The 53,314-nt window shown below is 47.1% G+C and overlaps 3 protein-coding genes across 4 annotated transcripts; 1 reads left to right on the plus strand and 2 right to left on the minus strand.

The window, feature by feature from the left end:
- Positions 1 to 2,908: 2,908 nt before the first annotated feature.
- Positions 2,909 to 9,850, minus strand: LOC147648054 (RNA polymerase II elongation factor ELL2-like). Its single transcript, XM_086867860.1, has 7 exons — positions 9,786 to 9,850; positions 9,280 to 9,370; positions 7,632 to 7,953; positions 5,579 to 5,645; positions 3,778 to 3,949; positions 3,301 to 3,345; positions 2,909 to 3,161 (listed from the first exon to the last, which is right to left on the minus strand). The coding sequence occupies exons 3-7, from the start codon at positions 7,915 to 7,917 to the stop codon at positions 3,063 to 3,065; spliced, it is 669 nt and encodes a 222-aa protein (XP_086723986.1). The 5' UTR covers positions 7,918 to 7,953; positions 9,280 to 9,370; positions 9,786 to 9,850; the 3' UTR covers positions 2,909 to 3,062.
- On the minus strand, positions 9,786 to 16,652 carry LOC147648055 (RNA polymerase II elongation factor ELL2-like). The gene is made up of 5 exons (XM_086867854.1): positions 16,537 to 16,652; positions 15,688 to 15,872; positions 13,476 to 13,542; positions 11,976 to 12,217; positions 9,786 to 9,910 (listed from the first exon to the last, which is right to left on the minus strand). The coding sequence occupies exons 2-5, from the start codon at positions 15,814 to 15,816 to the stop codon at positions 9,857 to 9,859; spliced, it is 492 nt and encodes a 163-aa protein (XP_086723980.1). The 5' UTR covers positions 15,817 to 15,872; positions 16,537 to 16,652; the 3' UTR covers positions 9,786 to 9,856.
- A 4,874-nt stretch (positions 16,653 to 21,526) lies between these two features.
- On the plus strand, positions 21,527 to 41,628 carry LOC147648056 (maestro heat-like repeat-containing protein family member 7). 2 transcript variants are annotated; one of them, XM_086867758.1, is made up of 20 exons: positions 21,527 to 21,797; positions 22,695 to 22,732; positions 23,175 to 23,297; positions 29,206 to 29,300; positions 35,814 to 36,284; positions 36,384 to 36,554; positions 36,815 to 36,882; positions 37,027 to 37,143; positions 37,332 to 37,474; positions 37,802 to 37,949; positions 38,198 to 38,385; positions 38,475 to 38,612; positions 38,892 to 39,006; positions 39,183 to 39,323; positions 39,518 to 39,694; positions 39,818 to 39,973; positions 40,133 to 40,234; positions 40,603 to 40,705; positions 40,981 to 41,037; positions 41,314 to 41,628. In XM_086867758.1, the coding sequence occupies exons 5-20, from the start codon at positions 36,158 to 36,160 to the stop codon at positions 41,511 to 41,513; spliced, it is 2,151 nt and encodes a 716-aa protein (XP_086723884.1). In that variant the 5' UTR covers positions 21,527 to 21,797; positions 22,695 to 22,732; positions 23,175 to 23,297; positions 29,206 to 29,300; positions 35,814 to 36,157; the 3' UTR covers positions 41,514 to 41,628. The 2 variants fall into 2 exon arrangements, with proteins under 2 accessions (XP_086723884.1, XP_086723883.1); XM_086867757.1 differs by lacking the exon at positions 29,206 to 29,300.
- The last annotated feature ends 11,686 nt before the right edge of the window (positions 41,629 to 53,314 follow it).

Genomic DNA, 53,314 nt, shown 5'->3' on the forward strand with positions numbered 1-53,314 from the left:
AGCCACCCCGCTGGAATGGGAGCTGGAGGGTTTCCCAGGAGGGGCCAGAGCAGAGCCTGGCCTGGCCTGGGCGAGGGGGTCCCGCACTCTCCATCCCACGCCCGGGAGCTGCTGGAGTCTGGCCCAGCCTCCCCCAGGCCGCACAGGCCGCGGGGGAACCGGGCCAGCCGCACCAGAGCTCCGATACCTTTCAAGGCTGCAAACAAAGAGACAAGAAGTTGCCGGGCTTGGCTTTCAAAGGTGGTATTCACAAAGGTGAACATAGTTTTCAGTGCTGCAAAAAGCTGTCAATCTCAGAAGTGGCCAGCTGTTGGCCTGGTCTCAAGTAGAGAAGAAACTCCCAGCAGCCTCTCTCAGAGAAATCCTGTCCATGGATGTTTTCCACTTTTTTCCTAAATGCCAAACTACCACATTCTCTAAGGTGTTCTTCTGTAGAAATGTATGTATTTTAAAATTATTTTTAAACTAGCTACTTTTAGTATTTAGAAATATGACTGAAAGTAGATAATGATGCTTTGTGAGTTGCTATTCTTAGCTGGTTTTAGTGGAGGCTGTAATGTATTTATCACAGATATTAGATTAATAATAAGAAGAATTAGGTATTTATAACTGTGTAAGGCATAAAGGAAAAACTGCTATGATATAAACCCCCCACCTTATTTTGCGGTAGAAAGTAAAAATCAGAAACCAATTTGTAAAATAAAGTTATTTAAGGAAGTGGTTTTGAACAAATGAAATGTTTCTGGAATGCTTCCACTGGTTCCAACACCTCCCAAACTGCCCTGGCACTGGCAGCATTGGGATCAAAGAAAGAGGTCAGTGGTGAATTTGTATGTGCCTGGACAGTACCTAGAGCATTTGAAATGATATCTTCAGGCTTAAGTTGAAGTAGAGATGCAACTCCTGAGTCCTTCATTCGAGATAACTCTCAAAATTAACTTTTAGAAAATAATGCTTTGAAAAACAGGTTACACCCCTCATTCTTGCAGTCCTAGATAGGTGTGTCCTTTTCCCAGAGTAGCACTAAGCTTTATAGAGACTGAGAAAAAAAGTTTTCAGCACTAGTAAGGTTTTCCACATGAAAGTCGGAAAACCTTGGTTATTGTCCTTAGGCCATGGTGTATTGGTTTTGAAAAAAAACCACTAAAAAATAGGAAACAGAAAGTTAGAAAAATTGAGAAAAGTTCAAAAAATTAGGAAGTCAAAAAAGAAAATAGAAAGTTAGAATAAATAATAACTATTTAAATAGGCATGTTCTGAAACATTTGTATGTTTTTCTTCTAGTGTATCTTGACTAAATGATGTATTTTTTAAATTGAATATGTAAAATTTGCATAAAAAGAAATAAAAAAAACCCCTCTTCTCTAATCAGTCTCGCGTGATTACTTATGGATATATATTAGCATACTTGTTTGTTACACTGGAGATACTTTTTGTAGCTTCTTAGAATCATAGAACCATACTGCCTTGGGTAGTATGCTCCTACTTTGTTCCCCTTGCAGAGCTAGATCCAAGCTACACCAAATGCCCTGAGCTCATACAATCATTTTTAACAGGTATATAAAGCAGCTTTCCAGCAACTCTCATTTACTGAACTGGTGTCATTCTAATTGTAAAATTCAGAAGGTAATTTTCCATATAAGACTGTCGCATTTTTTATTTCTTCCTGTTTGGAATAGAGTGTTTTTTTATGTCTACTTTGGTTTTTAGGGATGTGGGCAGAAATGACAGCCAGAAACACTCAGGTCTAAGGAGTATGTGGACATTACACATGCTAAAGGCAGTTGACAGCAAGAGTGAAATGTGACCCAGAATAAGGATGTGCCTGTAAAACCTCTGTCTCAGCCCACACTCTCAACAGCAGCACTCTTGCATGCTCCGTCCACCAGCAGCAGTCCCCAAGTGCCCAAGGGAAGGCACCCCAGCAGAATTCACCCCATGCTCCCCACGTCACCGTTCCTTGTGCTGCTGCACTGACGAGCTGTAGGAGCAGCCCCTGGCCCTGACAAAGCAAGACCCAAGTCTCAGGGTTTATAGAGGTGACATTTTCATGAACTTCACTTGAACAGAAGGACAACAAAGGCGTTCAATCACCAAACACCCCAAGATGTCTCACATACAGGAGGCTTAACATCGTCAGCATGCAGACAATTGAGGAATTGGTGAAATAGTCTCCAAGAAAGAAAGGGGCATTCACAGCCCCTTTGAATGTTCCCAGATATTGTCCTCCCTCAGTCAATTTCATATCCTTCTCCAAAAGAAGGTTATGGCATTGCTGGCCACACCTCTACCCTTTCAGCTGAAGAAATTAATGGCAGGAGACTTAGGTAAAAGACAAGACTTCAAAGTCCTTTTAGGTCTGTGCAGGAATCAATATCTGTGTCTCTCTAGAAAGACTGGTTGTGACCTATTATGTTGGAAAAAACTACAAAACAGACAGAGTATTCATAGGGATACATTCAACTAATTTCTCTTTAAAACCCCTTGAAGAGCCTTGCATCCAACACTTCTCCTTGTGTTTTACAGAACACTTCCAAAAGATCTGGATATTCCTTGGTTCACTAACAAGATGAGGCCATGATCTCCAAGCAGTCCTGGCAGCTGCTTCAGCTGACAGTTTAGAGCAGCCCATAACACATTCCTCTGTAACCCTCCCAAACAAGCTGACTGGGGGAGGGGGTTGTCCAAACTCCTACTCTTTGGACCACTTAAGGCAAAGAGTGTGCATTAAGGAGAACGGTTGGAAAACACCCCTATATGTATCATAAAGAATTTCCATTTCCTCTAATATTTTCTTAAAATGTGGGCAACTTCATAGTAGAGGTACTGGGCCTCAACCCGTTCCTGATAAATTTATTTCAGTGGACAAACCTACATCTTGGAGAAATTTCTTTGAACTAATCCTATATTTTTTGGAATTAACCTACTCTTTATTGCTAACAGAACCTACTGTTCAACACTAATGTAAATAATCCTAAAAACCTAATCTTCTGGTTTAAATCAAAAATCCAGAGTTCATAGATATTTCTGGCTGAAGCAGTTGCCTGGTGCCAGGACTCCACTTAATGCTTGTCAAATTCAGATATGAGGCTCTGAATATGTGACAGCTTGTTGTGGAGGTACAGGCACCTGTTCTTCATTTCAAAGTAGCTGGGGCTACCCTATGAAGGAGAAATAAAAAATAAAAAAAATAGGGCAGGCAAGCACTTCTGTAGAGTTTACAAGATGTGCTTTGCTTTAAAAAAGCCTTGAGCCAGACTCAGCAGTAACCATGCTCTGCAGATCTGGTGTCAAACATACCTGTTGTATCTGCTGATAATCTGCTAGGATTCGATGAAGTAGCATCTTCAAGAAAAAACACACAAAGAATGTTTCACTACCACCATAAAATGCAAACTTTACTAAAGTACTACAAATGCACTCCGTTTGACTCCCGAGATTTTCTTCTCTGTGAGCCACCACTCTTCTGGGAGGTTTGCAAAAACAAATCCCCAACTCCCAGTGTCACCCAAGATCTGCAATTAAGCCTCTCAACAGGCACCAGAAGGAGCACATGCTCTAAGACTCTGCTTGGGACACCTCTCACCCTACGGATTGTTCTCAGACAGCTCAAACAGGGTTTTATGGGCAGGGTCTTGCCAAAATCTGACCCAGCCCAAGCAGTGTCTGAGCATATATGCCAATTCCTCAGTTTCCCTGCATCTCACTGAGCAGCTCCAGGGAATCCAAAGGACCGCCCTGATGAAGCACAGTCTTCATGGCTTTATCCTTCTCTACCTGATGGGCTTCAGAGCCTGCGGTCACAGACTTCCATTGTTCCTGAAGCTGTGTGAAGTGCTCTCTGATCTTGTCAATCCAAGTATATAAATTTTGGTATTCCTCATACTCTGCACTGAAGTCATCCTTGTAGCGCTGGCATTGGTCCAAGGAGACTATGGCTACGTATTTTCTAACGGAAAAATCAGACTATTTTTCTAGGAGTGTACTCTAAGAGAACATTCTGATATGTTTCTATTCCGGAAAGCACACTTGTACTGTTACACCAAGCACGTGGTGAATGTCAAACACAGACCCCCAAACTCTCAGTCAGTCACTCTGGGTCTCAATGATTCTACAAACAAGCTGATGTGCTTCAAGAGAATGAAGTCAGGTAGCTCTAAAAATATGCCACATTTCTATGAGACCTAGGAACTACTGTTTTATATTGTAGAGGTTCTCTTCATTAGCAAGTGGATCACATTTAGGAAATATCGGCACTGATTTCCAATGTCAAAGGACTAACAAACACAGCATCTTCAGGGAGAGAAGAAACATTGCCTAATTTTATCTTCTTTCTGGGTAGGAAAACTTTTTCATTTACATTTCTTTTTGAAAATTCATCTGCAATACTATTTTGGCAGGGACTGCATTTCTGTTGAACTGGGTGCAGAGTTGGACTTTTGAGCTCCATTTTTGTCTGTCTAACAGCAAAGCAGAGTTGAGGATAAAATTTCATTTTTCTAGTGAGCAGCAGTTACATCACTGACCATTGAAAAGAGGCACTTGTATCAGAGGCACAAGAACAAACTGCAGACTGGTCTGAAACCACAACTAAACCCCAAACCACATCAGCTCTTAAGGAGGGCAAAACTCATCAATGCTTGAAGCCACTGATGGGAGTAAAGCCTTCTTCATTCCCTTCCCCCTCAAATCAACACAAGTGCAGTTCTATCAAACTCATGACACAAATCCAAGATGAAGTGGCAATGAGAATAATAGATATCACTTCAACACTGCCACACCAGTACCTCTGCTGCTCTGGCCCTGAAGACCGGCTTCTTTTTGGATGACAAGAACTCTTTCCTCATGGGAATGAATCCTTCAAAGCATCTGAGATTAATATTTACAAGCAGGAAATCTTTAACAACTTGAAATTCAGTACCAAGACAGACAACGTATATGATTGAAGCACCCGAGGTCAGCTGCACCTGACTGGTGTGCTGCATGGTTTTGAAAAGAAAACTGCAGAGGCCTTTCAACATTTTGGGAGGTAGCAGAGAAGAAATAGCCTGGACTACTGGCTTTTGCCCAGGGACATCCCCTAGCAAGAGCCCTACCACAGACCTCCCTCAGCTGCTCCCCTGCAGGGCCCGCCTTGCCCTCAGCCTCCCCACGGAACATCCTTGGCTGTATCCAATATGAGCCAGGGCCCTGCCGCGCCTGCTCCAAAGGCCGCAGCTGCCCCAGAGCCCAAGGGCTGCAGGAGGCATGACTGCCCTTGCCAACATCACAGCTCTGACAGAAGCTGAGAGCAATTCCCACTGCTTTATACCACACACACACACACACACACCCCTCCCCCTCCCCTCCTGCACTGCAAATCCCATGACGGGATGCAGCACCACTGCTGCAGCTGGCCCTGGGCACCTGCACTGCAGCAAGGAAGGCCCTTTCCAGGCCTAACCCACCTCGGTTCTCATCTCAGCTTGGAGCCTTGGAGGCCCAGCCAAACCTTCCCCAACTTATCCTTTCCACACAGGAAACAGCTTGACACTGCACCGCACTGAGAGTGGCAAGAGTTAATGGCAATTTTACTCACCTCAAGTAGTCTGGTTGGTTGGCTGTTGCAGAGCATGTAGAGGCAATGGAAGTATCTTTTGTTTCGCCTGCAGAAAAGTAGGATCTTAATTATAAGGTCTTTAGATATCCAAAAACACCCACTTGATGGACTTGAACAAGTCCTTTTAGAGCTTCCTTCTCACAGCATTTTATCATAGGAGGGCACATGTGACCTTCTCCACAGTAGCCAAGTCCCAGGGTTTAGAAAGAGGATGGCCACTTTGTTCTACAGGTTCTGCATTGCTACATGGTGTAGCAGAAGTATAAACAGAAGTGTCAAAGTGGTAATTAAACTGGACAGAAATAGCAATAGTCACAGTATGTTCAATACAGCTGGTAAGCTTTGGGGTGGGCATTTCATTTCCAAAAGTGCATTTGCTCTCATGGCTCAGTCCACACAAAAGCTTCAGCCTAAGCCCCAACTTGAAACACAGTACAGATTTTTCCAACAGCAGCTGGGCAGAATTTTCTAACTCGCTTCTGAAGAACAATGCTCACATCTTTAGAGACTCAAGCAGGAATCTTTCCAAAACACATCCCAAGGTTTGCAGCTACCATGTGTATGTGCAGAAGAAATGTGCAAAGACCGTCTCAAGGCACCTGTCTCTACAAGCACAGCACCACTTGCATGAGCAGACATGCCTCCAGGCTAAAAAACCCTTGTCATTTGCAAGCTCAACCTCCAAAAGGGACAAGACATAGATTTAACAAAGCAACTGAACTCTGCCCTACTGCGTGTGTCCCTCTGATGACAAATCAAGTGCTCCTTGTGGATTTTCTGGTTAGCTTTTCAATGCTGTTTTCAGTCTGTACCATTTCTAGAGCTTTTGAAGAAAGAAATTCTGCAGCTAGGATGGAGAGGAGCTCTCAGGCCACTTCAAACTCCAGCAAACCACAGTCCAGGTTTTTTAGCTTCCATTGTGTTTCCATGGAAAGGCTGAGTTCAACAAACAACGATGAAATCATTGAGATGCTTACATGTTTCAGTAAACTAGTCTGCAGTAAATGTCTGACAGGTTTCTATTGCCAGCATGCAGACTTGAAAAACTGCATGGAAAAAGTGGTGGCTTAATCAACAACTGTCTGAGTCAACTGTGTGTTTACTAGAAATCAAATGAAAAGAAAAAATCCAATCCCTGTGACTTTCTAGCGTCTGGCTCTTCCTTTTAACCAGGTTCTCCCAACAGCAATCTATTGGACATTTCTTTCTTCTTGATTGGTTTTGCACTACAGAGGGAGAATTTCTAAAAATTAAGGTAGTTTTAGATAAGGTTGCAGCAGCACAGATTCTGGCCTTTGCTGCTGCTTCTTTTAAACCAAGAGTTACAATGGAATGCAATGGCAGAAAAAAGAGTCTTGGTTTTTCATGACCATCAAGCAAGGAATAATGGTAGAGCAGAAATGTAGAGCAGTGCCTTCATGTATGCAGCCTTCAAAGCTGCCTTTTCAGCAGGTGCAAGAACACAGTTATCTACTTGAGAACACTGTCCAAGAAGGATGCTCCCATAAGAGATAAGGCAGCACAAGGGGAATTTAAGAGAAGCACAGATGGAATGAAGGAAAGCACCAGCCTTGGCCTAACAGTGCTGAAGGTTTGCTATTAGGACACCAGACAAACATTCCACTGGAGAGACTGTGGGTAAGGGAATAAATGCTTCCATCACTTCTAGCCCAAGGTGTGGGAACATCTGTGAGCACCCTGTGGATCCAGTATAGAGGTGGTACTTCCAGAGCAACTTGGGAACCCCCACCACCAAGAAGACCAGAGTGAAGAAGGACCAATTGGACAACAGAGAATCCAGGTGGTACTGATATCTTCCTACTTAATGTCTCTCTCTTCCCCTCACCCTGCCTCTCTTCCCTAATTTCTTTTTATCTCCCTAGTTTGTATTAACTGTTAAATAACATTTTTCCTATTGACACTGGAAAAGGGCTGCACTTGCACCTTAATTTGAGCAGAAGCTTCTCTTAATAACCAAATCTTTACACCACGGTTATCCACCCAGGACTTAGGAAAGGCAGCACATTAATACCTTCATCGAATTCTGAGGGACACAACTGCTTCAGCCTCCCCAGTTGGTTTTTCTTTCCATTAGAACTGGGGATCTCCTCCTGCACCCCAGAAGGCTCTGGGATGCTAGAACTCTGAAATTTGTCTTGTTCTTGCACCTCACAGGTGCAGGGGGAAACGGAGCCAACACTTGGAGACATGTTCAAAGTGGAAGTGGATGTGGAAAGCAGCAGCAAGGAAGGGAAGTGGCCATCAGCTGCTGGCTGGTTGTAACTGAGCTGGCGAGCAATTCTCCGCTTCTTGCTCATCACAGGACCGCTAAAGTCAGAAGCTAGAGGCCGTTTCTGCAACAATAACCAAAGAACTCATTCATCTATGTCCATATATTTATCTTTCTAGATCAGGTTTCTCTCCCATTCTGAAAAAGTGGCATTTATTTTCAAGCATTGGCAGTGCTTGAAAATGCATCTTAACTGAAAACAACATTGAAACCAGGAAATACTGCAGGTAAATACATTCTCTATCTCACTCCTACTTTCTCATCTTAAGACTTAGCAAGTCTTTCTCCAAGTTGTGGGAGAAAGACACTCCCTTCAGCACCTCTATCAAAGGTTTCCCCAAAGAGGGGGAGGTCTGGTCTGTTTTGTCTAGTTCTCAATTTCCAGTAGTACACACCAGGAAGAGACTCAGCTTTTGCTGTCACACACCCAGATGATTTACTAAAGAGGCACCTGACTGGCTTCAGGTTTTATGTGGTAAAGACGGGATTAATCTTCACTGTCACAATCTGTCAGTGCAAGGTGTGATGGTTGTGAATTCTCATCAGGCTGAACAAAAACCTCAGTCACATGTAAGGAATTCCTGTGCTTTCAACAAGAGTGACCTTCACTCCAGCAGCCACCCCACACTTCACACTCAAAAGCTCATAGCTGGGAATCTTGAAATTTTTATAAGAGAGTTTCATAAGTGGTGACTAAGGGGCCCTCACTTTTCCTCAGTGCCCTTCAATCATCTCTCAGCACCTCCCAAGGACTTTCTCAAAGGTGCTGGCTCCAAAGCCACAGCACACGGCCACAAGCTCCCCACTCCCACTGCAAACTTCAGGGCCGAGGATGGTAGAACAGGACAGCCATGCTGTGCCCAGGCAGAGTGAGACAGGAAAAAAATAAAGGCAGAGAAAAGAGAGACACAAGAGAGAATATCAAGGGTCTGGAGATCCTGCATTGGTCCTGACATGTGCATAGTCTGGAGCTGGAGTCAACAAAGAGAGTGAAAGAGAAAAAGAGGGGAAAGAGAGTGAGAGGGCCCCATCTGCTCCACCATGCTGCAGCCTCTCATGTACAGTAGATTTTTCATGTGCTTCTGTCACATATGCACAGCTAATCCTTTGAGCCCTTCTGCAGGGAATGAGTTGAGGGTGGAGACTGAGCTCAAGGCTCCAGGCAGAGCAGCAAGTTGGCTCAGGACGCCGCTGCTCGAGCCCTGCAGGAGCCTCTCTTCTGATCACAGCCTTCCTGTGCCAGTAGTCTGAATTACTGACTAATGTGCTTTGGCCAGGTCCTGCACATTCCCAGCACAGCTTTTACACCAGCAGCAAGTGTGTGAAAGCTATTTAGCAAGTGTGCTACAACTTCATACACACTCCAGAATGTTAAAAATGCACAAACTACCTGAGCAGGCCTTGCTGAAGCATCTCTCTTAGAAGCTTCCAGAGATGGCTCTTGGCTGGTGCTGCTTGTGTTCTGAGATGGAGCTGTTTTTCTGGAAGGATGGTGCAAGAGTTCAGGCTACAAGCTCTAAATGGTCAACAGCCATAAGTCTTTCCTTGCTGGTAAATCTGACCTTCAGTGTCATTACTCAAGGAAACAGCATGAAGATGAGTTGAGGTAACTTTAGGCTGGATGTCAGCAAAACATTCTTGCCCCAAAGGGTTCTTGAGCCCTGGAATAGGCTCCCCAGGGCACTGGTCAGTGCAGCAAGGCTTCAAGAAGTGTTTCAACAACACTCTTGGGCATATGGTGTGATTCTTGCAGTGTCCTGTGCAGGGCCAGTAGTTGGCCATCAGTTGGATCCCTATGGGTCTCTGCTACCTCAGCGTACTCTAAGAATCCAGGCTTCATTTCCTAGGGCCATATTCTGAAAAGACTCTTCTCCTTCCCCTAAAGACTGAACTTACCTGGAAAGTATCAACTTCAAATTCTCTCTGTCTACATCAGTATAGCCAGACCAATTGTTCTGAATGCTTTCCTACAGATATTCCTTCAGACTGTAGGAATTATCCTTTAGATTCAGGTTGGCTACCTACAGGCAGACATTTAAGAGAACAACCATTCATGATGGGTGCTGTATGTAAACTAAAGCAATAGGATTGGTCCTCAGCAATGATTTGTGAACACCCACTTTGAACTAAACAACATCTTTTGGTAGAGAGATAAGGTATTCCCTTATTGTATGAGTTTTCATCTATATTAAAATTTTAACAAATAGAAATAACCAAGTAACTCTATTCATGTCTAGCAAGTGTTCCTTGGAATCCAACATGAAGTGCTGCAAGACAGAACTGTGGTCAAGCCCAGAGTCCCTCTTCATGTGGCAGAGCCAGGGTTCATTCCAGCAAAGTGGTGCCATGCAAAGGCCATGCACATGCCTTGTTGTATTCCTTTGAAAACCAGCGAACTTCATATCTTCCTCAAGACAACTACCAAGTCTACTCAAAAAGGTAAAATGCAGTAGTAAAACCTCAAGATCACTAATATCAAAAGGGCTGGTTTAGGCTTCACCACTTCACACCTGCTCCGAGTTCCATAGAAAAGCCCACAGGAAAGTTTGACCCCTACAACACACTGAATACATGATCAACACATCACCACCGTCTGTAAAAATTTACCCTTTTTTTCTCCTTGAAAACATGCTAAATATTGCTGATTTGGGTCAGTGATGATGTCTGTCTGTCAACAGTTTAAAAAAATGTAAAAGTAACAAAGCTACTTTGAATTAGGAATTCCTGTCTTAAAATCAGAACTAAGGTTGTGTTTGAAGGGAAGCAAGAGTGTGTGTACCACATCTCAGCCAGCTCAGGCTTCCCATTTTACATTTATACAAAAGAAACTCCCACTTGCTCTGCTATCTCGAAAAGCCTGAGCAAGGCATTTGAGTGTGCAGTGCTCACACAGCCCTTTCAGAATGCAAACCAGTACCTTGAGGCAGTTCACACCTCCTACAGGACATTACCTCCAAAGCAATCTTAAACATTGCAGTGGAACAGGAGGAAATGTTTTCACCCTCTACCTTCTAAGGAGCTGAGCTGTGAAATTTTTCTAATCTATTTGAAATCTAAATGGGTTTCCTCACTTGGGATGGTAGAATATGGCTCTCATGAAACTGTCAATTTGTGTCTTCAGCAGGCAAAAATTCTGCCACTGCCCTGAGCAACCACAGCAACAAACTTCAGAATGTCAAGGAATGAAATCCTTCTATCAAGTTCTTAAAAAGTCCCTGTGGGATCAACGGAAAAACTGTATCCATGCTGAATTTTCCTGCCTTGACTATGTTCCAAACAATTTTTCCTACCTAAAAAAGAAATATTCCTACTTCACATTTAGCCGAAGGGAACAGGGAATATTTAAAACAGAAAGATAAAACTACTGCATCTTTCCATGGGTGTGCATCTTCTAACTGGCTATCCTAAAGAAATAGCAGTAGAAGATAGAGCAGCACTGGAGAAGGCACTGAATAACATTGTTCCAAGCAAGATGAAGACTCAATCTACATGACAGGAAAGAAACACTGTGCTCAAATTTAAGCTACCACCTTTATCATGTATCTTTTGCTTGGAACACCTTTTCCTGGCAGGCAATCCTCACAGATCCCAGCAGAAGCCAAGTACCATTGAGAGGTCACCAGCTCTGTTAAAAGGAAATGCTGCCCTGTGCACTTTCCAAACGTCTCTCCTCTCAAACTTGTCCTAGGAAATTTTAGGTACCACTACAAACCATTTCACAAAATCAAGGAACCCCTGTCAAGTTACTGCATGAAACAGGTCAACAGTGCTAGGAAAAGAGAGAGGATTAAAAGAGGCATGAGCAGCAACAACCCTACAAAGTGTTACTCATTGCCAGCTATTCTAGCAAAACACCAAGACCTCAAATATTTTGAAGTTTTCTTTCCTTTTCCTCACATGGACTTGCAGCTTGAAGAATCTGGACTATGTTGATGGACAAACTGAACTTAGGTGTATGCAGCATTCTATAAGCCACTGCTTAGTTTCTAATTTCTAATTGAAAGAGGGATGAAAGAAACAAGTGAAAATGAGGAAGAAGAGAGGAGTACTGTGGAAAAATTGCCGTCACAAACTCCACAATCTCACCTGATGGAGGATCTTTCCAAGGGTACCCTTGTCCTTTTGCTTGATTCCATCTCTCTGCAAGCGAGCGAGTAACTCTGGCTTCTTGTAAGCCCTCAGAGCAAGTAAGTGACTCACCCTGTCCTTGTAGTGTCGGTGATAAACAGCAGTGCAAGGATTTTGTTCACTGTCTGCAGGCTTCATGGGCTTTGCTTTTTTTCCCTCTGGTTCAGGACATGAAGCGCTCGGTTCAGCTCTTTTGACATCTGCTTGTTTTCCCAAAGGAAAGGAAAAGAGATAAAGAAGTGTGAAATGGAAGGTGGGAGAAGTCAAGAAACTTGATTTCAAAGGATGATAGAATCCTTGGGGACAGAGCTGGACTTAAATATCCATGTGGATCCCTTCCAACTCAGCCCATTCTCTGATTCTGTGGCAAATCCTACTCCTTAACTGATACTGCATGGAGCATGCTGCAGAGGCACCCTGTAGCCTACCAGCAACCAGATCTGTCCCACCTGTGTTTCTCATGCCAGCCCAAAGCAAAAGTGACCCCAAGTTCCATGACTGTCCCGCCACTGCCAATCCTCAGACCCCAGTCACTAAATGTTAAATATGCCCTTAGGATCTATGTAAATCACCACCAAGAATCACACAAATCATCATTCACATGTGAAACGGAACATCCCCAATGAGAAATTGGAAAGGTGAATTTTGTCTCTCCAAAAAGCCAGGATGATGCTGCCATAAAATGCTCTAGACTGAGCTAAAGCAGGGCAAGAGCTGCCCTTCCAGTGGCAGGCATATCCCTGCAGGCAGGGGACTGCAGCCACAGCCAGGTGAGAGCTCCTTTTTCTCAGGGCAGCTGGCTGTGCCTGGCTCAGCTCACTGCTGCAGACAGCACCACTGAGTGCCTGCAATGGCAATGTCCACCTTGTGTGTGCCTGGAGCCAGGCTCCTTGGGGAAACGGCACTCACAACAGATAAAAAACAAACGACACCACCTAAGTACATTGGAGTGTTTTCTTTGTGGGAAATGAAAAAATCCATGGGGAAGATGACATCATGACTTTCCTTTCACTTGCCTTGAAAAGAACCCAAGAGGGTATTGTGGCAACAGTCACCTAATAATGACCAAGACAAAAAATGAAATCAAGCAAAGTTTTGCATATTGACCTGATGAAATTCTCTATGTAACTTCCTCAAAGTCATTTTCTTTCAATTTCCTTTTAAGGTGAATGGTTTAGCCCAGTGTGCTTGCAGTGGTGCAACCCTTGACTTCAATGCTCAAAATTCCAAGCCGTCAATCAGCATGGGAACAAGGAAGAACGAGCAGGCTTCCTCAGGGGAAAACAGGCCAACGGCTGAATGCCATTGTGACAAGAGATTGCAAAGCTGACCTAAGAGCAAAGCACCTGCAGTTGAGATCTCTGAACACACCCCCTTGTCTCAAGAATATGCTGCAAAAATGAGTTACCATGTTTCAAGTCTTACAGACATGGAGCAAAATATGAAAAGCAACCATACCTCCAAGTGGGTTAGACAATTTGACAACCTGCGCACTTCCAGTGTGTGACACCTCCCCGGTATTTGGCTAAAAGGAAAAAGAAATCTTCTGTAAAACGTTCAGCTCACACTCCATTCCTGCTGACTAAGCAGGCCCCTAATTTTAAACAAAAGCTGAATTTGGAAAGGTTTGCTCTCCTATCAACTGCAAAGGGCTGCTTTGACACAATTCTCCCTCTGAAAGCAGCCAGTTACAAAACTGCCCTGAGAGAGCGACCGTCACTTAGCCTCTAATGCAGCCAAGCATTCAAGTACCAAGTCATCCTTTCCCAGTTGCTGGAATTTATGGGCACCAGCTTCCCTTGAAATCAAGTGCCTGAGTGCAATTGAACCGGCCAGTGCTCAGCTAACAAACCTGGCAAGAGTGGTTCACAGAAAGATCACAAAGTTGGGGCAGGACCCCACACTGGGATTTATTTGGAACTTAGGAAACCCATTCTGGAGTCAGCTCCAAGAACAACTTCAACTGCAAAATATCAACTTCATTTGTAAAAGGCATGGAAACCCTTGCTCATTTCCTCAGCTTAAGATGCAATTATTTGCATAGATGTTAAAATGGAAAAAGTTTATCCTAAGTTAGTCATATGTGACAAAATTTGGCTTGCTTGGCTTGAACTCATCACTTAGTCCTGAACATGCTGCATTCCACTGGAGCTTAAAAATCACTAAAATGTCTTTTGGCATAATCATATTTTTTAACAAAAACACCTGACTGCCATGCAAGGGCTTCATTCTGAAGGCAAAACTGGCTGTCAGTGAAGCTGAAAAGCTGCTCATCTGAAATTGGCTTGAACTTTTCAAGAAATAGGAGGATCACTTGTAAATATCTGTGAAAGCAATATTCAGCAGTCTTTTAGAAATCCTTTTACATTTTGCTTGCGAGACTGTTCATCCTTCATCCATGTCACTTGCACAAAGTGCTGACTCAACACAATTCCATTTATATTTCTGTTTCATTCATCACTACTGGCAGAGCTTGGGACAGGGAGAGGACATGAAGGGGAACAGGGAGTCAGTCCCCTGAACTTCACATCCTTTTACATCAGCTTAACAAAGGACTATGCTCTAAGAGCATCTGTGCATTTTATAGAAGAAGGGAAACCAATCATGTAAGCGACCAAAACATGAGCTTGAGTTACTTATGCAGTTGTTCATTGTTTGTTTAGCCTGCATTTTTTCCTACCTAATTATCTTAATTGACTTTGTAAGTAATTATTTAATTAATCATAAGCAGTATATTAATCATAAGCACTGTATCAGTCTTAAGCACTGTCATTCCCCACTTTAGAGAGCAGGTAGCTAAGAACCTTTTGGCAGTCAACAGTCAGAACTGGATTGATAGATCACCAAAAGTTGTTGTTTTCCAAAATTAACTCTGATAAGCTTCAATGAACAAAGCTTGAGGTGTAAAAGGCTGGACACCTGGAATCTATGCTTCATAGCCCTCCAAGAACATGTTGGAGTAACCAGGAGACAAACACTAATAAAAACATTTCTGCCTCAGAGCTCAAAACAACTCATCTGGGAAAAAGTTAATCAACAGACTGAAAAATGTGGGCTAATTGAAATGAGAAAGGTGACACCAATATCCAAGCCAATACAATAGAAAAGTAGTTAATGAGAAGAATGATGTCATTTAGAAGCCATGAACAGTAATTTCTTGGTTTGATAAAAAGGTATGAATAAATCTTTGGAAGTGGCATGCATGTGGCAGAAGTTCTCCACTATGCACCAGAGCTAGGAATAAAGTAATGGCTACTCCTAATATCAAAAAAAATTCCTGTTCAAGGGCTTCATTTATCCTTACATTTTCAGTGACCCCATTAAAAACATGGGACAATGAGAAATCCATGCATTTGGACCAAAAGCCATGCCCAGCGTATGAGGTTACTGAATGTCACAGCATGGGGTACTTCCAGCTTCCACTGGTACCTCCTCCATGTCATCCTTGAAAGCCACTTCCATCAGCGAACCTGTGACTTCCACTGGCACCTCCTGGGTGTCATCCCTGTGAATCGCCTCCAGCGGGGCGACTGCCTCAAAGGGGCCCTTGGAGCACCAGTGGGGCCCCAGCCCTGCACAGCAGGACCCGCAGGGTCAGCAGCCCCTGACACCAAAACCACGGCCAAGCCCCCACAGTGTCATCACCCAGAGCCCGACAGCCACCCCTCACCTGCTGGTCCTGGGACCTCTGGGTCACCCTGACGGGCATGGCAGTGGTGCTGGGGGCCCTGCGGGGCGCAGTGTGGATTAGAGCCCTGTGGAACATGGTGGATCGTGCCCAGGCTCTCTGCTCGGCCATCCGGCTCTGCCTTGGCTGCTCCCGCTCCCACACAGCCACTGCTTCTGTCACAAAATCTGGGAAATGTAAACTTGATGCTAGGAAAAGGTGTTCTTTGCTCTTTGGCCTTTATGGCTTCCAAGGCTCATCAACAAGAAGGGAGATTATTTCCATGAAACAGAAAGTAGCCAACAAGCTCTAAGTGATGGCCAGGTGTTGGAAAGGCAAATTACTTCTTGGCTGAATTGCCTTTTGAAGGTGTCGGGCTTGACAGGCAAGAGTTATCTCCGACCTAGGGGAGCTTAGCAAGGCTTGGGCAGAAGGAAGTACCACTGATGGTGGACACAAAGAATGCAGAACTTATGGGCACAAGGACATTTGACAGAACCCCCAAGACAAGGAGCCAACTACTAAAGCCAAAGCAGCAACTGTGCTGAATCAGCTCTGGTGGGGTAAAAGGGAATTGCAGCAGGGCAAACCATGGCCACTCACTCCAGAAAGCTCTCACTAAGAAGAGAGAGACAGAACATGCAGACTAATTAGCATGAGAAGTGACAGGATCATAATCTAATAGTAGAGGGAATAGTAATTATGCGAAGAACTAGGTAACTTGGAGACAAAGGACACTAATTGCTTTAGTTGATAAATAGTATAAATACTAAAACATTCTGATTCTTGTCACGGTGGCTTTGTGGATTTATCACTGAGCCCCCCTTTCTGAACAGAACTGTAAAGAATTACCTCCACTCAGTGCGTGGATTGGCCTCTTGATCACCTTGTGCTAGAACCAAGCAATTTGGAGCAACACTCCCTAGCACTGTGACACCTCCGCTCTCGCTGCAGCCACGGAAGGGTCTGAGCGGGCCTGCTGTGTGCCGGTGACAATGGCCACGTGTCCTTGGAAACGGGGAGTTCCATGTTCCAGGCTGGGTGGGATGTCACTGAGGAGTGGGATGTGACACGCTTGGGGCAGAGGGAATTCCAAATGGGCAAATGTGGGGAATTCCCAGCCCTGTCCCATGAATGACTCAGCTGGTTTCCAAGTGCAGAAAGGGGCACTCCAACCATCCCAGTTACCGCTGCTGTGCAAACCAGGGCTAACAGAGTGTTTCTGCACAAAGGTGTTGTACTTGGCTGTCTCTGAGGTGAAGGAGCAGCTTAACACCTCTAAGCAGGGCAGCAAGGTGCAGCCCTCCCAGCACTGGTCAGTCCTGCCATCGGCTGATCAGTCTGTGAGCCTTTGAGCACGCACACGGTCACTCAAATATCATCTCCTTGACAAAAACCCCCAGAGCCTTCCTCATCCCAGCCTCCTAAAAGAAAGCAAGCCAGCAGCACACCCAGGCGCCCACGTGCCCTGCAGGAGGAGCTGACATGGAAGAGCCTGCACTGATCCTGAACACAATTACAGGCTGAAAGGTGCGCTGACTACTGGTGGCCATTGAAGTTACTGACACATCTGGAAATTATTTTACACTGTGTTTGTACTTGCATTTTCCCCATAGCCAAGCTTATTCCTTATGTAATGCACCAAATAAACCCTTGTCCAGTCATAACAAGGAGAGGGAACAAAAGCAGGTCATTGAAAATCTGTCAAATATTACTTGCCAAAGCTTATTTCCCATGAAATATTGTCTTTTTCTTTTCACCCAACATTTCCCTTTCCCAACTGACCACGTAGAAACCAAACCTGGGATGTTAAAACAGCACCCACTAGACAATAGTCTTCCATCAGTTCTTGTAGGGGCTGGAGTTTTCTCTTGCTATGCCATGGAGACTTCTCTACAAGAAACTGTTCTCTCGTGGCTTTTCATTTCCTGAGATTGGGGCTACCCAGGCCAAAATGCTGCATTGTGACATTCCTCCCATTTCCACAGGCCTCCTAAAAGGGCTGTCCATGGGCCATGAACTCATGGGGTATTATTTTAGGGATGAGTTGTTCAAAGGCTATGGTTCCCTTCATCTGTCTCTGTGATCATCTCTGGGAACAGAGCTTTTCTTCTTCTCTCCCTGGGGGCAAAAGGTCTTCCTCACTCTCATCTCTCTCTCTCTGTTCAAGCTTCTCATGGGATTACAGCTATTCCAACACCTGCTTGGCTTCTTATCAATGCATGCCTCTGCTCTCATCTACAGTTTGAATACTTCATCCCCCATACTTTTCTCATGAATTAAAGGGAGATATTTCGGTATATCATTGTCCATCTCCATGGTCCTACCAAAAGAATATTGCAGCCCATTCAGCATCTCCTGATCCAACTTCCATCTGAGGCTTGACTTCTTCTTTTACTGACCTTGGTGTTATCATGTTGGCTTTCTATGTGTCGTCACTTTTTTCTCTCCCTTGAGAGAGGATTGAGGTCTGCAGGTCTCACCTGTGTAGTGAAGGAGTTATTTCTTGCCCAGGTCACGGCAGTCACGGTGTTGGATTTCAGGCCATTCTGGGCCCCTCTCTCTGCCTGGCAGCCCCTGGGAGGGGCAGCTCGGCCTGGAGCCATCGGTGGGGACTGGGGATGGGATTTAGTGTCAGCAAGATGTCAGCAGCCATGGCCCGACCTTGCCTGGGGCCAGGGGCTTGCAGCCTCCATCCCCAGCCCAGGAGCCGCTGGGGTCCAACCCAGACTCCCCCAGGCCGCACAGGCCGTGGGCCAGCAGGGCCGGCCTCACCAGAGCTCCACTCCCTTCTGGGTCTGGAAGTAACGAGAGCCAGTCCCTGGGCTCGTGTTTTTAACATGGGGAACATCACAGAGGCTGATCTAATTTCTAAATGGTGCAAAATGTTGTCAGTTCTCAGCACTAGCCAGCTATTGGCCTGTCTCAGGCACAGAGGAAGCTTTCAGCAGCTGCTCTCAAAGAAATCCCTTTGTGGGTTTCTTACTTCTTTCCCTAAATGTCAATTAATGTCAAACTACCACAAAGGGCCATGTAAAGCTCACCTAATCTGTGTTCTGCAGGGAGCAAGGGACATCTTTAAAGAGAATAGGACACGCAGACCTCAGGTATTTCCAGGGGTGGGGCACCTACCAGCTCTTGGGCCAACCTATGCCACTGCTGCCCCATGTTCCTTAGACCTACTCTGACTCAATCCCCTTTTCATTTAAAAAATATTCCCCTGCCTTTGAAGCTCTTAGCTTGGAAAATCATGCTTTCTTCTTGCTTTCTTTTCCTTTCTGCTACATCAATTTGTAACATCGGCCAAGCCTGGCTCCAGCCTGGTGCCACTCATCCTTTCAGTGAAGCAGTGGAAGGAGAAGACAATAATGCTCTAATCAATTTAGAACTGTTTTCTCCATAGCCAACTTGGAGTAGGATTGTAGAGTAGGATTGTACAATAGTAATGTAGACTAGGATTGTAAATCAATAAAGTTTCTGAAATCCGTTTGGAATTTTGATGAGACTTGTAATGCCAATGTGCAGTTACCATCATTGGTGACTGTCATTGCAACATCTTTCCTTTTACCAGAGGGAATGGCTGCCACGAATGTGAAAAATAAAGCTCGTCTTGCCTGTTGGAGAGACAAACAGTTGCATTTGACTAAGAAAGTGTCGAATGAATTGCTAACTGATGTTGATAGTATTAGGCATGCCACCCATGCAGAATTTTGCAGCTATAGATGTTTTGTTATTAGCACATGGACAAGGGTGTGAAGATTTTGAAGAAATGTGTTGTTTTAATTTATCTGAGCACTCCCAATATATTCATAAATAATTGGCATGACTACCTGAAAACATGAAGCATATTAGAGAAAGACATGATCCATTTTCAGACTGGCTTGCTAGTTTGGGTTTAAGGGGTTGGGGGCAGACCTTGGTCAAGAGGGCAATAATGTTACTGATTGTATTTCTGAACTTTCTGCTGATTCTTCCTTGTTTCTTACTATGCCTTCAACAAATGTTGCACCATTTAGTTCCTCCAATTTTAAAGAAAAGAAGGGGAGATGTAGGACCCTGGGCTGCGTTAGAACAAATTTCACCATAAAGAGAAAGAGTTAAGAAGGTGGGCAAGGTTATCAGACAGGGAAGGAACAGTTGTGGTCAGCAAAAGAACACAAAGCAAGAGCCAAAAGGAGATGAGAGATAGAGAAGTTGAAAACACAAGTTGTGGTCCCATATACACAAATGTAATTATCCAATAAAAAATGCTTACAAGGATGTGTGCAGCCAATTGTAGAGGAGATACTTTGTTGCCTAGCAAGGCAGACACCCTGGTTCAGGAACAGCATGGTGGCCAATGCTCAGGCCACTCGGTCCAAACCCACACACAAGCATCAATGTGATGGATGGCAGAATGGCGTTTATTGCTGGAGAATTTGACATTTTATAACCTAGGCCCACAGTGTTACTCCCATCTGCTTTCATCACAGCTAGGTGCTATTGGCTAATTACGGGGTTCATTACCATACTAAAGAGGAGGGGGGTTACTATCTTTCCGTTACATCCCGGTATCTTCCGTGTGCCGGGCCCTAGCCTCTACAATACTTGTATAAGTAAATCTGTATACAGCATAAATGTAACCAAGCTTAAACAAATAAACAAATGATCTGATCCTCATATTGGTGCTGTGTCGTTCCTATTCCTTCATGAAGAAATGTAGATCCCGGAACTGAACCCATGGCAATGACTAGCAGAGAGCCTCAGGATACCCCTACTCTCATGTCAATAAATTCTGAGTCGTGATTTAAATATGTCAGAAAATCAGGGGAAATGTTTAGCCTTGTGCATTTCAGCAAAGTACTGAAGATGTCTTAGTTCCATGGATACAAGCTAGTAGGTGAGATGTGCACCTTTTCAGGAAGGGATTTTCTACACAGCCAGCACTGAAATAAAGTAATGTCTCCTTTGGAACCCTGAGCTGGCCATGGGGAACTGGCACTGCTTGGTAACTTTAAGTTTGGCAATTTTTTTGAGTAGGTAAGAAAGGTCAAAATGAAACATTTTCCAGCTCTTTCTCTCTGGTTTACCTTTTTTGAGAGCCAAAGCTCTGTGCTAAAGGTGGCCCGAGTGTGTGCAGAGTAATTAGCTCCCAAAACCCCCTTGTTTTTTCCCAGAAGTCATCATCACTTGTTCCCAGGTGTGTCCAGATCTGGCAGGAGAAAGAGCCCACAGCACAGTGGGCACCGTGCCCTGCCCAGACAGAGCTCTCTGGCACTGAGCAGCAGCAGCAGCAGCAGCAGCGCCAGCACTTTTCAACCTGCTCCTGCCTTGGCTTCACCTGGGGGACAGAAGCCTCTGGAAATCAGCACTGCCACTCATGTTCCCAGCTTGGAGCAGCTGCTGCTGCTGCTGCTGGGCAGATCTTGCCAGTCTGACTGCTTCCAAATGGGAATAAAGGCAGGTATATATGTACACAGGAGCCCTGGGCACATCCAATAAATATGCAAATATGTGGAGAGATTTGTTAAGAATTATTTCAGCTGTTATGGCAACAGTGCTTTCTTTCCTGGTTCTTTGCAATGCTTTGGGCCATTCTCTTGGTCCGGTTGCCTCGTCTTTGGTCCCATGTGAGTGCTCAGTTGGGGAACAGGCTGTAGGTGCTTGGGCCACTCTTGCTTTTACTCTTGGATCCCTTGAACAACAGGGTTTGTTTCACCAGGGGACTTTGTGCATCTTTGTGACAGAGGAGAACTTCCCAGGCTATTTGGTGTTTGCTGTAGGGGAGGTTGGGTTCCTTTGCATAAATTTGCATAAATTCCAAGGCAGAACACTTGCTTTGTGATGTCAGGACATGGCTGCCACATTGTCGTGGTGACATCAGAAGGTTGCCTTGGTGCACGGAAGGCCTCAGTGTCAGAGCAGCTCTTGGGCTTGCTCAGTGCAGGAGCATCCTCCTGCTTGAGGCATTTGTCAGTGGGCAGCTGCACACTGACAGGAGCCTTGTGATTCTTGTGTTGGAGCAGTGTCTGCAAACTGGCACAGCAGTGCTCCAGTGATGGAGCCACTCGCTGCTGCAGTTTGCACTGTTTACAGCTTTGTTTATTCCGGCTATTACCTGACCAACCTGGCATGTAAGTAGATGTTTTCCTTGGATGTAACCTAACCTGGATTTTGTAGGTCTTCCTGCTTTTTCTTAGTCACTGGGTTGATTTTGAAACAGAAAGACCATAAGGATGCCACTGCTTTGCTAAAGGTCCTGTCAACAAGTTTAGCAAAAAACGGGATGCCTGTAGCCAGGGGTCTGCACGCAGCATTTGCAAGGGTTCCATTCCCTGCACAGGAGAGTCTGTGGCAGCAGAGTCTGTCCTTTCCTCAGTTTGCTGGCTCAAGCAGGATAGCTTTGAAAATGCAGAGACCTTCTCAGAAGGCCTTCTTAAGACTTTGTGGTTCTCCCCACAAATGAGGGAAAGCTTCTCTTGTTCTCAATTTTGTCATGAAAGGTTTGACTAAGTTCACCCTTTTCTGAGTGCTAGAATAGCAATACCCTTTGCAATGAAGTGCAAACTCCAAAGCAGCGAGTGTGTGCTCCTGAATGCTGGAGCTGCTGCTGCTGTGCTGCACAATAGAACTGCCACAGCTCAGGGGGATTTGGGGGAAGGTTTTCTGGGCCAATGTTTTCAGCAAGTTAATGAGAATTACTGCATGCAACTTATCTCTAAATGAAGTACTTGCAAGGGAAAAGAGCAAAAGCTACTTTATCTGTCGGACAGGACACAAGCATTGAGTGTGAAAGAACACTTTGCATTTTCTTGATCAAGTTTGTATTCACTTACTAGCAAAAGAGGCCAAAGTGTAGGCACAAGCAAGAACATTGCCCTGTTCCTTTTTGGATGTGTGAAAGAATGGTGTCCCCTGAGGGATGCTGTCAGAGGAAAATACCCTCTGTTTGGGTTCACTTATTCTATGGGATTCAGCAGCCCAGGCAGTTTTCTCACCCCATTGCGTTCATTTTCCCTTGCTCACTGCAGGTCACCTGAGGCGTGTGTTCAGAGGTGCCGATCCTGAGGTGAGTGAGAAAGGAACCTTTGATATTCCTGTTGTTGGAGAATTGTGGAGCAAGCTGGGAGCTTGGCCTGTGGCAGCAGAGTGTAGGTGGCCAGCTGAGTAGGCTGAAAGGAAATCCATTTCCATGTCTGCAGCAGTGATAGCAAAGGCATTGCTGCCTATTTCCTCATTTTCCACTGCAGTGCTTTAAAAGAACTAGAAGACCAGTTTTGCAGAGAGAGCACTGCTTCTTGATAGCAGCCAGGGTGGGAGATCTAATTCAGACAATTTGCAGTCCAGTTGAATTAACTTGTTTTCATTTAGTTGGAGTGACTTAGAATCCCATTGCTATCAAAGTGGATGATTTGTCCTTAGTCGAGCTGGTTGTAGAAATAGAGCAGAATAGAAGTAAGGTTATAAATGATAGGTAGCTGCCTGTCCCTAACACTACTATCTGTGCACAGAGCCCAGAACCAACAACAGACTCTTCTCTGGCTCCCCCTGCTCCTGGAGAAAAGGCCAAAGAGGAGCAAAATGACCACGAGCCTCCAGCAGTGGTCACACCCCAGCCTGAACATTCAGAGACTGTAAGTGCCACTTCTGGCTGTTGTTGTCTTTAGTGCAAGGCACAGCTGCAAGTTCCTGAGCAGCCAGCACTTGCTGTTGGTAGCTGAGGCTGCTGAGTGCTGGAGTCGTGCCAGCACCTAGCAAGTCACCCCAGGCAATGACAGCTGAAAAATGACTTTTGATCTGTCATGTTTAGGCCCCCAGTGGCTGGGATTCTGAGAGGGGCCAGCCTGAAGCATGAAGGCTCCCTGTGCCCAGAGGAGGGAGCATTTCAAAGACACTCTGCTCAGCCATGTCACATTCTGGAGAGGACACTGTGGTCTGGAGAGTCCTGTGCCCTACAGACTGGCCAAGTAGCTGCAGGCACAAAAGATGTGGATCTGACCACACAAGCACTTTGGGCTGGTTTGTCTCCATGGCCTTCTTGGGTGTGCTTACCTGGGAGTATTTCAGAGACACACTGGGGATGTGAAATTTCTGATGGAAATCAGGGATTTTGATGCTTTTGTTGCCGGGTTGTTGTTTTGCCTCTTCAGGCAGAGCAGTCAGTAGCAGAGCTGACAGGTGCTCTGAGCCCACGTCTCTTCTGGCTTTTGATAAGCTGCAAAGAGATGATTTTGTTGTCGGTGAATCCATGTGGGGCCACTCTTCTCTTGTGTGGCAAAAGACACAAACTGCACAGTTCTGAACCCTTCTTCTGAGTCAAAAACCAGAGACGCCATATGTCTGTTGAGACTTTTCTTTCTGAAGTCTGCAGCTTTGAAAACTCCCCTGGAGCCTGGAGGCTGGGATAAAGCCGCAAGTCCTTGAGTGCTATCTTGTGTTGCTAAGAACAGGAAAGTCATCTCCAAAATCTGGATGCTGTCTTTGAAGTCAAATGTGTAACGTGGTGCCTGAGCAGCTGCCTGGGCCCAGAGCACCCAGGGGTGTCGCTCAACAGCAGCTGAACGTGAGCCAGCTTGGGCCCAGGTGGCCAAGAAGGCCTGGGGCATGCTGGTCATGTGTCAGCAAGAGTGGGGCAGCAGGAGCAGGGCAGTGAGCGTCCCCCTGTGCTGGACAGCGCCATGGTGCTTCAAGTCTGCTTCAAGCAGAGTTCTATCAATCCCGACATGACAGTGCTCACCACTTGGGCCACTTTCCTGCCAAACATCCTCTCCCTGCAGCCAACAGGATTAGACCCTGAAGTGGGTGACAATTTCATCTTTTGCTTTGTTTATTTGTCTATTGTTTGATAGTAGGAAGAACCCTGTGTAATTTCTCCTTCTGCAGCCATTAAAGGTGCTTTGGCTCAACCCTTCCTGCCCACTTGCAGCACTGGAAGAGACTCTGTCAGAATTTGAATTTGGAAGATGGCAGTTCTGGAAAATGCAGTATTTTTGCAGGAGAACACATAGTTTGGGGTGGGGATGTTGGGGCAGAAGGAGCTGTTCTGGTGCCAGGCCAGACAGCAGGGTTTGCACGTCACTTTCAGGTGAACAGTGCCCATGCCTTTTGGCAGCCCATGGTTGATCAATAGGTGTTGTGTTTGGGAATTGAGCAGGAAATCAATGGCCTTGCATTCCAGCTGGTGCTGAGAGATCAGAGAGGCTGGGAGGGGCTGGGCTTCATTTCTGATTGCAGCCACTTCAGCACCATCAGTGTGCTTGAGTCCAAGAGAAGAACTTGTCTGAGCACAGATGCGCAAAGACTGCAGTTCCCAGAGCAGTGCTCTGGGTCTGACAGCAAAGCACCAACACAATCCAGATTCCCCAAGAGTGTGATTTATTGAAGCAACAGGAGAGCAAGTTCAGCACTGCTGCTGATGGGGGCACTGGCTACCAAGTGTTGATGTGTGTAGGGATAGAAAATATAGTAAGAGAGTTTATAATAGTGAGATCTAGCTGTCTATCTATCTATCTATCTATCTATCTATCTATCTATCTATCTATCTATCTATTTCGATTTGATAGATATCAAATATTCCATTTGAATTTTCCCATCTCTGCTGCAAAGCAGTTGGTGGTATAAAGGCCACCGAAAGGCATCACTTTGAGGAGAGGAGGAGAGACAGGTTCCATTGACTGATCCAGAGGAGGCAGAGATGATTACTCCTGCAGAGATGGTTGTTTTTTTCTCTTCAGAGCTCTTTTCCTCCTCCACTCTCTTCTGCTGTGAAACCTTCTTTTTATGCAACAAATTGCTGCATGTCCTAAGGGAGTGGAACAATCTCAAGCTCTAGGTGGAGTTTGGAGACTTTGGTCATACATGGATTACATGACACATGGTTTCCTTCATTGGCATCCCTAGGGGTGTGTCAATTCATTTGTTGATGGGGCCTTTTGGAGGATCTCTGTTAGTGCCGCTCAGAATTCTCAGCTGACAAAAGAGGGAGGATAAACACCTTGGTCCTCTTCCATATACTCAGGTGGCCATAGGGGCTCTCTGACCTCCCTCAGAGGATCAAATTGCACACATCCTTATCTCCTGAATGAGCAGGATTTCTAACAAGAGTGTAGATGTCAGAAAGGCAGGAATGGTGGTGCAGGCCTGAAGAGAACATGAACTCCACAAGTGTCTCTCACAAGGGATGAAATCACACAGGAAAACACCTGCAGAGCCAGGGTGGAGCTGTGGGACAGGGCTGAGTGTGAGTGACTATGGAAAGACAAAGAGGACAGAGCAGAAGGGGAGGGAGGCCCTCAGCAGACCCTTGAGAAATGGCACACATTTCCTGTCAGCTGCGCAAGAGTCTGTTGGGGATTCAGACCCAGCTGGACCCTGATTGTACTGCCAGTGTCACTTTGGAATCTGTGTCTCCCCATGGGCAGAGAACAAGCGAGGGGAGCAGCAGCACGGTGATTTGGGAACGTGTGAGCCCATCAGCTGATGACTTCAGCGGGAGAAAATGCAGCACTCAATATGAATGATCAGCAAGTCTCATTTATTGGTAACTCTAAAATCACTTATATAGCACCAATAATTAGGCTCATACATAGTGCAAAAGCAAGCTCATTATTGGATATTTTCATTTGAGGTCAACTCCACCTAATTCCACATTCCTGTGATCGCTCATCTATGCTGAATTCACATTCTTCTGATCACAGCATCCTGTTCTCAGTTAACAGTTATCACCAAGGTCTTCCTGACTTTGCAACATCTCACACTGACTGTACTCTATTGTCTAATTCTTTCCCAGCTAACTGCTGCATGGGAATATGACCTTTGCTAGCTAGCCATTCCTCTATAATTCCCCTGTTTTCTTTTTGTACTAACAAAACTGTAGAGGAAGCCTTCTTTACCATGTTTTGCAAACATTGCAGTATGCAAGGAATAAACAGTAACACAATCACAATGATCAATATAACAACAATTGCCATTTGTGTCAAATTTTTTAACCATCCTGTGAGACCTAGGGATTGAAACCAATTTTTTCATATTGTTCTGTAGTTGTTGAAGATGAGTATGAATAGACACTGAATGGTCAGAAAGATTCATGAAACACATCCCATCAACGTCTTCACAGCCCTGTGAAGCCTAGCAAAAAATCAATAGCAGCTCTATTCTGCAATACAGCATGCCTAGCACTGTTCATATCCAAAAGCAAATCAGACAAAACCTTTGATGTAATGTTAAACTGTTTTCCTGTCTAACATGCCAGTTGTCGTAACTGTGTTAAGGCTTGAGCACTAGATACTCCAGGTGTAAAAATAGATGACACAATCACTGTAGGACATTCCCAAAGTTCAACCTGATCTTTGCATTCTGGCCCCAACTGGAACACACTTCTCTTTGTTCGTAACCTGGTTTTATTAGCTCTTAATAGTTGCTGTATAGTGGGTGCAAACAATGTCAATTTTCCAAAATAACAAGGCCCTCCATAAATGTTTGCTGGCAGTCCTTGCCATGCACGATCTCCACAAATTAGAAAAATACTGGGTGGTAATTGTAAAGGTGTACTGCTAGAATTTACTTTGTGAGACCAATTGCCACAGTATACATCATTATTTTGCAAATATAGCAAATTCTGTGGAGAAACATTTGTACCATTTGGCCCATGAGATTTTTTCGCATGATTGTTCCAAGCCCAATTGACAAAAGTCAAACAGTAGTTGCTAGGGGCTGAACCTAACAGTCTTAACTCTTGTGGTTCTCACCCAGTAACATTTAAACCTGTAGAAATGTACCAGTTTTGAGCACCAATGGGATTTGCTGGAATTAAACTTGTGTCACAGATATTAATCATGAATTTACCTGATGGAATTTCACATAATGTTTTGTTTGCTTCCTTGGGGGTTTTCCAATTCTTTGTCCAGTTTTTAAATATTGTGGCATTGAGTGAATCATCTAAAGGTGTGCCCACTAAACAAGTTCGAAAAGGATCTGAAGGGGTAGCCATTGAAAGGCAAAAATTATCCTGTCCAGTTTGATTAGCCCACGTTACCCGCATATTTTGTCTCTCATCCATGTCAATCAAAAACCCTTCATTTCCCTTTATCATGGTAAACCACAATAACAACCTGATTAGAGGTAGTCCTTTAAGGACTTTAAAAGGATTGCGGCAGTTCAGCCAGCATCTTGGCTGGATCCCATGTGAGATCTTGCGTCCCTTTTCTTTTACCCCTCTGCCTTGCCCATCAATTCGGTTGCTTCGAACCACGGGGTGTTCCATCTTCTCGGCAGCAGGGATAACTTTCAGGGAAAGACCCTTTCTCTCGAGACTGCCGTTTTAAGAATTACTCCCAATTCTTAAGTGTGAGAAACATGAGAAGAGTGAGAACCATGAGGAGAAAAGTGAGAAACATAAGGAGAAATTTTGAGAAAGCAACATGGCATAAGGAAAGAAGAGGGGAGAAAAGGGTGGGAAAGGTGAGAAGAAAAGTGCGAGGAAGATGAGGTGAAAAGGCTGGGAAACAAGAGTGAGAAATGGTCAAGAGAGTTGTGACAATCATGATTGGGAAGGGAGAAAGGATAGGAAATGAGAAGGTAGAAAAAGGTTAGAGAAAAGGCACTATTGACAAAGGAGTTGCAATAATTCTTAACCCATTCCCCCATGCCTTTTCCCATTTATTGCACAAGCCCAGAGCTTCTCTGTGTGTCCATCTCTACTTCTGCCTTTATTCCCATTTGGAAGCAGTCAGACTGGCAGGATCTGCCCACCAGCGGCAGCAGCTGCTCCAAGCTGGGAACATGAGTGGCAGTGCTGATTTCCAGAGGCTTCTGTCCCCCAGGTGAAGCCAAGGCAGGAGCAGGTTGAAAAGTGCTGGCGCTGCTGCTGCTGCTGCTGCTGCTGCTGCTGCTGCTCAGTGCCAGAGAGCTCTGTCTGGGCAGGGCACGGTGCCCACTGTGCTGTGGGCTCTTTCTCCTGCCAGATCTGGACACACCTGGGAACAAGTGATGATGACTTCTGGGAAAAACAAAGGGTTTTTGGGAGCTAATTACTCTGCACACACTCAGGCCTCCTGCAGCACAGAGCTTTGGCCTTCAAAAAGGTAAACCAGAGAGAAACAGCTGGAAAAGGTTTTCTTTTGATCTTTCTTACCTGCTCAAGAGAAATGACCAAAATGAAAGTGACCAAGCAGTGCCCAATCCCCACAGCCAGCTCAGGGTTCGAAAGGAAATATTACTCTATTTCAGTGCAGGGTGTGTGGAGAATCCCTTCCCTAAATTGTGCACATGTAGCAATCTCACCTACTAGTTTGTATCCATATAACTAAGACATATTGAATACTTTGCTGAAACTCACAGGCAAACCATTTCCCCAGATTATTTGACATATTTAAATCAGAATTTAACATATTTGACATATTTAAATCTCAGAATTTATTGAAATGAAAGTAGGATTGTCCTGAGGCTTTCTGCTAGTCATTGTCATAGCTTCAGGAGGAAACACTTTTCTTAGAAAAGAAGCCAAGACACAACTGGGGTTGCAAAGCAGATTTATTCCATTAGTTGCAGTACCAAATAATACATACCAACCCCTGGATTCCCAGAAACCCACTGAGCAGGAGAAGGAGGTGAAGCATGGTGCTCGGCAGGAGAGGCAGGTAGGCAGTGCAATTTCAGGACATCCCCAGCATCAACAGTCTGCATTTCGTCCTTCTCATCCCTCCAAGCCAGAGCCAGGCCTTATATCTCCTGCTCAGGAGTGGAATTTTCCCAGTGACAGCATCAGCTCCCACATGGCCGGCACGTGAGATGAGACCACGATGGCTCAGAATATCGACTCCATGCCAACAATGTCTCCATTATGAACTGTTCCTCTTTCAAAAGTTAACTGCCTACCCATTGACCAATCCATTGTTTCTATTGCAAGGGTCAAGTTCCCACCCATTAAACAATAGAGTTTTCTTCATTGTCTTGTTGACCTGCTCAAACATGGATCAAATATGGCAGGGCCTCTGTCATGATCCTCTAACACAAGCGGGAGTTGTGAGAGGTTCGTATGATCTCCGAGTGCAAAAAGGACACCAAGGGATTTCAGTTCAAATCACAACAGCAACAATGCACCTTTATTTTAGTGCCAACAACATGGGTTATGCAATAGATGAGAAGGAGAGAAAAAGAGAGAGAGAGAGAGTGAAGGGAGGGATAAAGAAGCAAAGTAGAGAGAGAAAAAAGGCGGGGGTTATAGCTACCAATGGACGAGATGGGGTCGCTGGTGTCTTCTGTGGGGACATCTCTCTCTCTGAAAGTAACTTAGAAAAGTCACTTTTATAGTCTGTTTCAAAGTGAGGGGCAGTTGCCCAAAAGGTGGGGAGATTTATAGGCTATTGTGGTGTGACCCGTTGCTCTGAGAAGCCGGTGTAAGGCACAGAGCAGGCCGCTCTTCACAAGTCCCTGCTCACCAGCAGGAATTAAGGCAGTGTAGTGTGGCAGCACAGCAAACACACCTGCAAACAATCACTCTTGTGCTGTGACCTGTTGCTCTGGAAAGCTGGTGTCAGGTCAAGCACACCTCCAAACAATCACTTAGCAAACATCCACCTCAACCAGGCCAGAAGCTCTGCACAAAGTCCCTTGTGGTCTTCAGGGTCTCGGTCTCTGTTCTTGCCATGGTTGTGAGGCAGATGAGGGAAACTTGGCACCGTCTCTTACAGCCTGCTCTCACCTCCCAGTCGCTGACGGCTCTGCACCAGAGGAGACCTTGCAGAGCACCACCACTGATCTTTCTTCTTTCTCACTTGAGCAAGACTCTTCTCCAGCCAAAGAGATTGAAACTAGGGATTGTAGTGGTTTAGATTTGTTAATTTTGTTTCCCGGCCAACATACCAAATAAATGTTGTGGTTTTATAGCAGTAATTAAAAAAATCACTAGAAAATTTACTTATTTCTTGCTAGGAGATATGGATTAGAAGAAAAGCAAAACAGGCTGCAAACTTAAAAGGAATAAAGAAAGTTTATTAACAAAACTACAAGAATAAGAAAACCAGAATAAAACCTCCAGAAAACCCTTTTCTCCCCCATTACCCAACCATTCCCTTGTTCACCTGACAACATAGAAACAAAAAAAAAAAAAACTTTGGCGTTTACAACGGTCCCAATACTTGCTAGAGTCCTTTCATCAGTCCTTATAGAGAAACAGAAGTCTTCTTCTGCTAATCTATGGCGTTTCTCATGAAAGAACTAATTTTCTGCATAGCTTTCTATTTCTCTGATGCCAGCTGCCCGAAAATCTGCCATCAGTTGTTGCCTCCCATTTCACATCACTCTGAGGTGTGTTATGGGTCAAATGAGTCTAGGGATGTCATTTTTAAGGATGAGTTCTTCAAAGGCAAAAGTTCTCTTCATCTGTCTCTCTGAGCCTCCCTGGAAATAGAAGGTTTTCTTTGCCTCTACAAAGCCACAAATCTTCAACTATTACTTCTCCTCCTCTGTTCCAGCACCTCACTGTATCACAACTACTCCACCTTTTGCTCAAAATCCACACTTTGAAACACTCCATTCCTCTCAATATATTCTGTCATGAATTAAAGGAGTTTTTTATTTTCAGAACAATATTGTCCATCTCTATAGCTTTAACAGAAAAAATATTCAGCTTATTAAAGCATCTCCTTATTCTCTCTTCCCCATCTAAAACTTAGTTCTTTTCTTCACTGACTTTGATGGTTTTATCATGTCTTCTTCATGTTGATTATCCCCCTCTCTCTCTTCCCCTCACTCTGGGAAAATAGGATTAATCTGTAAGTCTCATCCAGGTAGTAAAATAGTTCAAGTCATGGAAAGCTGCAGATGTTCATGGAGTCAGGTTTCAGTTCAGTGGCACAAACTGCAAACCATGTCAGGCCGGCCGCCTCCGCTCTTCTCCTTCCCCCCACCCTCTGTGGCATTGTCCGGCCTGGTTGGGGAGGAAGAGGCTGAGCCGGAGCCGGAGCACCTGTTCAAAAGATGGAAACCAAAGAGAACAAGAAATTCCCAGTCTTGAGTCTTCAGGTAGGTATTCACAAGTTGATCTCACTTTTCAATGGTCAGAATCACTGGGAGTTCTCAGAAATGACTAGTAATTGGTCAGGAGAAAAAAGTCCCATCAGCCTCCAGCAGCTTCAACTTCCCCCCAGCTCCCAAAGCAAACCTTAAAGTGCAGAACTCAAGATATATATAGTCACACCAGGACAATTATTTTTCTTGTAATAATTCTATTTTATAATTACTAAATAATGTGGTGGGTTTAGCACTGGCTAGAATCACCAGTGCACTTACTCATTTGTTTTTGCTGGGAGATATGGATTAGGAGAAGGGCAAAACAGGCTCAAAACTTCAAAGGTATAAAGAAACTTTATTAACAGGACTACAAGAATGAGAAGCATCAAAATAATACTTCCAAGACTCCTTTCCTCCCCCTGCCTAACTTCTTTCCTTTCCCAACTGACAGCATAGTCACAAAACGTGCGATGTTAAATGAGTACCAACTAGACAATAGTCTTCCATAAGTTCGTGTAGGGACAGAAGATTTCTCTTGCCATGCCACCGAGACTTCTCTACAAGAAACAATTCTCTCATGGCTTTTTATTTCCACAAATAGCATCTGCCCAGGTTAAGTTCTGCAATTGTGAAATCTTTCCCATTTTCACAGCCCTACTACAAGTGTCTTCATGGGCTATGAACCCATGGGGTATTATTTTAAGGATGAGTTGTTCAATGGCAAATGTTCCCTTCATCTGTCTCTGTCATCACCTCTGGGAACAGAGCTTTTCTTCTTCTCTCCCTGGGGACAAAAGGTCTTCCTCACTCTCATCTCTCTCTCTCTCTGTTCAGGCTTCTCATGGGATCACAGCTATTCCAACATCTGCTTGGCTTCTTATCAATGCATGCCTCTGTTCACATGCACAGTTTGAATGCTTCATTCCCCCTTCCTCTCTCATGAATTGAAGGAGATATTTCCAGGTATCATTGTGTATCTCCATGGCCCTACCAAAAGAAATTTTCAGCCCAACCCTAAGACATCTCCTTATTCACCTTCTTTGAATCTTTCTTTACTGACCTCAGTATCTTCATGTTGTCTTCTACGTGTCCCCTCTTTGTCCTTTTCTCTTGAGGGGAGAATGGTGGTCTGCAGTTCTCATCTGTGCACTGATAGGGTTAAATGAAAGGCTTAAATCTTGCCAGGTCTGCAGATGGTCGTGGGCAGTGGTTTCAGCAATTATGATGATGATTTCAGGCTGCCCTGGGCCCCTCTCTCTGCCTGGCAGCTGCTGGGAGGGGAGGCTTAGCCTGGAGCCGTCGGTGTGTGCTGGAGGGATGGTTTAGTGTCAGTGAGATGTCAGCAGCTGTGGCCCAGCCTTGCCTGGGGCTGGGATTCTGCAGCCTCCATCCCCCCTCCAGGAGCCACTGGGGTCCGGCCCAGCCTCCCCCAGGAGCACAGGCCGTGGGCGAGCAGGGCCGGCCTCACCAGAGCTCCGTCACCTTCTGGGTCCGGAAGCCAAGAGAGAGATTTCCCAAACTTTATTTTTTAAAACGTAGATCTCACAGAGGCAGACCTCATTTCTAAATGGTTCAAAATGTTGTCACTTCTCAGCACTAGCCAGCTATTGACCTTTCCCAGGCACAGAAGGAGCTCCCAGCAGCTCCTCTCAGAGAAATCACTTCCGTGGGTGCTTTCTTTCTTCTTCTCCAAATATCAATCAATGTGAAACCACCACAGGGATACAAATCCAAATGGCAGCAACCCAAATGCTCTGGAGTCACAGCTGAAGGCCTGCATCTGCACAGGATGTTTTGGCTGCCCCACCCCTCCACTGCTTGTACCTGCAAATGCCATTGCCCTTTCTGCCTCAATTAGACATCCCACACAGCTGGGCAAAACCCAGCCAGTGAGCCAAATTCCAAAGGCAGTGCACTTTGGAGAGGATGACTGAAGAAGAGCCTTCCCCACTTTCAAAGCATACCAAAGAAGCCATGAATATCACTTTGCACCTTGAAGAGACAACTGACAACTCAGAAGGAAATGCTGAGATTATTCACAGGGTAAGAAAGAAAGCAATCTTCCAGATGAGTTAAAATTTCAGAAATTTCATTGATTTATAGTCCTACTCTATAACCGTACTCTACAATCCTAGTCCACAATGATACTCTAGAACCCTACTCTATAATCCTAGTCTACAATCCTACTCCAGAACCCTATTCTACAATGCTAGTCCACAATGCTACTCTATAACCCTACTCTACAATCCTAGTCTACAATCTGACTCTATGCTGGTGTTGGAGTAAATGGTCCTGATGGCATTATCACAGTGTTTTCTCCTCCTTCCTCCTCTTCACTGAAATGATCAGCAGCACCAGGCTGGACACAGGCTCAGTTAATGTTACAAATGGATGCTGCTCAAAAGGGAAAAAAAGAAATGAACAGAACTCAATTAACCATGATTTTCCAAGCTCAATGCTTCACAGCCTCAATCAGGATTCCTCTGTGTCATGGAGTTACTTTACATTTAAGGGAGTTGGAGTTGCTGGGAACTGCCTGGAGTCTTTTCTCCTGACCAATTATCGGTCATTGCTGAGAATTGACAGCAGTTTAGGCCATTCAAAAGTGGGATCAACTTGTGAACCCTACCTTAAAGTGTAAAACCAGATCTCTCTTGGTTCTCTTTGTTTCCTGGCTGTGAAGGGTGGTGGAGCTCCAGGCCTCCCGTTCCCTGCCCAGGCCATGCGGTTGGGCGGGGACAGGGCCGGGCCCAGCGGCTCCCGGCCGGGAGATGGGGGGGGCCTGCGGAAGGTTTTCCTCGGGCCTGGGCCGGGCCAAGCCGAGCCCGATCTATGGCTCGGCTGCAGGTTTTGCTGTAACTAAATTCACTAGAAACTGGCTAGTGAAGGAGGAGAGAGGCTCTGGACCTGCAGCAAGCAGAGACAGCCACACTCTCCAGAGCAGCTATGAAGAACCTTCCATCGCAGACGGCTCCAGCTCCTGTTTGGCAGAGATCACCAAACCATCTACAAAAGCCTGGGCAAGATTTTAACTCCTTCATTACCCAGATGAGACTTGCGGATTAATCTTTTTATCCAAAGAGAGAAAAAGAGAGTGATCAATATGAAAAGAGACTTCATAAACTACCAGTGACAGGAAAGAAAAGAAGCTTCAGAAAAGGTAGAGAATTAAGAAGATGCTTTAATTAAGCTGAAATACCTTTCTGTTAAAACTATGGAGATGGACAATGAAGTCCTGAAAAGAACTCTTTTAATTCATGATACAGTATGTAGGGAGGAATAAAGTGTTCAAAGTGTAAATTTGAGTAAAAAGTAGAGTAATTATGGTATAGTGAAGTGCTGGGAGATTTGAAGCCTTGAGAGGCAATGAGAAAACTGTTTTCTAGTGAAGCTCACAGAAACAGATGAAGAAGACTTTTTTGCCTTTGAATAACATCCTTAAAATGCCATGCCTAGACTCATGGCCCATACACACCTCAGAGTGACGTGAAAATGGGAGGAGTGGGCTCTGATAACAGCAGCTCTGGGCAGCTAACATTAGGGCAATGGAAAACTATAACAAAAATAGTTTTCTTGTGAGAAACTCCATAAATTAACAGGAAGAAACTTCTGTTTCCCTACAAAGACTGGTGAAAAGACTGTAGCAAGAATTGGGACTGTTTTAACCACCAAAGTTCCAAGTTTTTTTTGTCTCTGTTATCATGTGAACAAGGGAATAGTGGGTAGATGGGGATGAAAAGGTTTTTCTGGAAGTTTATTCCAGTGTTCTTATTATTGTAGTTTGTCAATAAACTTTCTTTTTTTTCCCTTTTAACTTCTATGCCTGTTTTGCTCTTGTTCTAATCCATATCTCACAGCAAGAAATAAGTAATTTTCTTAGTTATTGGTTTAAAACCACGACAATGGGGCAGGAACCAGGAAGGTGGCAGTGTGTGCAAGGGCCGTTAGTGACATGGTGCAGCATGGTAACGGTGGAATGGAACGGTGGAATGGACAAGAGCTGGTGGTGACAAGACCACACCAGAGTGCTCGGTGCATGCAACGAGACAGGACACGCCAGAGCGGTGCTGTGAGGAGCCCCCGCACAGCGCACTCGTTTGTGTGTGACCCAGAGCTTCTCTGAGCCGTCATTCCTGCAGGTGACCTCGAGACCAGACTGCAGGACTTGGTGACCTGTGGCCTTGCCGAGGCTTATCTTCTTAAGGTGACCTCGAGGGCAGACAGTGGGACTTGCTGCCTCGGAGCTTTTCTGAGGCATCGCCCATCCCTGCAGTCACTGCCCTTGAGACCAGGGCACAATCCTTGAGGAGGAGCCTCCTGTCCTTGTGACAGGAGCCCTCAAGACCCGAGTGCAGGACTTGCTGTCCTGCAGTCTTGCCAGGACTTGAGTCTTGCAGGTGCCTTCCAGGAACGACTGCAGGACTCCCTGCCTCGGAGCTTTTCTAAAGGCACTCTTGTAAGTACCATAAATCCAGGCACTGCCATGGAGCAGCAACCCCCAAGAGTTCCCAAGCTGGCTTGGGTGCAGGAGGAGGAGGAAGAAGAAGGTCCTGGAGCTGCCCCAGAGGTAGAGACTGAAGAGATGCAGGAATTCCAGCCGCTGGAGGAGGGTGAGTTGCAGAGTTTGGCCTTAGGACTAGTGCCTGTTGCTAGCTTGGCCGCATCCCACTGCATGCCATGCCATCCCCTGGTGCTGTTCCTATGGAAAGGATGGGAGAGTGTTGGAGAAGATCTGGAGCAGCAACCCCTGAGAGTGCCCAAGCTGGTCTGGGTGGATGAGGAAGAGCAGGAGGAGGAGGAGGAGGAGGAGGAAGAAGGTCCTGGAGCTGCCCCAGAAGTGGAGACTGAAGAGGTGCAGGAGTTCCAGCCGCTGGAGGAGGGTGAGTGGCAGAGCTGGGAAAAAAGGCTGGTTGCCACATCCCAACCCATTGCATCCCATTTCATCCCATCCCACCCTATCCTGTGGAGAAACACCCAGGGACAGGACACAAGTGGGGCTGAGGCTGCCCCTCCAGCAGTGGCCGTGCTCCATCCCCTGGGGCATCTTGGGGCTGTCCCTGCCTGGGGATCACAGGGCTGGGCTGCGTTCTCTGGCTACTCCTGCAGCCCCTCAGCTCTGGCTGCTCTCACTCTTTCCCAGATGCAGCCGTGGACCAGACACAAGAGCAGGACCTTGCCTGTGGCCTCTTCCACAAAACACCTGCACAGGTACCTGCAGCCATCCCCAACTGGGCTGGGCCTGCTGGCACTGCTCAGCTCAGCACCATGCTTGGAACACTCCATGCAATATCCCTCTCTTCCCACCCTTCCTTCTCCTACCCAACATGCAAATTCATCAAGCGCATTTGGCAGGAAGAGACCAGCGTCATGGGCACTGGGTCCATGGAAGATGGTGACGTCTACACCAGCGACACCAGTGCTGCCATGATGGAATTCATTTTGGAGGAGGGTGTTTCCATTCCAGAGCAAGTAAGCAGCCTGTGGCCAGGGTTTGATCCTCCAGGGATCGCTTGGCCTCCCAAGCCACGCCTGCTGATCACTCTAAGCCTTTGAGGCCATTGCAGCATGGTGACAAGGGAAGCACTTCTCTGGGGAAGCTGGGGACATTCCTGACTCCCTCTGGCAGCTTTCCAAGTCTCCCCTTGTGCCTTCTCCAGGTGCCTGCCATGGTGAGGTACATCCACCAGTGGCTCATGGCCAATGCTGACTCCAGGCTGGGCAGGACCCTGCTGGATCTGACCGAGGCACAGCCCACTGACGTGGTTACTGCTCTCCTGCGTGTGGCCCCAACGTGTGACAGGTACGAGGCCCATGTGCCCAGAGGGCTCAGGGCTCCCCAGCACATCAGCTTGCACAGCCTGGACCAGGTGTCTGACCAACAGAGAGTTCCAGGGTCCTGTGTACCTGGGACATTTCCCAGCCCTGCTCCATTGGCCCCTGAGCCTGCTGCCATGCCATGCCCCGTCAGGGCCCTGTCCCCACAGGGCTGGGTTGCCTGGGTGCCGCTGCCAGCGAGGGGCAGCGGGCAGAGGCAGAGCTGGCAGCCAGTTCAGCTCCCCCTGACACTGCTGCCCAGGCCACGGGGATGTGTCTGAGATCCCCGTGAGACAGAACTGTCACCCCGCAGAGCTGCAGTGACCATGTGGAAGACCATCATGTGCTCGAGCAGGACTGTGGAGCCAGTGATGCAGATACTCCTCGATGTGCTGAGAACCTGGCCAGAGCACAGCAAGTGCACCTCTGATGGGGACAACATGGGTGTCTTTGCCCTGGCTGTGAGTTTCTGCAACTGGCCTTTGCTCACCCCATGGCCAACTGCCTCTCCAATAGCTCTGTTTCCTCCTTCCCCCATCGCATCTGCCTGCCTCAGGCACTGGGCTGAAACCTGGCCTAGGGCAGCTTCAGGGGCACCAGGCGTGGAGCTCCCCAAGGCTTTCCCCTGGCCTTGCCCTGCCGCGCTCAGGCCCTGCCACACAGATGCCTTGGCACTGGGCACTATCCCTGGGTGCTTTGTCCTCTGCAGGCAACAGTGGTGATGTGGAAGTTCCTTCAGGTGCCCTGTGTCCCACGGGTAGTGAATGTGTATTTCCCCCGCCTCTTTGTGCATCTGCTCTTCCAAGTGTTCTTCAGCACTTTGGATATATCAGAGGATCTCAATGCCTTCTGGAAGGGATGCCAGAAGCAACACGGCCTTGCCACCAGCCCCAGCAGGTGCTCCATCCCAGTCCTCCTGTCCCTGCCATGTCCCCAGGGCAGGAGCCAGTGCTCCCAGCATGACCTGGGATTTGCTGTGCACACAGGTTTGCAGTGCAGACCCTGAAGTCCCTGCTCTGCCAAATGCGCTGTAATGAAGTGGTGTTGTCAATGGAACGCAAGTGTGGCTGGGACACACTGCTCTGTGCCGACACCCACCACTATGCCGTAGGTCTGCTGGCCAGGTGAGACCCGTTCTCCCCACTGCCTCTGGCATTTGTGCTCTGTGCCCAGTTTGACCTGTGTCTACAGTCCCCATTGTCGAGGGCCAAAGGGCCTCATCACCAAGGGATGACCAAGGACATTGGAAAAGGCTGGGAGAGGAAGGCTCCCATGAGCAGTCACCTCCCAAAAGGCTCAGATCCCCTTGCAGGATCATGGTGAAAGATCAGGACTTTTCAGTCATTCCTGGGAGATGTTTGTCCCTCTGGCTCATAGTCTTGGTTACTTTTTCACCCTGGCAGGGAGATATCCTGTGTCTCCAGGCGCTTGTGTTCCCGGATTGCTCGCTACCTGCTCCGGGTTCTTAGCACACAGGAGGCACGCTGGGATCTGCCTGCCCTGGCATTCCTTGTGGAGGTGAGCCCCATGGCCAGAACTGCCTCCCTGCAGAGCTGTCTGCCACCTCTCTGCCCTCTCATAGCTGCAGCTGCCTGGGACGGTGCCCATGCCCTGGGCTGCCGCCTGGGCCCTGTTTCCTGTGTGGTTTCTGCTCCTGCCGGCTGGCTCCCCTGTCACTGTCCTGTGCCTTTCAGATCCTGGACTACCTGGACTTGAGTGAATGTGGTGCTAACAGGCTCCTGGAAATCTTCTCAAGGCACCTGAGTAGCGAGTGCAGGGACAAGCGTCATCTAGCACTCAGAGCCCTTTTCAAGCTCAGTGATGACTCCTCAATGGTGAGAAGTGGGCAGTGGCAGAAGCTGCACTGGGGAACAAAGTCACTTGGGCTCGGCTGGGCTTTGGGCACCGAGGCAGCTGCTGGCAGCTCTCTTGCCTCCCGCTTCAGCTGCCTGAGTGCTTTGGGACAGGCCTTTGGCCTCTTGGCCTTGTGGCAGCAAGGTGGCGTTTCACAGACTTGTCTTCCACACAGAATGAAAAGATGTGGAGCCTGACTGAAAGGCTTGTGGAGCTCCTGAGGGACGCAGATAGAGAAATAGTTAGGATGACAATCATGGTACTCAGCTTTGTAGTCTTGGACAAAGAGATGCTGATACCCAGCCCCATCGCCCTGCAGCTGGCTGAGGTGCTCCCACCACTCTTTGACCATGTAAGGCTCTGTGCCCCCAGCCGAGGCCACTGGCTGCTGCCTGGACACTTGGTGCACCAGGCCTGTGCTCTGCTGAACCCCGTGCCGACAGGGCTGAGGTTTTTTTCTCTTCCTTCCATATAGAATAATAGCCAGGTGCAGCTGGTGTCCATACTGCTCTTCCAAACATTGGTGATTATTTTAGTTGAAATGGAAAAAGAAGCCCTGGAGACACAAATGTGCCAGAGCCTGCTGCCACTCTTCTTCCACTGCCATGATGAGAACCAGCATGTAGCAGAGGTGAGGACTCCCGGGCTGCTGCTGTCACCCGGGCAGGGGGCTCGGCTGCCTCCTGCCCTGGCACCTTGCCAGCTGCAGCCTCCTGCAGGCCTTGGCACACGAATGCGGGTCCTGTGCCCTGGCTTGTGGGGCCATCTGCGGGTCTCTGCTGCTCTCCAGGCCTCTCAGAGAGCACTGCTTAGCATGGCCAAGTTCCTGAAGAGGAGAGATCTTGGAAATCCCGTGAAGAAGGAGAAACTGTGGAAGTTCGCTGAGGTCTTGGTAAAGACGGCCTGGAAGGCCCAGCCTTAGCCTGGAGAAGCCCCCTGTCTCCGGCGCTCGGTGTATGGGGCTGGCAGCTGCGCCCCTGCCCAGTGCCGCAGCCGGGGGCCGCACGGCTTCTTCTCCAGGCTCCTGTGGCCCCGAGCCGGCTGCCGATGGAGCCCCGAGCCACTGGGGCTGCAGGGCGGGCCGGCACCGCGGCTCCCCGGGCAGCAGCCGGCCCTCTGCCCCCTCCAGAGCCCGGCGCCAGCGGCTGCTGCCCGGTGCCTCAGGGCTGGGCGGCCACAGGAGGCCAGGGCTGGCCGCAGGCAGCGCCCGGCCGAGGGGCAGAGCCCGCGCCAACCCTTCCCTCCTGCCGCTCTCCGCAGCTGGCACAGGACGAGAGCCGAGCGGCCGAGCACCTGCACCAGGCCCTGCCGTACCTGCAGAATCCACAGGAGCCCCTGCGAGCGGCAGCCATCAGGTTCATCGGTGAGCCACGAGCCCGGGCTCCCTCCCCGCCGCAGCTCGGCCCCGGCCCCGGCTGCTGCTGTCCCGGCAGCGGCCCCCGGGCCCGGCGCCCTGGAGCCCCGGCTGCCCTCGGGGCTGCTGCCGGCCTCTGGCAGCCGTGCCCTTGGGCTGAGTCAGGATGCGGCAAGGGCTGGGGCTGAGCCCTGCCGGGGCGGGAGGGCGTGTGGCCCCAGGGCTGGCAGCGCCGCTGGCAGGGAGCTGTGCCGCCGGGGCCCTGACAGGCTCTGTATTCCCAGGGATTGCCGGGCGGCTCCTGATGGGGCAGAAGAAAGAGCTGCAGCTCATTTACCAATGTGAGTGAGGGCAGCGGGCTGTCAGCGGGGCTGGCGGGGGGAGCTGCAAGTCCTGGCCTGGCTGCGGAGGGCTCTGTTCAATGTGCGGATGAGGGGCAGCGTGGGCAGAGCACACCGAGATTTCAGGGGCACGTGGGTTGTTCATGGTCGCAGCTTTGGGCTGTTCCCCTTAGTCCCTGCTCCCTCTTGGCCATGGCAAGAGCCAGCTGGGATGGCTCTGGCAGGGGGCTTTCCGGGGGCCCTTGCAGGTCTGGGATCTGTTTGTCTCTCTTCCAGCCCTTGAAGACACGATGGATGACAGCAGCCTGGAGGTCGGAAGCCTGGCAGTTCAGACGATGTGCCTGCTGAGGGCAGGAGACCCCGCTCCGATCTCCACATTCCAGAGGCTGCGAGATCAGCTCCGCAGGGCATGGAGGTCACGGCCTCGTCTATCGGACCTCAGCTGGCTGTGCTGCTGGAGGTCAGCAGAGAGCTGATCTGGCAGGCTCTGCTGGGGCCACATGAGCAGGCAAAGATTTCCCTTTTTTTCAAGATTGTTCTTTTCTTCTTTTTGTTTTTCTTTAGTATATAAATATAGGATATGTTATGTTAGACAGACTCCCAGGAGCTTTCTTTTGCTGCCCATGGTGTACAGGGTATAGCGGAAGAGGGGGAAAAGGGCTTGTGCTCAGCAAGCTGCCCAGGTGTGGAATGGTGCGGGGAAAATGGCCAGAAACCCTTGGCTTCTGGTGGTTTTGCTGAAGGCACAAGCCCTGTCCCAGCCAGGAAGTGCCATCTGTGTCCTTGTGCCCGTGTGGTGCTGGCTGGTTTGCTGAGGGCTCTGTCATGATCTGCTAACACAGGTGGACCTCATGAGAGATTCGTTTGATCTCTCAGTGCAAAAGGACACAAAGGGATTTAATTTTAAATCACAGTAATGGTGCACTGCTGTGGCGGGGTGGATGTCGGGGGTGCTGCGACCTTCCTGAAAAAGGGTCCTGACAGGACGGCTCTTAGTGGCACTGGCATGTTCCTCTCCTGGCCTGGCAAGTGATGACTTGCTAAGCAGCAGCTCCTTCCCAGGCAATGCAGGGAGAAAAAGGACTAGAGCTCTGGCCAGCAATTACCACAGAGAAATCAGCCTTTATTAGTGCAGGGCCCTCAGCCAAGGGGGCTAGCACAGCAGCTCCACTCAACTGGGAAACCCCCCCCCCCCCAAATAACCCCCCAGGGTTTATATAGGGAAGGGGCGGGGGAAACTTGGATACAAGTAGCAGGGTAGAACACCAATGGGGTACAAGAGTTTAACATGTAACACCAAAGGGTTTCTGGGAGAGACGCTTTTCTCACTGGGAGGGGAAAGTGCGTGGCCTATGATGATCTGCAGGGGATCATCAGCACTCGATTCCTCGGCCCCCACAGTGCACTTTTATTTTAGTGCCAACAACAGGAGTTAGAGCTGGTTTTTTGAAGGAGACTTGCTCTAGGTTTAAGTGATTCTGGAAGGCCTCAAATTAAAGGGCTCATCATTTTACAGGTAATTGCATTGTTGATTCATAACCACTTGTTGATTTTCTGTCATGTATCATTTGCAAGCAGGCAGCTTTGTGCATGTCTTCCAGTAGCTGGTCAGGGGTACCAACTATAGTTATAGGTCTCCTCTTTCCAAGGGGTTAAGCCCTGCTGCCCAATAAGTTGCACGCTGAGTTAGGGACCACGGGTTACGTCTGTCTCCTGCTGTTGAGAAGTCCCCAGTACCCACTGGCTTCTTGTTCTGTCAGTTGAATCTGATCTCCTCCAGTGAGAGATAATCACAATACATATTTTGTCTCTGACTCGTGAGGGAGATGCCTGTACGCCTTTTTCAACTTAGCCAATTCAGTGGCAGTGTACAGGATTTCTTCAGTGGTTGTATGCGGATCAGTATCTTCATCATTGATATGATCATATTCTGTTTTAATTAAAGGTTTCCAGCTAGGACAGCAGTGCTCCCCACAATTTTTCATCGGTTAGTTCTTTTTGAGGGTAAATTTGATTAATGAGAGGGGTTTCTCTCTCCTCTGTTTCTTTTGGTGAGTAAGCCCACTTTGAATTTTTAACACATCTCTTTGGGCCGCTGGCAACAGGTGGATCTCATTCCTTTCTTCATCTAATTGTTTTTGCAAAATTTCAACTAGGTTTTGAAGGGAGTCTATAATAGTTCTTTCCTTGCTTCTTTGCTTAAAGCGAGTTTCTATAGCTTCTGTAAGACAAGCTCCCAAAACTGAGCAGAGTATATATTTTTGCCCAGTTTAAATTTTGTTTCATGTTGTAAGGAACATATTCTATCAATTACATTTCCCAAATTAAACCAGTTATTAAGTGCACACTCTTCCCCTCCCAGAGAAGGTCTGGCACTGTGTTTTGCTAATAGGGCATAAAATGCAGCTTTAACTTCTGCACTGCCATTTTCACTCATTTTTACAAAGGGAAAACCACTGCAGGGAGGTATCAAGTTATGCACACACACAGCTTTTGCTGCATCACCCTTTGCTTCCCTGTGTGGGTGACTGTCGCCCTGAAAACTCCGCTTTGGAGCTTGTTGACATAGTTTCTAAAGAACTTTCCCAGGACAGTAACGATAAACATAGATATGTATGCATTCCTTCTGTTACACGTCTCTTGATGGACATCTCTTACGGCCAGTGTGGTTGGAAAGGTGTTATGCTGACTACCCAATCCCTGGCCATGGTCAGAAAGCTATAAATTGTGAGAGAAGAAATAAAGTTTGCTTCTTCTTCACCATCTCTTGAGCTGCATCCGTGTGACTTATTTCGTGTCCGACAGTGACGGGTGATGAGACCAAATCTGCTTGGGAAGCACTCCTTCAGTTTAAAATTCTTGTTGTCTCTTTGCTACACCAAGCAGTCAAAATTCATACACAGCAACAAGAAAAAACAGTCCCGCCCTTTTGCACTGAGATCTTTTGCAAAAGTCTGAAGACAGAGCCCTCAAACGAGTGTGGGGTGATTTTCACCTAGGCGTGTACAGTTTGCCGGAAATTCGAGTTTCCCCCCCTTGTTCGCTCTTTTGGGAGTGTCGGGCTAGGTGCATGGAGACATGCGAGTCGAATAAAAGGACCTGTGAAGCCACCAAAAGCTAATAACTGGGAAGTGGTTAGCCCGGCTGGGGATTTGAAACTTAAGATATCCTGAACAAAATAATATTTAAGAACTATTAATAGAAATTTATGAATAGTAAACTCCATAAAGGTTTTTATATAGAATATAAGATACCCCCATCTAGTGGTGAGGAAATATATAATAGAAGTGTTAAAATAAGCTGTGCTGTATGTCAGAATTGTCACCCTTTTGTTTGTTTTAAATGTATAATATGTGAAGAGCATTGGTGGATCCACTGTCATAGAAGCTACCCACCGAGAGGGGTGTGTAGATTTTGCTACATTGCCCAAAGGAGACTCACTGATTGGGCCCTAATAACCAGAACACGGGCAGGAGAATTTGAAACAGGATCAGAGAAGTGGTAAGCCATCTACTCAAAAGGAGTCAATCCCTTGTATTATTGTTACCATCCAAACGAACCTGCGCCTTTTGTAGTAAATATAGTAGCTGGGTTGTGCAGATGGTGGCTCCAGGAATCGAGGTGCAATACCCCTTTAGTAAAGCATAAAAGTTAGGAAAAATACATACAAAGAATCAATAAAAGAAGGAGTAATCTCCCTCCTGAAGAATACTCTTGCTGCCGAGAAGATGGTACACCTCATGTCCCGCAGCAACCGGGTGGACGACAGGAGAGGCAGAGGAATAACAAACTGTGGAGGGAAACACTCCAATATACATGGGACCAAAAGGTCATAGTCCTGGAAATGCCACAAGAATGGGAATGAGACAACCCAGCGAAATAATTTCTGGGGAATCCAAATTAACACTTTACAAAAGAAAAGCCTCTATTATAGCAGGGGAAGCCAATGCTCATTAAAGAAGTCAGTAATATTTATAATCTTAATCAGCACATTTAACATTTGCACAAGTAAGACTCACGAACCCTTCAATTGGTCCTTAATCCGATGGGAGGACCAGTTTATTATCCAATCACAGATCACCTCTGGAGCCCCTAGCTTTCAAGTTACACTGGACTCTCTCATTAAGTAGAAGGGTATTAGTTATTTCCCGCCCAGGCATAAGGTACTATATATGTGCCCAGCTTCTAATCCAAGCAGAGGGTATTGTAATTATCCCAGCGAATTTTACTGTAGATATTGGGGCTGTGAGACAATTTCCATGAGATGGAAAGTACAGAACCCAGATAAGTATCTAAAAGTTGAACGAGGTCCACACGGATGTGTAAAGCCCTGGATAAGCCCCTCAGGGGAAATAACATATATTAGAACTTGCAAATTTCACTATATTAATATCACACAATCCCAAGATCCTGGGTGGTTATTGAGAGGAACCTGGGGTCTCAGGGTATGGGAACCCGGAAGGGATCAGGGAGTGCACATACTCATAAAGAAAGAGGTGGTTCCCCATGATTCGAGATCTGTTGGACCAAATCCAGTGGTGTGGGGAGCAGAAGACCCCAAAGTAAGGGATCAGAATAACCATTCAGAAAAACTAGAAAATAGCACCCAAGTATTAACCACGGTAGAGATACCCCAAGAATATGGAAACGAGGCTCTTTGGAAAATTCTGCAAACTACCTTTAAAGTGTTAAATGATACACATCCAAATTTAACTAGAGAATGTTGGTTATGTTATAACATTAACCCACCCTTTTATGAGGCCATAGGTTCTATAGCAGAACCAAAGAGAGTAAACGGCACCAATCCTGCTGCTTGCTTATAGAAATCGGGAAGGGAAAACACCCCAGGAATAACATTATCTCGAGTCACTAGAAAAAGGAAATTTGTGGGAAATGTGCCCCCAGATAAGAATTATTTATGTCAAACACAAATACAGATTAATGACCCTCGCAAGCCGGCTCAGTGGCTGATTCCAGCACCTAATATTAAATAGGTTTGTAACACTTTAAGAGTAACCCCATGTGTTTCTATAACAGCCTTTAATGAAACCTATGAATTCTGCATACAGGTTATAATAGCTCCCAAGATTATTTATCATTCTGAAGAATATATGTATACACAATACCAAAACCCAGAACACCATTTGGTGAAGCGAGAACCCCTCACGGCACTAACAGTAGCCGTATTGCTAGGCATAGGAGGGGCTGGATTAAGAACAGGTGTAGGTAGCATCCTTAGTAAATCAGCACCAGGGGCTCAGAGAGCTTAGAATTTCAGTAGATGAAGATTTAAGAAGAATTAATAAATCTATAAAAGACCTCACAGACTCCCTAGACTAACTGGCTGGAGTGGCCTTGCAAAATAGAAGGGGATTAAATCTATTATTTTTACGACAAAGAGGCCTTTGTGCTGCCCTTAAAGAAGAATGTTGTGTATATGTAAATAAAAGTGAAATAGTAAAAGAAACCATAGCCAAATTACAAGAAGGACTGGAAAAGAGAAAGAGAAAACAAGAAATGCAACAGAGTTGCTATGAATCTTGGTTTAGTTACTCCCCCTGGTTAACTACTTTGTTATCCACCATAATAAGGCCGCTAATTTTACTAATTTTAGTACTTACTTTAGGCCCTTGGATTCTCAATAAAATTATTAACATCGCAAAAAACAGGTTAGAAGCAGCTCACCTTATGTTAATACAAGCTAAATATGAAGCCTTAAAGGGAGAAGAAACAGAAGATTATTTAGAATTAAGTAAAAGAGAACTACAAAGATTTAGCGAACAAAAGTAAGGAATAGAAAAAGGGGGGAGTTGTAATAGACAGAAACTCTTTTGTTCGCCTAAATATATAGATATGATAGGATGCTTTGCAAAATTGTGCTTTGTGTGTAAAATCGGGAAGAAGTTGAAGGCCGCTAAATCGCTGAGGCTTGCATAATAATTAACAGCCTAGCAGAGAGTCCTGGAATGCCAGGTCAAGATAAGCCTTAATGGGAAAACAGTGAGAAAAGGTCAGCAGAGTAAGACTGAAGAAGACTTGGAGCCTTCATCCCACGACCACCAGAGAGCAGAAAACGACCCCCTAGTAACTAGAGACTCATGCGCAGAGATGCCGGAGAAAGGACACGTAACCCGGAAGCCGAGACACTTAAAAGGAGAAACACGGAAGCGAGAAGCGCGGCAGTTCCGTGGACCGGGAATTCTCCTGCTCCCCTGTCGCCCAGCGCTGATCTATTGCTTATTGCTTGCTTGCTGTAATTAATAAAACTTTTCTCTGATTGAACCATATCACACTTTTGAGTGAATTCATAACAGGAGGGACTTAGGATCCCATTGCTATCAAAGTGAATGATTTGTCCTTAGTCGAGCTGGTTGTAGAAATAGAGCTGAATAGAAGTAAGGTTATAAATGATAGGTAGCTGCCTGTCCCTAACACTACTATCTGTGCACAGAGCCCAGAACCAACAGCAGACTCTTCTCTGGCTCCCTCTGCTCCTGGAGAAGAGGCCAAAGAGGAGCAAAATGACCACAAGCCTCCAGCAGTGGTCACACCCCAGCCTGAATATTCGGAGACTGTAAGTGCCACTTCTGGCTGGTGTTGTCTTTAATGCAAGGCAGAGCTGCAAGTTCCTCAGCAGCCAGCACTTGCTGTTGGTAGCTGAGGCTGCTGAGTGCAGGAGTCGTGCCAGCACCTAGCAAGTCACCCCAGCCAATGGCAGCTGAAAAATGACTTTTGATCTGTCATGTTTAGGCCCCCAGTGGCTGGGATTCTGAGAGGGGCCAGCCTGAAGCATGAAGGCTCCCTGTGTCCGGAGGAGGGAGCATTTCAAAGACACTCTGCTCAGCCATGTCACATTCTGGAGAGGACACTGTGGTCTGGAGAGTCCTGTGCCCTACAGACTGGCCAAGAAGCTGCAGGCACAAAAGATGTTGATCTGACCACACAAGCACTTTGGGCTGGTTTGTCTCCATGGCCTTCTTGGGTGTGCTTACCTGGGAGTATTTCAGAGACACACTGGGGATGTGAAATTTCTGATGGAAATCAGGGATTTTGATGCTTTTGTTGCCGGGTTGTTGTTTTGCCTCTTCAGGCAGAGCAGTCAGTAGCAGAGCTGACAGGTGCTCTGAGCCCACGTCTCTTCTGGCTTTTGATAAGCTGCAAAGAGATGATTTTGTTGTCGGTGAATCCATGTGGGGCCACTCTTCTCTTGTGTGGCAAAAGACACAAACTGCACAGTTCTGAACCCTTCTTCTGAGTCAAAAACCAGAGACGCCATATGTCTGTTGAGACTTTTCTTTCTGAAGTCTGCAGCTTTGAAAACTCCCCTGGAGCCTGGAGGCTGGGATAAAGCCGCAAGTCCTTGAGTGCTGTCTTGTGTTGCTAAGAACAGGAAAGGCATCTCCAAATTCCGGATGGTGTCTTGAAAGTCAAATGTGCAACTTGGTGCCTGAGCAGCTGCCTGGGACAAAGCACCCAGGGGTGTCGCTCAACAGCAGCTGAACGTGAGCCAGCTTGGGCCCAGGTGGCCAAGAAGGCCTGGGGCATGCTGGCCATGTGTCAGCAAGAGTGGGGCAGCAGGAGCAGGGCACTGAGCGTCCCCCTGTGCTGGGCAGCGCCATGGTGCTTCAAGTCTGCTTCAAGCAGACTTCCATCAATCCCGACATGACAGTGCCCACCACCTGGGCCACTTTCCTGCCAAACATCCCCTCCCTGCAGCCAAGAAGATTAGACCCCGGAGTGGGTGACAATTTCATCTTTTGCTTTGTTTATTTATCTATTGTTTGATAGTAGGAAGAACCCTGTGTAATTTCTCCTTCTGCAGCCATTAAAGGTGCTTTGGCTCAACCCTTCCTGCCCACTTGCAGCACTGGAAGAGACTCTGTCAGAATTTGAATTTGGAAGATGGCAGTTCTGGAAAATGCAGTATTTTTGCAGGAGAACACATAGTTTGGGGTGGGGATGTTGGGGCAGAAGGAGCTGTTCTGGTGCCAGGCTAGACAGCAGGGCTTGCACATCACTTTCAGGTGGACAGTGCCCATGCCTTTTGGCAGCCCATAGGTGTTGTGTTTGGGAATTGAGCAGGAAATCAATGGCCTTGCATTCCAGCTGAGATGGTGCTGAGAGATCAGAGAGGCTGGGAGGGGCTGGGCTTCATTTCTGATTGCAGCCACTTCAGCACCATCAGTGTGCTTGAGTCCATGAGAAGAACTTGTCTGAGCACAGATGCACAAAGACTGCAGTTCCCAGAGCAGTGCTCTGGGTCTGACAGCAAAGCACCAACACAATCCAGATTCCCCAAGAGTGTGATTTATTGAAGCAAGAGGAGAGCAAGTTCAGCACTGCTGCTGATGGGGGCACTGGCTACCAAGTGTTGATGTGTGTAGGGATAGAAAATATAGTAAGAGAGTTTATAATAGTGATTATCTATCTATCTATCTATCTATCTATCTATCTATCTATCTATCTATCCATCTATCTATCCATCCATCTATCCATCTATCCATCTATCCATCTATCTATCTATCATCTATTTGACAGATATCAAATATTCCATTTGAATTTTCCCATCTCTGCTGCAAAGCAGTTGGAGGTATAAAGGCCACCTAAAGGCATCCCTCTGAGTAGAGGACGAGATACAGGTTCCATTGACTGTTCTGGAGCAGGCAGAGATGATTCCCCCTGCAGAGATGGTTGTTTTTTCCCCTCACGGATCTTTTCCTCCTCCACTCTCTTCTGCTGTGAAACCTTCTTTTTATGCAACAAATTGCTGCATGTCCTAAGGGAGTGGAACAATCTCAAGCTCAAGGTGGAGTTTGGAGACTTTGGTCATGCATGACATGACACATGGTTTCCTTCATTGGCATCCTTCGGGGTGTGTCAATTCCTTTGTTGATGGGACCTTTGGAGGATCTCTGTTAGTGCCGCTCAGAATTCTCAGCTGACAAAAGAGGGAGGATAAACACCTTGGTCCTCTTCCATATACTCAGGTGGCCATAGGGGCTCCCTGACCTCCATCAGAGGATCAAATTGCACACATCCTTATCTCCTGAATGAGCAGGATTTCTAACAAGAGTATAGATGTCAGAAAGGCAGGAATGGTGGTGCAGGCCTGAAGAGAACATGAACTCCACAAGTGTCTCTCACAAGGGATGAAATCACACAGGAAAACACCTGCAGAGCCAGGGTGGAGCTGTGGGACAGGGCTGAGTGTGAGTGACTATGGAAAGACAAAGAGGACAGAGCAGAATGGGAGAGAGGCCCTCAGCAGACCCTTGAGAAATGGCACACATTTCCTGTCAGCTGCCCAAGAGTCTGTTGGGGATTCAGACCCAGCTGGACCCTGATTGTACTGCCAGTGTCACTTTGGAATCTGTGTCTCCCCATGGGCAGAGAACAAGCGAGGGGAGCAGCAGCACAGTGCTTTGGGAACGTGTGAGCCCATCAGTGTTTGAGTCTTGGCCCACAAATGTTGTGTGGGGAATTGAAGGCCATATTCTCTTGCTTTCTGTGCAGGTTGTTCTGGAGAAAGAGCAGGAGCAGATTGATTTGTCAGAGATGCCATGCCAGACTGAGGGAGAGCTGTTTCCAGCCCGAGAGCAGGAAGAGCAGCTTGGGCAGCAGGTGGAAGAGCCACTGGAGAATGGCCAGGTTAGCCTGACTCAGCAGGTGACAGAGTGCAGGGCAGGAAGAGGGGCATAAAACACAGCTCTTGGGACTGAGGAGGCCAGGAGTCCCAGAGGCACTGAAAGTACAGAGCCTTGTAATCTGCAGAGATCAGCTCTGGGACAGGAGGGTTACCGTGGAAGCAGAGGTGGTTAAGTAGGCAGAAAGAAGCGACTGAATGAGTGTGATTTTGAGGCTGAAAGAGGGAAAAGCTGAGCCTGATGGCAGCTCCCAGTCACTTGTTCTCCATTTGTGTGTACAGAACATCAAGGCAGAGCCACAAGCAGAGTTGCCTGAAGCTCAGAGTGCCATTGTGGCAGTGAAGAGGAGGCCAGGAAGACATGAGGAGCACCGAAGAGGAGATGAGGCTCCATGAGCAGAGAGGAGATCAGCAGAATCAGGTGAGTGAAAGAGTAGAAGTCACTCCACTCATCAAGCTGTCTCTCTCGTGTTTTTTAGAGGACATCAAGGAAAATCTCCAGGCAGAGCTGCAGGAAACAGAGGCTAGGATCGACGCAAAGGAGAAGAGGCTGGAGGAAGAACTGAAAATTGTCATAGAGAAAATTAATCACCTGATTCAGAAGAAGGATTCTCTACTAAAACAAGTGAGTGAAACAGCGATAGCCACTGCAGTCACTGCAGTCTGGTGGTTTCAGCCCCTCTTGCCTTTCCCTTGCAGAGCAGCAGGGAGCTGGGGTGATGCCTCTCAGTGCCATCCTGCTGTAGTGTCTATCCCAGCTGCTTTGAAGGAAACTTGCTGGTGTGCTGAATCCCAACTACTGCTCTGGACAGTGGCACAAGTCATTTTCCCCTTTTGCCAGCACTCATCTGAATGCATTCCTGCTGGCCTCTTCCTGCTCTCCTTGTCTTCAGGTGTTTTTGCAAGTGAACACAGTCACCCGGATAGATGTTGAACACAAGCCACAAGCTGTCTGTATCCCTTGTTGAATCTGCTCCTCTCCTGCTCCTTCTCTTTCCTCACAGTCAATGAGCCTTGGCAGAAAGGGACAAGCTGTAGTCTTTGACTGCTTTGTTCTGTTTGACTTGAGGTTGGAGTGTTGACATCTCACCTGGCAGCCTGGGAAGGCTTCCAGCAAATGACTGGCGATGAAGAGCCCCAAGGTTGGCGTGAGGCACAGCAACTGTCCCAAGCAGAGATGCTGAAGGTTGAGCATGTCTCCAAGATGGTGGAGGAAAAGTGGACTCAGTGGGAAGAGGTACAACATTTGAACAAGGAGCTGCAAATGTGTCTGCAGTCTTTGGAGGGAGAAAGGGATCCCTGGGAGGAAATGGAATGGTCGTTGTTGCAGTCATCCTTCAGAAAATCCATGAAAATGGAATATGAAGGTGTCTATGAACTCAATTAAAACAACCTCTGGTTTTGACCATTTTTTTCAGAAGCAGGTGTCCAAAAAAATCCAGTTTATGAGCTTGGCATGTGGCTAAGAGCAACTTCTTACGGGCTTGAATTTGAAAAGGGTACTCAGGGTAATCTCTGCCATTCACTTTTCTGACACCAACTCATTTCTACTCTTAGAGCTACCAAGGAGCCTTGGTTCCCCTCCCTGAGAAGTGGAGCCTGTGCAACTTATTCATTTCCAGCAGTGACACAGATGCTGCTCAGCCACAGGAGGATTTCCCGGAGCTACTGAGTACATCTAATTTATTTCTTGTCTGAGGGACAGTGAATTGTGTGCACGTGCCAGCATAGCTGTACCAAATGTTCCTCCTCAGTTTGGTGTCACAGGGACATTTAGGTCTCTCCACGGGAAGTGCTCTGCTTCGAGGCAGGGAGAGAGCACTCTGCATGTTCCTGCTGTCCCTGAGGGCAGCCTGGACTGGTTAAAGTTTACCTGGCTTCCCTTTCTACTGAAGAAAGAAGCAGGAATTGTTGCTGGAGCAGTTGCTTGAGTTCTACCCATTGGCCCAACCCCTGCTCAGATCAGTCTCTAGGAAAACACATCAAGCCCTCTGTGATTCTGCAGTACAACCCATTTGATCTGCTTCTTGCCCATAAGAGCTGCCAGTGTTGTGCCCTCCCATAAAGACCTGGTGGGGCTGAGAAAAGATCCCATTTCATCTGTGTGTACCTTCACCTGTTGAGACAAAATTGATCCACACCTCGGTGTGTCTGATGCCAAAGCCAATCCCGTTGTGTCCTGAATGGGGACAGCAGCTTGTCAGGGGCTCAGGCTGGCTGTGGCTTGTGGCCATGGCTTGGCCATGCTTGGCCTTTGGCAGCCTTGCTGTGTGCCCTGGCCCTGAGGGCTGCTGTGACTGCAGGGGCTGGAGCCTTCCTTAGCTGGGTGAGTGGCGCTGCCGCCCGGCCGGCCGCTGCAGAGCCGAGCTGGCCCGAGGCAGCAGCCCCTCGTCTGGGCCGGCTTCTGCACGGCACGGCCTGGACCCCCGAGAGGGACAGCATCTCCTCTGGGCAGGTGTGCTTATCACAGCAGCGCCTGAGCAGCACTGCTCTCCTCGCTGCCCTTGCCCGCTGTGCCCACTTGGGAAGGTAGGGGGGACGTGTGTGGTGCTGAGAGGCCGAGTCCAATGGCAGCCACTGATCCGCGCTGTCAGGGTGAAGGGAAGCACTGGGGTTCTTCCCATGGGCCCCGGG

This window comes from Cyanistes caeruleus, chromosome Z (genome assembly GCF_971803275.1).
Source record: "Cyanistes caeruleus chromosome Z, bCyaCae1.hap1.1, whole genome shotgun sequence".
Lineage (NCBI taxonomy): Eukaryota > Metazoa > Chordata > Aves > Passeriformes > Paridae > Cyanistes > Cyanistes caeruleus.

What these genes read in the sequence shown, in the direction of transcription:
- LOC147648054 (XM_086867860.1), bottom strand. Translation starts at nt 7,917, where the DNA reads ATGAGCAAGAAGCGGAGAATTGCTCGCCAGCTCAGTTACAACCAGCCA. An exon ending in AACCAACCAGACTACTTGAG is followed by an intron (nt 3,950 to 5,578) that starts GTGAGTAAAATT and finishes TTTTTCCGTTAG; the next exon opens with AAAATACGTAGCCATAGTCT. An exon ending in ATTATCAGCAGATACAACAG is followed by an intron (nt 3,162 to 3,300) that starts GTATGTTTGACA and finishes TCTCCTTCATAG; the next exon opens with GGTAGCCCCAGCTACTTTGA.
- LOC147648055 (XM_086867854.1), bottom strand. Translation starts at nt 15,816, where the DNA reads ATGGCCGAGCAGAGAGCCTGGGCACGATCCACCATGTTCCACAGGGCT. An exon ending in ATTGTCTAACCCACTTGGAG is followed by an intron (nt 12,218 to 13,475) that starts GTATGGTTGCTT and finishes GAAAACAAGCAG; the next exon opens with ATGTCAAAAGAGCTGAACCG. An exon ending in TTGGAAAGATCCTCCATCAG is followed by an intron (nt 9,911 to 11,975) that starts GTGAGATTGTGG and finishes GTCTGCCTGTAG; the next exon opens with GTAGCCAACCTGAATCTAAA.
- LOC147648056 (XM_086867758.1), top strand. Translation starts at nt 36,158, where the DNA reads ATGGAGCAGCAACCCCCAAGAGTTCCCAAGCTGGCTTGGGTGCAGGAG. An exon ending in ATTCCAGCCGCTGGAGGAGG is followed by an intron (nt 36,285 to 36,383) that starts GTGAGTTGCAGA and finishes TCCTATGGAAAG; the next exon opens with GATGGGAGAGTGTTGGAGAA. An exon ending in GTGTTTCCATTCCAGAGCAA is followed by an intron (nt 37,144 to 37,331) that starts GTAAGCAGCCTG and finishes TGCCTTCTCCAG; the next exon opens with GTGCCTGCCATGGTGAGGTA.